This window comes from Arachis hypogaea, chromosome 13 (genome assembly GCF_003086295.3).
Source record: "Arachis hypogaea cultivar Tifrunner chromosome 13, arahy.Tifrunner.gnm2.J5K5, whole genome shotgun sequence".
NCBI lineage: Eukaryota > Viridiplantae > Streptophyta > Magnoliopsida > Fabales > Fabaceae > Arachis > Arachis hypogaea.
Window position 1 is genome coordinate 32253420 of NC_092048.1, and position 72089 is coordinate 32325508.

Consider the following 72089-nt stretch of genomic DNA (forward strand, 5'->3'; position numbering starts at 1 on the left):
CTAGCCCTAAAAAATTCACTTGCTACAAAATTTATTGCCAAAAATAAGGAACATGCCTTTCGACAAGCCCTTCAATGGCGCAAATTTATGCAACCCGTACATTACCATCTGCTGAATCGCGCTTTCCACTTTTCTCGCAACTGCTGAAAAAAATCCCAATTGTAGAACAACCACTCAGATATGAAGGAGAAGGCCAAGAACCCCAAACGGCTGTAGCAGTGGATCAGAACAACTTTTGTCGAATCCGCTGTATCAAGGGCAGACAACAGAGGAGAGGCGAGGAGATTTAGCTCTCACCAACATGGTTAACGATCTTATTCTTCCAACTCAGGCAACATTATAAGCCAATAAGGCTTTTTGCCATCTTGCTATTTAAGCTGCAAACATTTAAATAAAAGAAGCAAGCTGTGAAGAATTTTTAGCTGACCATTTGAGTAATTTTAAATCACTTTTAGAGGTTAATAAAGTCTTTTAACGCTTCACTACAAGACAATAATATAACTGAGAACCTAAAAGTACATGGCATATCAGTACTCCAATAAAGTATACTGGAGTACCTAAAACGTTTCCTTTACTATTAAGGGTCCATTTATTTTAGGAGTTATTGAAGTTAGAAATCTAAGTGTTGAATCCATGTTATCCACAACCTTACTCCCTTGCTGGTCAAGTCCTTTTGAACCTAATTATCCATAAAAATATTATTTTTATTAAAAAAACTATTTTTGTAATAAAAATTCATTAAACAATTACATCATCTATAAAAGATGTTAATTTTTTTTATAATTAAGATGAAAAAATGCACCAATTATAATAAATTAGGATTAAATATATATATATATTTAATTAACTTATTTTTAATATATAATTTTGTTTGATTTATGTTATTATTATTCATTATTAAAAATATAGTCATTTACATGTTTCTTTATGACTGAAATACTGAGAAAGAGATCTTTGTTATCTTCAAACAAATAAAAAAAATCAGTATAACTCACATAAAAAATGTCTATGTAAAAATTTTCATACAAATCCAAAAGAGGCTCTTACATGAAAGACCATATTATTTGTTATTTAGATTATTTTTTATTAATAGTAGATGTAGGCTTATTTCTTTTCAAAATTAGAAGAACTTATTTTTCTTCATCTCTTAATTCCTTTTAGTTCATCAAACCATCAACATCACAGCTTGAACAACTTGAATAATATTGCCGGTTGAATGAAGATGTTTAGAAATTTTTATTCTAATTGTAGTCCAATTTATTAATATAGAAATTAGTTTGAGTGGTGTTGTAATTATTCATTAATTATATTGGTAGTTGGTTTGTTCTTTGATGAAAAGAACACGACTATTGATCATAAACTTTATAAAATTTGGGTTCTCAATTCTGATGACGTAACAACAAACAAACATTCCATCTGACTTTGTGATTCAAGAATTGAAAATTCCAAATTAAATCGAAGAATTTATTAGCAATGGCTGGAGGTACGTAAATTATTGGTTTTATAAAATATCTAACATGTGGTATCAGAGTAAAATTGTCTCTGCCTTGCTATTTCAAAATTTAATTACTATGCATTATCTTGATAAATTGTTTTGTAAGAAAAATGTATAGTATGAATTTCGGAATAAGTAAGAAAAAACCATTGAAATTGAAATTGACGCACCATAAGAAGTAAGAAGGAATTCTCCGAATTTGTGTCGTAGTTATTCTTCATAATGGCATAAAAAAAATTCAAATTTTGGTAGGAGTGAGGTTTGAACTTGGATCTTCTAAATATTGGCAAAATGATTATCCACTAGATCATCTTCATTTTAATATCATTTATGTTATTGAATTTATTTATTTAATGATTATATTTGCATGCAGTATAAATTCTTCCACTACATATCATATTGTGATTAATATATGATTTATTGAGGAGTAGCCACAGCATCCTTGATAATAATTATATTTAAAAAAATCGCATAAATATTAATATGATATATTTGTAATTGTTGTGAATTATATAATAAACTTATCCACATGAATTTATTATGTTATTCACATATAATTCGATTAAAATAGAAAATATTTTTACTTCTTAATTAGTCTACAAGTATTAAGAAGTAGTATTTTATTTTTTCGTTTCAATACTTTAGTTAATATAGTGAATATTATGTGTGTTAAAATCTTTGCCCACAGGTAGATTTTAATGACGCTATGATTCATATTTATTTTGATATGACTTGCATTGGCATGTATTACCATATGTTATGGATTTTGATGTGTCTATTTAAAGTTTAGTAATGTTAGCATGATTTATTATTTGCAACAGTAATGATATCTGAAACTGTATCTGAAGTTCATTTGGTTGGAACGAAACCGAAGGATTTTTGAGAAAAAAGAAAAAGGAGCTCAGGAGATTATAACTTTATCATTCCAAAGCTTCTTTGAGTGGTTAGGTGCTGATCCCTTTTGTTGTTGATAGCAATGCCGGAGATGACAGAATGATATTTACGCTTTTATTTTCTTGTGTACTTTTGTCACTACTCTTGCTCTACTTTGTGTGTTGAGCTATTTCTTTCAAAAAAAAGTTCATTTGTTAATTGGTGACAACTATAAAGAATGGAAAGATAAGATTCTCTTTCACTTAGGGTGTGCAGACCTTGACTATGCTCTTCGTAGGGAAGAGACTCCGGTACCTACTGATGCTAGTTCTCAAGCCGAGGTAGCATTATACGAACGGTGAAAAAAATCCAACCGTTTAAGTATGATGTTCATTAAGTCTCGTATCTCAGCTAGTATTTGAGGTTCAATTCCTGATTACAGGAATGTCAATGCTTACATGAAGGCTATTGATGAACAGTTTGAGTTTTCTAGTAAGGCACTTGCAAGCACCCTAATGGCACAATTGTTATCCATGAGGCTTACCGGCATAAGAGGTGTGCGTGAACACATCATGAGGTTGAGAGACATTACAGCACAACTGAAAGCTTTATAGCTTGAGATCTCAGACTCATTTATGGTACATCTTATTCTGAATTCTTTTTCTGTCTAGTACGAACCATTTAAGATTTCTTATAACACACATAAAGAAAAATGGTCCATTAACGAATTACTGGTGATGTGTGTGCAAGAGGAAGGAAGGCTAATTCAGGAATTTGGTGAAAGTGCACTATTAGTGACAAATGAGGGTGGTAAAAAACAAGCTCATAAGAAGAAAGGAAAGGGTATTGCATCCCATCCTATGAAGAAAGAAGGTGCATGGTGTTTCTTTTGTAAAAAGAAAGGACACATGAAGAAGGAGTGCCCAAAATTTAAAGTTTGGCTTGAAAAGAAAGGTACTAATCTTTGTGATCTTATTCCTTCGGTGTGTTTTGAATCTAATTTTGTTGAAATATGTCATGACACTTGGTGGATTGATTCTGGTGCTGAAATTCATATTTCAAATACCATGCAGGGTTTCTTAAGGAAAAGGAAATCAATAAAAAGTGAACTGAGCATTTATATGGGCAATCGGATGCGTTCACATGTGGAAGCTGTTAGAACATTTAAACTTGTATTAAGTACTGGTTGTATTTTAGATTTAGAAAAAAATTTTATATTCCAGATTTTTCTAAAAATTTGATTTCTTTATCTAAACTTGTAAAACAAGGATTATGTATAAATTTTATGGTGATTCTGTTGACATTATTAAAAATTCTAATATTTTTGGACATGGTACTTTAATTGGTAATTTATTTAAAGTCCATTTAGCTAATGATGTTCCATCTGGTTTTATGGTTATGCATGGTAATATTATGAATAAAAAATCCTCCATGTTATGGCACCGAAGGTTGGGACACATCTCTATTGAGAAAATTAAGAAATTAGTAAATGATGGGGTTCTTGAACCTCTAGACTTTACTGATTTTGATACTTATGTGAATTGCGTTAAAGGGAAGCAAACCAAAAAGTCTCAAAAGGGTGCTAAGAGGAGTTCTGACATATTAGAAATAATCCACACTGACATATGTTGTCCTGATATGTCCTTAAGTGGTCAGAAATACTTCATCTTCTTTATTGATGATTATTCACAATATATGTATCTCTATATGCTTCATAATAAATATGAGGGATTTGACGCTTTTAAAATTTATAAAGCTGAAGTAGAGAAACAATGCAGAAAGCAAATTAAGATCGTGAGATCAGATAGAGTGGACAAGCACCTGGTCCATTCGCAAAATACTTTCATGAACATGGTATTGTGACACAATACACCATGCCTGGCACACCAGATCAAAATGGTGTAGGTGAAAGAAGAAATAGGACTTTGCTAGATATGGTGAGGAGTATGCTTAGCAACTCCAATCGTCCTTTATCCTTATGGAGTGAAGCCCTTAAGACAGCCGCGTATATATTAAATAGAATTTCAACAAAGGCAGTTTCTAAAACGCCATTTGAGCTATGAAAAGGTTGGAAACCTAGTATACGGATTTGAGGTTGTTCTACTGAAGTTCGGATTTATAATCCACAAGAAAGAAAGTTGGACCCAAGGACGATAAGTGCCTATTTTATCGGCTATGCAGAAAAATCTAAGGGTTACAAATTTTATTGTCCCTCTCATTCAAGTAAAATAGTTGAATCTAGAAATGCAAGGTTTTTAGAGCATGATGTGGAAAGTGGGAGAAATCATCCTCTTAAAGTTGTTGAGAATGATAATGTTTGTCAAACCTCTCCATGTACAAGAGTGATTGTTCAATACAATGCCCATATAGATGGGATCAATGTAGAACAACCTATTACTGATGTTCCACATCATGAAGATAATGTTTAAATAGATCATATGGTAGAGGATCAAACTCTTCATAATGAAAATGTTGTTCAAGAACATATTACTCAAGAGCAACTTCAAGAAGAGGGAGAACCTGTTGTGCCACTACCTTTACAAGAGGTTGATGATGCAACATTAAGAAGATCAACAAGAATAATAAAGCTTGCGATTTCTAGTGACTATGTAGTGCTGAGTCTAACTATGATGTTTGTGATGAAAATGACCCAACAACGTTTTCACAAGCAATGAAAAGTCATAATTCCAATTTATGGCTAGATGCTATGAAGGATGAAATGAATTCTATGGCGGATAACCAAGTTTGGGATTTTGTAGAATTGCCTGATGGGGAAAATTCCATTGGCTGTAAATGGGTCTTTAAGACCAAGAAGAATTCATCAAGCAATATTGAGCGCTACAAGGCTCGACTTGTTGCTAAAGGATTTACTCAAAGGGAATGAGTTGACTACAGGAAATCCTTTTCTTCTGTTTCAAACAAAGACTCTTTCTGCATCATTATGGCATTGGTAACACACTTTAACATGGAATTGCATCAAATGGATGTGAAAACGGCCTTTCTTAATGGAGATTTGGAAGAAGATGTCTATATGAGACAACTCGAAGGGTTTATCTCAAGTGCTGGTAAGGAGCTAGTTTGCAAGTTTAAGAGAGCAATGTATGGTCTTAAGCAGGCTTCTCGACAATGGTATTTGAAGTTTCATAATGTGATTTATTCATTTGGGTTCATTGAGAATATTTCTTATCAATGTATATATCACAAGGTTAGTGGGAGCAAGATCATATTTCTCATCTTATATATAGATGATATTTTGCTTGCAACAAATGATTTAGGATTGTTACATGAAGTGAAACAATTTCTCTCTAGACATTTCGATATGAAAGATATGGGTGATGCATCTTATGTCATTGGCATAAAGATTCATAGAGATAAACATAAAGGAATTTTAGGTTTATCTCAAGAAGTCTATATTAATAAAGTACTTGAAAGGTTTAAAATGCAAAATTGTTCACCAAGTGTTGCACCTATTGTGAAAGGTGACAAATTCTACTTAGATCAGTGTCCCCAAAAATGAACTTGAAAAGAAACAGATGCAAAATATTCCTTATGCTTTAGCCGTTAGAAGCCTAATGTATGCTCAGGTTTGTACAAGACCTGACATTGCTTTTGCTGTTAGCATGTTAGGAAGATATCAAAGTAATCCAGGAATTATCTATTGGATAGCTACAAAAAAGGTCTTAAGGTATCTTCAAGGGACCAAGGACTTCATGCTTACATAAAGACGAACCGACAATTTGGAAATTGTTGGATACTCAGACTTGGCGGGATGTGTTGATTCTAGAAAGTCAACATCAGGATACATCTTTATGCTTGCTGATGGAGCAGTATTTTGGAAGAGTGCAAAACAATCACTTGTTGCCACTTCTACCATGGAGCAGTATATTGGCAGTTGGTCTGTTCTTTGATGGAAAGAATACGACTGTTCATCATAACCTTTATAAAATTTGGGTCCCCAATTTTGATGACATAACATCAAACAAACACACCTTGATTCCATCTGGCTTTGTGATTCAAGAATTGAAGATTTCAAATTAAATCAAAGAATTTATTGGCAATGGCTGAAGGTACGTAAATTACTAGTTTTATAAAATATCTAACAGAAGATGCAAATATCATCATTTAGAGACATATTTTGTACATATTTCATCATAAATCTGGCTTCATAAAATTCAAAGAGATTTGCAAAGAAATTGAAACTTGCATATTGATTTTGTTAGAAGATAGGAGAATATGTGAAGCAATTCATCTTCGCATAATGATGCCATATTTTTCTTTTCCCCTTTCTTACCTCTTCCTTTAAACACATCCAATAGAGTTTGATGAGAGGATATTTCGCAAGATTCTTTCTTTCGCAAGATCTAAATCATACTGTGATTCATTGATTTCTCAAAATGGCGGACATGGTAAATGGTACGGAATTTATAATCCACTAACTTACCGGCAAGTGCACCGGGTCGTACCAAGTAATACCTTACGTGAGTAAGGGTCGATCCCACGAGGATTGATGGACTAAGCAACACTAGTGTTTGATAGGCTTAGTTAGACAAACAAAAATTAGTGTTGAGATGCAATATAAGAGACATTAAACAATATCAAAAATATTAAAGAAGGACGAGTAATTAAGTTGGGAATAATATATGGAGAAGGCAGTTAAGGCTTCAGAGTTATCTATTTTCTGAATTGACTTTTCTTATTAACTATTTTAATTATGCAAGATTTAATTCATGGCAAACTATTTATGACTAGACCCTAATTCCTTAGACCTTCCTAGTCTCCTCTAAAATTCATCAACAGCCAATTCCTTGGTCAATTAATTCCAATTAGAGGGTGATGATCAAATTCTAGCTTATATGCCACAAGAATCCTAATTATCCAAAAATAAGGGAATTATATGTCACGTATTCCATTAAATACAAAAAATTAGAAATTCAGGATAATATGTTTTCTAGCTATTGTTCAAGTAAAGAGCTTTTCCAAGTTATACAAGAACTCAAATAGAACATGGGTCATACTTCCGTTCCACCCAAATTCATAAAATAAAGAACGAAAATAATTATTGAAATATAAATCAAAACATGAATTAAAATAGAAAAATAATATTATTAATCCATACAATAGACAGAGCTCCTAACCTTAACAATGGAGGATTAGTTGCTCATGGAATATGGAATATAAATTTGTATGGAATAATGTTGTGTAGTGTTCTCCTGGAACCACCCTATTGGGATCCCTTTTATAACTAATCCTAATAATTAAAAAATCAAATATCTAAAATTAAAATTAAAATAATATCTTTTCCTAAATTAATATTTGAATTTAAAATTCGAATTAATTAACAAGTCTTCAGCTGATGGGTGGGACCACTTGATTTGTCCATTCTGCAGCTTTTAATCTGTGATTTCTGGGCTAAGAACTGGGTCAAAACAGCCCAGAAATCGCCCCCAGCATTTTTCTACTTTTTCTGCATGTGGCGCATGTGACGCGTCTGCGTCGTCCACGCATTCGCGTCATTTGTGCAGATTCCAGTCCACGCGTTCGCGTCAGGCACGCGATCGCGTCATTGTGATTTCCTCCATTCCGCGCGGTCGCGTGAGCCATGCGTCCGCGTCGGTATTCGCTGGTCCTCTTCTTGGCTTCTTCTCTTTCTCTGCAGAAACTCCATCAAATTCCGCCAAATGCTACCTAAAATAAACAGTATTGTACAAAACTCAAAATAGCATCCATAGTGGCTAAAATATAATTAATTAAATTCAACAATTTAGATCCAAATTCACTAGGAAAAGATAGACAAGATGCTCACGCATCAGTAAACAGATCCTCGACTGGTGGTTTTGACAACCTAACAATGCTAATCTCCTCCATCAACTCATACGAATCTTCAATCTCAAATTTCGAAGAGCACAAGTCTGATTTAATTCCATCTTTCATGAAAGAACCAAACACATTAAAGTGGACTGCCACATTACTTGATGATTTTCTTACCAAAGCTCTGCTATCGGGTCTTTTTGTTACTAATGTTTTTAAGTTAGGATTGTTAGATTTATACCATTCTAGCTTGAGGAAGGGTGTTACATAGATTTTTTTTATCAATAGTAGATGTAGGCTTACTTGTTGTAAATTCTTTTTAGTGGGAGTACATAAAGAGTACATAGTTATAAGGTGTAATAACTCAAAAATATTTGTTGAGTTATTTGTTTTTAGTGTCATCACTTCCTTGCTAATGCTAATGTTTGGTTGATGAATGCTCTGTTTTGAACTTTTGATATGTTGTATAATGTATTGATTTTGCTGTTTTTAGTGTTTAATTTAGTGTCATCACTGCCTTGCTAATGCTCTGTTTAATTTGGTGTAATCACTTCCTTGCTAATGCTAATGCTTGGTTACTGAATGCACTTCCTTGCTAATGCTAATGCTTGGTTACTGAATGCTCTATTTTTAGTGTTTAGTTTAATGTCATCACTTCCTTGTTGAATGGTGTTGCTAATGTACTAGTGTTGCTGTTTTAGTGTTTTGATAATGTACTGGTGTTGGTGTTGCTGTTTTAGTGTTTTATAATCAGTGACGGATCCAGAAAATTTTGTCCTCAGTGGGGACAATGCATATATAATATGATAATAATTCTTATAATTATATTTTGTTATGGTAAAATATAATTAGTTTTCAAATTGTCTAACAAATAAATTTAAACACTAAAATGATAAGTTAAATAGGTTTTATATTTCCTTTCAATTGTCAATACAATCAAATATTTTTTTTATATATGTCAATACAATATACTTCACTCATAGTCTTTTACAATTTCTATGATTCACAACTTGTTAGCTGATATAGGTGCCAGCTCAGCTTAGATATTAATAAAGAAGTTAGTTAGAGACTAGTTAAGTTACTAGAGTTAAAATTCTAATAGGACTAACCGTGGTTGACTTAGTGGTTTAGCAAAATATTACTAATTGTATATAAACTACACTGTAGCTTCATTACAAGTTTTGTGACTCTCCATTATCTTCAGCAAGAAATCTTTCACTTTGTGAACTTCTTCTCTCTGCCACTCTTCTCTCACAACATTGATCCTCTTTGCAACCTCCTCTCTGCTTTACTCTTTATCATGGTGCGGTGAGCGTGGAGGTTGCGAAAGTGACGAGAATCCGAGTTAGCAAGAGAAGAAAGAGATTGTTGTTGAAGCTTCCCGATTCGGCCCAACTATGGTGAATGAGGAAAGTTTGGAGAATCCAAGTTCGAACATGGAAGACGTATTCTCTTCGAGCGATATTCAGAATCTTGCAAGACTTCTAAATCAATTTTCCAATTTTCAAAGTTTCCAGAACAGATCTGATCGTTCATCCTCAAGCAATGCGAACGTGATGTTGGATCCAAGCAGCCCTTATTATCTACATCCAGGTGAGAATCCTGGAATCTCAATTGTGAATGTGACTCTTAATGCTTCGAATTATCATTCTTGGGCTAGAGCAATGAGACTTGCACTCAAGTCGAAGAATAAATTGTCGTTTATTGACGGATCTCTCCCCAAACCTGAAGAATCAGACATGAATTTTCTTGCTTGGGAAAAATGTAATACATATGTGATAGCTTGGCTAAACTTGTCATTAAGTAGTGAAATCTCTCAAAGTGTGATTTGGAATGAGAATGCATGCGATATGTGGAATGACTTAGAGCATAGGTACCACCAAGGAGATATTTTTAGGGTTGCTGAATTAGAAGAAGAAATGTATGCTGCTAGGCAAGGGGACCTTTCTGTGACTGCCTATTTTACAAAATTAAGAACTATTTGGGAGGAATTAGAAACCTTTCAACCGATTCCGAAGTGTCTATGTGGTCCAGAATGCATTTGTGGTCTAGGAATAGTAAGAAAATACAGGAAAGTGAGGCAATTGGTGAGATTGTTGAGAGGTCTTAATGATGAATATAGCAATGTCAGATCTCAATTGATGCTTATGAAGCCTTTACCTGATGTCAACACAGCATTTTCACTCTTAACCCAACAAGAGAGGCAGTTACACTCGCCTAAGATCAATGATGCAAGAACCCTAATGAGTTCCTCGGATTTGATTGAGAGTGAACGAGGAAAATAACAATACTCAAATGCAAATAGCTTCAGAGGAGGTAGAGGTCATTTTGGAAGAGGTAGATCTGGTAGAGGAGGAAGAGGACCTCCTAAACTCTGCTCGTATTGTCATAAAACTGGACACTTAGTGGACAGCTGCTACAAGAAGTATGGACCTCCTCCGCACATGAGGCAGATGCAGAGGACAATAAACTGTACAACCACCTTATCTGGAAAGGACAGTGAAGAATCCAGTGAGGCACTGCAAACTTCAACTCAGAAAGGAGACAGTAAGACATCACATCTTCTTTTATCTCAAGAGTAAAAAGACACACTGCTTGCACTTCTCCAACAAGACAATACTCTACAGCCTAATCAAATCACCAACCCAAATCCCTCACTACAACCAGGTATTCCAACATACACTTTAACAATGAGCTCTCAAATTTCACATATTTTGTTCACTAAAACTTTTTCACCACATACTTGGGTCATTGACAGTGGTGCAACCGATCATGTGTCATTCTCTTTAGCTAATTTTTACAGTTACCAACATATCAAACCTATTCTTGTTAAACTGCCAAATGGACATCAAACAATTACTAATATTGCTGGGACAGTAATATTTTCAAATAAGTTGTATCTTACAGGAGTGTTGTACATTCCATGCTTTACTTTCAATTTGTTATCAGTTTCTAAAGCTGCCAAACAATTGAAATATCATTTTTCAATTTCTGACACTACTTGTGAGGTACAGGACAGGAGTACTTGGAAGATGATTGGGCATGCTAATGAGAATGGAGGCTTATACACATTGACTATTCCTGCATTAATACCACAGTCATCAAATAGCACTGCATTAACACCATCTCATCCCAAGCACACAAGCACAGTTGCTGGACACATCACTCACACTACTAGCGGCTCATCCACATTACATATAGCTGATAGTGTAAAAGACATTACAACTTTATGGCATTTCAGACTTGGACATATTCCTATAGATAGAATGCATGTAATAAAGAGGAGTTAGCCTCTCAGAATATACAGAAAATATGAAACCATGTGATTTTTGCCACTTTGCCAAGCAAAAGAAACTGCCTTTTGTAAACAGTACTACAAAATCTAATAAAATTTTTGATTTAGTGAACCTTGATGTTTGGGGCCCAATAGCCACTCTTTCAACTGTTGGACATAAATATTTTCTAACTGTCGTTGATGACAAGAGCAAGTTCACTTGGCTCTATTTTATGAAACTCAAGTCTGAAGTCCAAACCTTGATAAAACAATTTGTGGCCTATGTGAAAACCCAATTTAACACAACAGTAAAGTATTTTAGAACAGATAACGGGACTGAATTCAACTTGCACGAATTTTTCAATGATAATGGCATCATACATCAAAAATCATGTGTGGAAACACCCCAACAAAATGGGGTGGTTGAGAGAAAGCATCAGCACCTCTTGGGCATGGCTAGAGCTTTATTATTTCACTCTTCAATTCCAAAATGCTTCTGGACATATGCAGTTGGGCACGCTGCCCATCTCATAAATAGAATACCCAGCTCAAATCTAATGAACAAATTCCCTTATGAGATTTTATTTGAAAAATCTCCAAGTATAATGGAATTGAAGGTCTTCGGGTGTCTAGCCTATGCCACTACACTAACCACTTATAGAAAGAAATTTGACAAAAGAGGAAGAAAATGTGTCTTCTTAGGCTATAAGCATAACACAAAAGGTTTTGTTTTGCATGACTTATATACACGGGAATTGTTTATATCTAGGCATGTTCAATTCTATGAGAATGTATTTCCCTTTCATATTAATGCTACTCCTGATTGTTGTCAAGCATTGAACTCATCTAATGACAATGACACAAATAAGAAAAATTTTAATATGCATCAATATGATGATTCTTTGAATTGTGAACTGTATCATGCATCCAAGCATCATGGTGATCCCTTACACATCACACCATCTCATGGGCATCTCGAGGAAGTCATCCCTGACCCTCCGAATTTGCATAATACCCCTGCATCATTTAATGATAGCAATGCATCCCTTGATCATCAAAACACTGCATCATCATCTTCCATGACTCAACATCTGGCTCCTAAGAAATCATCTAGAATTAAGAAACCCCCTGCATACTTACAGGATTACCAATGCTCCATCATTCCAGCTACATTAGCATTTTCATCTGCCAATAAGTATCCTTTTTCAAAATATGTTTCTTACAATAGGCTGTCCTCGAAATTTAAAAATTTCTCACTAGCCATAGCAGCCATCTCAGAACCCAAAACCTTTGATGAAGCTGTGAAACTGAATTGTTAGCAAAATGCAATCAATGACGAGCTTCGAGCTCTTGAGAATAATAGAACATGGACTATTACTACCCTACCTCCTGGGAAGAATGTTATTGGTTCAAAATGGGTCTTTAAGGTGAAGTTTAATGCCGATGGAACTGTAGAAAGACACAAAGCAAGATTAGTTGCAAAGGGGTTCACCCAAACAGCCGGTTTTGACTATTTCGACACATTTAGTCCTGTGGTACGCATGACTACTCTGAGAGTTCTATTGTCCATTGCTGTCCTAAAGAGATGATTTCTACAACAATTGGACGTTAATACTGCTTTTCTCCATGGGGATCTACTTGAAGAGGTCTACATGAAGGTTCCTCAGGGTTTGCAAGCACCTCCTGGTTCGGTTTGTAAACTGAACAAGTCGCTATATGGTTTGAAGCAAGCGAGCCGGCAGTGGAACACCAAGCTTGTTTCAGTCCTTGCAGAATCTGGATACACACAATCAAATTCTGACTATTCATTGTTCACCAAGTGAACAACTTCAGGTTTTACTGCGATTCTAGCCTATGTAGACGATCTCGTGTTGGCAGGGGATGATGCTAAAGAAATTGAGAGCATCAAATCTGTTCTGGATACCAGATTCAGCATCAAGGATTTAGGAAAGCTCAAATATTTCCTAGGCATGGAGGTTGCTTATAACAAACATGGACTTGCCTTATATCAAAAGAAGTACACTACGAATCTCTTGGAGGAATTTGGGTTACTAGAGGCAAAACCAGCTTCGACGCCGATGGACTATTCCATTCACCTTTCTAAGACTTCAGGGGAATCCCTATCTGAACCTACTTTGTATAGAAAACTCATTGGTAAGTTGCAATACCTTACCAATACAAGACTCGACATAGCCTTTGCGGTTGGAAAATTAAGTCAATATTTGAAGTCTCCCACCAATGAACACTACAAAGCAGCTCTGCGAATTTTGAGATACTTAAAAAATGCTCTTTCTACTGGTCTATTCTTCCTTATTGCTACAGATTTTAAACTCTCAGGTTTTGCAGACGCTGATTGGGTAACATGCCCCGACACCCGACGGTCAGTTTCTGCACTACAAGATTTTTACTTGATTATAGGAGTTTTTTAGTGGAAGTTTTAGAAAACCTCCATAATATATTTTATTTATGGCAAAATATAAAACTCCCATTGATTAAAGTTAGATTAAACTTTTTAAGCCCAATTTTCTAAACCAATATCCAATCCCTAACCTACTCTGAGTAAACCCAAACAAATTTAACTCCAACCAAAAACTTGTCCAAAAAAATTCAAAAAGGGAGAAGATTGAGAATGAACCCTAGATCTACTAGCCGCCACGGTATTCATCTCTTCGCCATTGTCACTCAGTCATCAAGCTCGCCGTAGCATCTGAGATCAGAGGGAGAGTAACCGGCGATGCCTGCGACGCCATCCTTGCCGAGGTCCAAGAGCAGTTTCCATCCTCAACTCCACTTTCTCATGGAAGGAGTTAGATCGAGCCGCCGCCAAGCGCGCCACTCACGCGCTCGCCGATCTTACCAAAAACGGTAAATCCTTCGTTCCTCTTCCTCGATCTCCTAGCGTGTTGCTCCCTTCGTTTCGATTTTTGGCAAATTCGGTCGTGCATGTCTCTAGGTGTAAATCCTTCAGTGGTTGTGTCTTGCAGAGGAAGTGGTGAACGTGATTCTCGAATGAGGAGCTATTCCGGCTTTGGTTCAGCAATCAGCACCTCCAAGCTCCTCCCGTGACGGAAGAAGACCTCGTTCAGAAGCTGTTGCTGTTTGAGCATGAGGTTGAGAAAGTGAGTGCTTTTGCACTTGGACTTCTTGCCGCTGTAGTTGCTGCGTTGAAAGCTTCTGAATCGAGCCATTGTTTCAGTCTGTTTTCTTTTCTTCTTCAGTTTTCATTTGTTTTCGTGTGGAGTGATTCTTGTGGTTAAAGTTCTCTGACTCCAGTTAGTTACTAGATAAAAGCAAAGCATTTAATTTACTGAACTATTTATCTATGTATCTTCCATTTTGGTTCCTTACTCTCCAAATCAGATTTGACAGAAGCTGGTAACTGGAGTTAAATTTTGGAGCTGAACACTTTCTTTTCTTTTTGTTTTTACATCTATATATTTTCAGAAATCAGGTTAGAATACATATTCAAGAAATGTTCACATCAGAACAAAGTTAAATATTCACAATTTTTACAGTGATAATTATAATATTTAAGTATTTTTTAATAATTTGAATGGTATGAACATTACAACTAAGCTGTACTTGTTTATGCTTTCTTTGTAGGTTCAACATGAAAACATGTCCATAGATATTATAGAAGTGATCTGCAGGTGGAAAAGAATCTAAAGGATTCCAGAGAGAAGCAACAATTCTCCAGTCTTCAATAACTTCTATGTGTGTGGTGGAAACTGCAGGTGGAGTTGCGAGTCCCGATGCTTCTGGATCACTTTAATGTGACTTATATAGGTGAATTTGATGCTCCAGAATTTTGGTACTTTAGTTACAATTTCAATTTCAAATGAATATATGTCTCAATTTATATGTTAATGCAAAAGGCTTGCACATTTTCTAGGTCCGCTATTTGCACATTTCTGGAACAATTTCTGCTTATGAGAGCTTGACTCTTCGAGGTTATGATGTTGTTGTTGTTGTTTTGGAAGATCACGGCCTTCTAAAAGAGGGTCGAATAATGTCTTATATGCGGAACAAGTAAGCTTGATCATACTAGTTGCTATATTTGCTTTCTGCTTGTGGCATTACATAAAGAGAAATCTTCATACTCTTGAAGGATAAGCTATGTTCCTTATTTTTGTCTTGATTTTTCTTCTGTTTTTCAGTATGATCTCTACTTATATACTGTTGTTCACTTCTTCATGCAGGCTTCCTATTCTAGTGCTACCCCCTGTTCCAAAAGATTTGTTTTGAGTGGAATATTTGGTTTCATCCTCAAAACTTTTTTGATTAATTGCCATTTGTCTTTTATTTTGTTATTACTATATTTATCTATTTAGTTATTTTTAATAATGCTTCTTAAATCTATGAATTTTTATTTTGCAATACTACGGGGAATATCTTAGGAGACCAAACTATCTTGAACTTGCTGCACTTAGTGTTTATGTGTAGTCTACTGAATATAACTCTCTTTTATGTGTAGTCTCCATTGCTTTTACCAATCTTTTTGCTTTTGGTGTATTGTCGTGGTTTTCTTTCTAGGCCTTATTGGAGGTGTTACTTTCCAAATACTCAAGCAATAATCTATGTTGTTGATTCAAGTGATACCGATAGGCTTGTGAAAGCTAAGGAAGAGTTCCATGCTATTCTGGAGGTATGTTGTTCCTCATTTGCATTTTGCATCAATGCTGATCATATTCATTTATAATGAGCAATGCTCTATTAATCAAAGCATCAATACCAATTACAGCCTGATGACCACATCCTTCTAATATCTTTGTTACATAATCTTTCTCCCGTCTTTTAAAGAAACAAACAATATCTAGAAAAATATCCTTTTCCATAGAATCTAAACCATCATAGCTTATTTTCAATACATCAATAATGTCAGAATGTGAAGACTTCTTTATCTTTTCAATAGAACTATGCGAAACCGCAATAGGCCTACCATTAAGATAGGAACCCAATACTTTAAGTGCTAATAGAAGACTACCACTATACTTGATCACTTCTTCGGACAAATCCAAAAATCCTTCTGCAGGTTTGGGTTGTTTAAATGCTTTCAGACAAAAGAGATTAAAGGCTTCACTATCCACTAACCCTTCAACTTTCCAAGTTTCATGCGGTTCCTTTAGCACCTTTTAGTAAAGTTAAAACTTTGATGAGAAGCTATCTACTAGTTCCAATTGCTTGGAAGATAATTACAATATTGTATAGATATATAATAGTATATCTTATTTATGCCAGGTCGCCTAATGATACGATTAATTAATTTAAATTTTTAAACTATTAGCTTTGTGGTTGTTTAGAAGTTAGAACCTTATTATCTGATCCATGATACGAATGTTGCCAATTATACATTTTAAACTTAACTTCCACTCATATTGTATAATTGATTATATATATGCCAATAAGAAAACTTAATTAATCTTATCTCTCAAATTTCACAATGAATATTAAGTATACTGCCAATCACGTAAAAGAAAAAATTGTCTGCTAATATATACTTTAATTTAATTATAAATATATAGAGGTTTAATTTAGGTTGTATATAGTAAGCCTTATGCATTCAAGGTACATTAGGAGCACAAAATTTCATTGATTCTATGGAATTTGGAAGATATCGATTGAACTCTCATCGATTTGAAATTTGGGAACATTTTAAGGAAGTTAATTTTATCTCTGTTTGCAGGCTGACTCTGAAGTTCACATACACTGGAAAGGTGCTACTGAGATTGTCCTAGCCTACTGTACACGGTACATTGATGCAAATGACCAGTTGGTAGACATGGATGAGGAAAAGGTTTGAAGATACACAGAAGATAGTCTTGTTTTGTTAGCTATTGTTGGTCTGAAGGCAAGTATTTCCTCTGAATACACGTCTATCATTGTCATTGATGTTTATATAAAATTTATTGTGTTTTGCACACTCATTCCTAGCTGCCAATTTCACCTGTTTGCTTAATTGTAATTGTCAATGTCAACCAATATCTTGTAAGTGGGTTCTGTGCATTTGCATTTAACACGGAAATCATTAATAAACTCTAATTTATGATAGCATTTGACTCTAAGATATGCTTCTGCTGGTTAAATATCTGATTCTTAATCTCATATTTGACATGCAGGATCGTTGTCGACCTGGAGTCAAAGATTCAGTGGAGCTTTGCCAAAAATATGGGGTTAAGGTACTTATTTTCAATCATCCTCGATAGAATTGTTAAATTACCATGTCCATTGTAAAGGTTGGACCTATTTCTTTTCAATTTGAGAGATCTAGTTTGTTCTTAAATTATCTTAATAAATGATGCATCATTTATGGATAGTATTTACATCTTAAAAGATAATTTATTTCTGGCATTACTAGATGGGTATTTAGGTAGTTATTCAATATGCCAACCAATGAAAGGTTTGTATATAATTGAACTGCACCGTTTTGGATTGCTTTTGTATAGTGTTTTGCAAGCTAAAAATTTTGAGCATAACTCTTGTATCTTTCAAAATCTATGCGGTTGTAGGTTGTGAGACGGGGACGTTCTGTGTATGCAAATATTCAAAAATTTATCCAGTTTCAGCTTACAGTAAATGTAGCAGCTCTTGTTATAAATGTTGTTGCTGCTGTTTCCTCTGGTGATCTCCCACTGAATGCAGTGCAGGTCTGTTGTCTCCCTGTGTTTTGCTCTCTGGCTTTGCCCCTCAATTTATGTTTCAGCTGATATCCCTTTTGTCTGCATATTCATTGCTCTTTTTACAGATTTTGTGGGTGAATCTTACCATGGATACTTTGGGAGAACTAGCATTGGCAACTGAACCACCAACTGACCATCTTATGGATTGGGCCCGAAGGTCGGAACTTCAGTTTCTCTAATTGTGCCTTTTTTTTCTTTGGATCATGACATTTTCTTGCTATGTTTTTCTGGTGTTACAGCACCTGAAGAATATTGATATATTAGAATATTGAAATATTGAAGTTCTTTCTTTTTTATTTTTTAAAGAAAAATAGTAATAGTTATGTAGCAATACCATATGCAATTATATTTGGAACTATTGATATTGAGAATTTTTTTTATATATAGAGTTATGTTTTATATTGAGGAATTGTGTTATAAAAAATTTAGTTTTTAAATTTTGATATTAAAAAATAAATTTTTAATTTGAGAATATATAAATGAGATAAGATTAATGATTGATTTGAAATTAAAAATAAATAAATAATTACAAGATTTGTGGAGGTTTTAAACCGTCACAAAAGTGATTTAAAATTGCCACAAAAGTCCAATACAAAACCCCCCACTGAAAGTACACAAAAACCCCACTGAATAGATTGTGGAGGTTTTTAAAAACTCCCACAAAAGACCTCGTGGCACCTCAAATTTTGGGAGTTTTAGAAATCTCCACAAACCATTTGGTAGGGTTATAAACCTCCACAAATAAGAGAAAAAACTGCCACAAATAAAGAAAAAACCTTGTAGTGCTGGATACTGTTTCTTTTTGGGCACAACATTGATTTCATGGAAGAGTAGTAAGCAACTCTTCATCTGAAGCCGAATACCGAGCCTTAGCAAATGCAACATGTGAAGGCCTCTGGTTACTTCGACTACTGCAAGTGTTTGGAGTTAATCATGAAGAACCTCTCACCCTCTATAGTGATAGCCAATCTGCCTTGGCCATGGCAGTCAACCCTGTTCTGCACGAGCGTACGAAACACATAGAAGCGGACTGCCATATAGTTCGTGACAAAGCTCATGAGGGTATCATCAAACTGCTTCCTGTGACCTCTAGCAATCAAATAGCTGATCTATTAACTAAAACACTAGCTCCGAGGCTCTTCAATTCATGCTGTTCCAAACTAGGATTGTTGGACATTCACTGTCCTAACACTCCTAGTTTGAGGGGGATGTTAGCTGATATAGGTGCCAGCTCAGCTTATATATTTATAATAAAGAAGTTAGTTAGAGACTAGTTAAATTACTAGAGTTAGAATTCTAATAGGACTAACCGTGGTTGACTTAGTGGTTTAGCAAAATATTACTAATTGTATATAAACTACACTGTTGCTTCATTACAAGTTTTGTGACTCTCCATTATCTTCAGCAAAAAATCTTTCACTTTGTGAACTTCTTCTCTCTGCCACTCTTCTCTCACAACATTGATCTTCTTTGCAACCTCCTCTCTGCTTCACTCTTTATCACAACTGTAATTTCAACAAACTTAACAAATATTTGTGTTATTACACCTTATATATTATGTACTCTTTATGTACTCCACTAAAAAAAATTACAACAACTAAACTTACATCTATTATTGATAAAAAAATAATATAAATAATATTATTAAAGATATAATCATTCATGTGTCTCCTCCTCCTATCAACTTAAACTCTTAGAAAAAGTAATTTTAATATTTCATAACACTCATAAAAATTAAAATTTATTTTTTAACAATGTATAATTTTTTAGTACTATCATAAGTTTTTAATTTTTTTTAAAAAAATAAAAATATAAATAAACTCACACCCAGAACTTTAGTAGCATAAGAATTTCAATGAATGAATTTAATGTGAAAAATTATTCTACTCTATATAATCAATTTGTATATTTTATTTTTTTTCCAATGTATGATCTGAGCACTTTATGATTATATTTATAGGATATTATCAGGCAGAACGATAAGTCGAGATTCATATCCTTTAATAATAATGATAACATAAAAAAAATAGATTAGAATACACAACATTAGTGGTAATCAACTAATAAAAATAATAATAAAAGATAAGAAAAGAACAAAAGAGTTGACATTTGATTTGTAGCGAAATTGATTATCAATTTCTATCTATTTTTCTTCTACTTTCTATTTTTGATAATTAACAACCTAAACTTGGTGGTAAGTATCCTTTATCTCTCAATATTCGACAAAAACAAACAAAATTTGTTTTGGATTAGTATAATGGATAAAGCATTTGATCAATTTACTAAATTTACTATAAAATATACAATTTTTTTTTGTCATTTTAAGATTTACAAGAAAGCAAAAAGAAAATAGACTAGATGTGTTGTGTAAATACAGAAAATGGATATGTACAAGTTGGTAAATGGGTTGGTTGCACTTAATTTAACCCAAAAATCTTAACACATAGACAACTCAACATAGTTAGAACTTCTAATAATTTTCATTTTGATAGTGTGATATATACCCTAGTTTAACAACACCATCTTTTCTATCGTTCAATATCATAATTTTTTTTTGAATCCTTTACCAGATTTTTATTGATAGTCTAATAAATTGAATTGTTCTAATGGCTACGCCTCATCACCGACATGAACCTGAAAGAAGTCATGTAACTTTGGGTTCTTCCAGTCCAACACACCAATTAGACATTTTTCATGCCCTTGTTCAAAGTACTTTACAAGCTTGGATATTATTTGCAACTGTAGATGAAGATTTTGACGAAAGAAGAGGTCAACAACTTAGAGATTCAATGAAATTGCCTCCATTAGTAACTTATGAAAGCCAAGACATGCAAAAAAGTTGTAGTGATTGTGCCATTTGCATGGAAAGTTTTCAAGATGGGCAAAGTTGTCAAGTTTTTCCTGAGTGCAAACACATGTTTCATTCAGATTGCATGGATCGTTGGTTACAAAAGAAATCAACATGCCCGATTTGTCGGAGTTGTATATTATTAGATTAACACTTGTATACTCGTGAAATCTAATAAGAGAATTGTATATATCAATAACCTTGTGAAGAATATTTTTCAATATACCAATAAAAAATTACCATTCTATTTTTCTTAGCTTGTTCGGTAGATATTTTAAGGGAAATGAAAAAGGTACAATGAGGAGTGCAGCATATCCAAATGATAAAAAGAAGAATAAGATGTGTAATTATGCTAGAAATTCATCAAATTCTCCTATTGGTACCGTACCTAATATGTTAGATTCTAAAGAAGAAATATAATAGATAGTTATAGGTGTTAGTTTAAAAGATTCCTAGCTTACTTGAATTGGTGCACAAAAAAGAAAAAAGAAAAAAGAAATCGATTAAGTATTCTTCGTTCGCTGTTATTTGGAACATATGGGTCCAAAAAATGATAGATCTTCAAAGGAAAGATTAGTGTCCAGAAAAATTTAAGCAGCAGTAAAACATACTTACATATATCTTTGGGTGAATGCATAATTCACTGTTGGCCAAGATTGATACATAGACTAATAAGAGGAATTGGATCCTCTCAAAAAATTTGCATTTAAAATTAAAATATCCAAATTTACTTTGCTATAATTTGATATTCTAAATATATTATTGAAAATGTTTGAGGTATACCCATATACTTTTCTGAAATTTTGAAATACCACTATTTTAAAGCATTCAAATTTAATATATAATATACAAGTGGCTTAGATAGAATAATCGAAGATAAATCATGTGGATATGTAACGAAGGAAGTACACAAAAGGCATGCAACCGTGCCATCATTTCTCATGTTTTCAAGGGTTGAACATGCCCTTATCCAAGAGTGGTTGAAAGCCAGCTTTTTGTAATGTGCAAGTCTAGCTTAAATGTTCTAATAGGCCTCTGAGCACTTTTTATTTTCTTTTCCTTTTGATGGAAAATAGTCTTGGAAAATTGTTTTATATAATTCAATATTATAATTTTGTTGCAAAGTTTCTGGGTAAATGAATTGGAATGACTGGGGATTAAGAAGAAATGGGTTTGATTATAAAGAATAGTTGGAAGGCAAGGTTTTTAAACTTGATTTAGTGGGGAAAAGAAAATAGGAAATAACGAGGCTGATTGCATCTCTAAATAAACACGATAAATGAAAAAAAAAAAAAAAAAACTTCCATTCGTTCACTTCTGAATTCGTCGCTCATTCACCGTGTAGCTCCGTATCTTTTTCAAACAAGAAATCCCTAATAAGTTTTATTCTATACCATTATCTATAAACAACAAAATTAGAATGTGCAGTTTTACGTTAAATAAGGTGAAAATAGAATATGGAGGATCATGACAAGTTTGTAGTAAGAGAACATGAACACCAGCATGAATTGCAAAAACTATAAATTTTAAGTCGCAACGTACATAAGTCACAATCTGTGTAGAACAAAGTTTTTTAGCTGACTAATTAAGTAATTTGAAAGCTATTTTAGAGGCTAATATAGTCATTTAACAACTTACTACAGGACAAAAATAAAACTTAAAATCTATTTCGTACATAGAATTTGAAATCTCCAGTAAAGGACAAAGACACATCTGAAATGCCATTCCTTTTTTAATATTGGACTGCCGAAGAAGTTTTCCCTTAAAATGGCCCAATGTATGTGTAATCCACTTTTATGAGAAAAAAAAATATTTGGGCCAAAACTACCTCCATTTAACGAACCCAATAGGTGGGGACAAATCGTTTTCTGGCAAAAAAAAAAAAAAAAAAAAAAACTAGGAAACCAACTTGAGTTGGTCGAGTGGTCAGCTCACTCGTCCGCTTAAGCAAGTGTCGGGGATTCGAATCCCGCCTTGTGTATGCAACAACCTATTGGCTAGCAGTAGACCCTTAAATAAAATTCAGATTTGCGACGAATTAGTCCTTGACCTGTTGGCTTGGAGGATACCGTGGAAACCAAAAAAAAACTAAGAGAGCGCTGCTGGAATTAGAGGGAGAGTTGAATGGCTTTTCATAAAAGCATGAGAAAATTGGTGGAGGCGAATTCCCTGCTCCTCAGACATGTGCCAAGCATGCACGTTACTTGGGTGGGCTCTCTCTCCCTCCCTCCCTCCCTCACCCATCATACTAACAAAAGAAAGAGTGTTGGTGGATTATTTTCAGCTACCACTTTCACCTGCATCATTTGGTTTAACACTACTGTGAAAAAGAAAGAAGTTGAAGGAAGAGAAATAAAAATGATGGCACATGATCTCACTAAATCCAAACAACACATTATTGAATTTTTACATCATTCAACATGTATAAGTTAATTTTTTTTAATTATTTATGATTAGTTTTAGTGTTAATTAGTGTTGGTTAGTGTTGCTTAAAGATTTATGTTTGGTATATTAGTATTGACTAGTGTAGTTTAAAAGTTTAATTTAGTTAAAATCTAGTCATTACTACAGGTATTTTTTTTTTAATATGTTTAGATATAAACAAAATTTATGTGATTAGTTGTAATATTAGACTATGTGGAATAACTTTTTTAGTGTATTTAGGGTTAATAATAAAATTGAGATGATTAATTAGTTAAGATTTTAGATTATGTACTATATAATTTTTTTTAAAAGAAGAATAGCCTATTTGCTTGTAATAAAAATGATCTATCGAGAATATGCGAAGAATATTATATAATTTATTTGACTGAGTGAAAAATAAAAGAGTAGTAATTTTTAGACATTTTACTCATTTTAATATATTGATGAATAATATGTATGATTAATTTTTTGATTATGATATTAATATGTATGAATAAATTTTTATAAATTTTGTTAATAATAAATTTATTTTGTCGAATTGTAATAAATATATTTTATGATTTTGTTACGGCCTGGCCCACATATAACATGGGCCGACCTGACCCACGAACCACCTGACTCGAACGGTCGGGTGCAAGGCGTTCAAATACTGACCCGGATACGCGTCCTGGACAGCTCTCTATTACAGCTGTATAAGGAAGCTTCGAGGAAGGTGGGTTCTGCCCTTGTGGGGCCCGCTTCTGACACGGTATATATGGGGAGGGTCCTACCCCTCTCTCAAGGTACGTCACATACCACTCTCTCACTTTTCGCCTGTACACTTGACTGAATAGAGCGTCGGAGTGTCTTTGCAGGTGACACCCCCCTCTCCACACGAAGAGCTCGGGAAGTCAGTCATCCCTCCTATCCAAGCTAGCAAGCACGAAACCGGGAGTCGACAACCGGTCCCTCATTCAAGGCATGATAAAAGAACCAACAGTTGCCCTCCACCTGACAAAGATAGGCCCCTCCTGGATGGACCCCATCACTGATTTCCTAGAAAACGGTAAACTCCTCGACGACGAGAAGGCAGCCAAAGCGTTGAGAAGGGAGGCAGCCAAATATGCGATCATACAAGGTCAACTGTTTAAAAAGGGACTCAGTCAGCCCTTATTGAAGTGCCTGCATCCCGACCAGACGGACTACGTACTCAGAGAAGTCCACGAGGGGTGCTTTGGTCACCACATCGGGGGCAAAGCCCTAGCAAGAAAGCTCATCCGAGCTGGATATTACTGGCCATCGAATATGATGGACTCCAAAAAATTCGTAAGGAAATGCGTCAAGTGCCAAGAGAACGCCAACTTCCACAAAGCGCCGGCGACCGAACTAAGCCTATTGACGTCCTCCCGACCTTTCGCACAATGGGGAGTCGACCTACTGGGACCTTTCCCGGTCGGTCTGGGGCAAGTCAAATAGCTCATAGTTGCTATCGACTACTTGATAAACCCCGATTTTGTGGTTTATCTTGTGCTTAATTTGGGGGATTTTATCAACTTTTCTCACATTTATTCAATGAAATAGCATGGTTTTGCAATTCTCCCTTGATTTGTGCTTAAATGAGAAAACATGCTTTTTAGGCCCTTAAATTGGTTATTTTAATTCACTTTAATTCCATTCGATGTCTTGATATATTTGTTGAGTGATTTCAGATTCATAAGACAAGTATTGAATGGAAGAAGTGAGGAGAAAAGCATACAAAGTGGGAGAACTCATGAAGAAATGAAGGAACCGTAAAGCTGTCAAGTCTGACCTCTTCGCACTCAAACGACCATCACTTGAGCTACAGAGGCCTAAATGAGGCGGTTCCAGTTACGTTGAAAAGCTAACATCCGAGGCTTCAAAATAATATAAAATTTTTCATATGTTAATTCATGTTTAGGGGCGCGCACGCGCCATGTACTCGTGCGCGCCGATGCTGCTCGTGGCCCACTAAAGTGAAATCGCCCCCAGCGATTTCTAAAGCACTTTGGGCTCAACCCAACTCATTTCTAATGCTATTTCATGCAGAATTCAAGCTTGGGCAAGGGGAGAGTAATTGTTTGGTAGTATAGCATCATGTTGGTTAGTTTCTAGAGAGAGAAGCTCCCTCTTCGCTCTAGAATTAGGTTAGGTTAATATCTACTAGATTTAGGTTTAATTACATGTTTTTATCTTGTTCTCTTTATAATTTCATGCTTCTACTCTTTCATTCTCATGATTTGTTGTGTTAATTTTCCTTTTTGCTCTCTTTTGTGATGATGGACCCTTGATGGATTTGGATCTCTTTTATGAAATTTATGTTTGATGTTCTTTTAATTGATGATTTGAGTTGTGAATTTACTTTTCTTGCAATTGGTAGTTGGTAGATTTATTATTCTTGCACATTTATTATGATTTTCTTTTATGCCTTCTAAGTGTTTGACAAAATACTTGGTTGGATGTTAGAGTAGATTTTGAGCATTCTTGGCTTGGGAAGAGTAATTGGACAATCTTGAGTCATGAATACCCAATTTACATTGGTGATCTAGAGTTGTTATTTAATATCATTTTCAATAACGCTAATCTTTTGCTAATTCAATTAGTAAGTTGATTAGGATTTTTGATTTGAGATTAACTAGTCTTGCTTGACTTTCTCTCATGGAAGATAACTTACACCTTCTTCCAATGTTGGAGATGACGAAATGAGATAAATTCTTGTTATTATTATGATATGATTGATTAGTCTTGTTTGACATTCTCCCTATGTGTTGGAGTTGACTAAATAAGGTGAATTAATCATTGCATGACTAGGATAGAAAGCCTATGATCTCAATTCTTGCCAAGAATGTCTCTCTTTATTAATTGCTTTCTTTAATTGCTTGCTTGATTTACTTTTCTTGCATATTTGATTTCTTGCCCTCTCACCAATCAAAACCCCCCTTACATCCTTTATAGCCAATAATTGATCACTTCATTGCAATTCCTTGTGAGACGACCCGGAGTCTAAATACTTCGGTTAATTCTTATTGGGATTTGTACTTGTGACAACCAATATTTTTGATTGGGAGGATTGTTTGTTGGTGTAGAACTATACTTGCAACGAGAATTCATTTTATGTGAAATTCTATACCGACACGAGAGTTCACTCATCAAAATGGCGCCGTTGCCGGGGAGTTGCAATGGTGGTATATTATTGGCTATTGTGAATATTGTGAATATGTTTGCCTTTTGCTTCTTTGTTAGTTTTTGTTAGCCTTAGGAATTTGTTGCTTATTTTTGTTAGTTTTTGTTTCTCTTTGCTATTATGAATTCTCATCCTCACTTTGGCTATGAGGTTGGCTCAAATTATGTTGTAGGAAATGGGAACTACAATGGTAACATACATCAAGGATGGAACAATCAAAGGTGGAGGGAGCCTCAAAGGATTGATCACCCCTCTTGGCAACAACCTCCTCCGGTTTCTTATGGGTATAATTCTAATCCTAATGCATATCAATCTAATGGATGTGGTGACCCTTATTGTAATTGTCAAAAACCACAACCACATGCAATGACGGATCCAAAAAATTTTATCAGTGAGGGCAAAATATATATAGTATAATAATAATTTATATAATTCACAATTCTATACAAATTGAGAAGTTCACTATAAAATTATAAATACAAAATTGATCAATTAATAAAATTAATGAAACCTATATCACTGACTCGTTAAAGATCCATTAAAATAAGAATATAAGAGTATATAGCTTTAATTTATTAGAAACATTTGAAGCTAGCCCTTTTCCTCACCATATTATAAATACATCATCATCCCTTCTAACATTCATATCATAATCCCCTGACCCCTCTCATTCTTCTCATTCATATCATAAGTCCCTAGATTTGTGTTTCTTTATTTTCAAAACAGTTCTTCTACTACGGGAAAATGTCAAGCCATGCACAAATATTTTGCTGTTTTTCTTGCACTTCTTGTTGCTTTCAACTATATCCAATTACCCATCTAACTCAAGGAAGGAAGATCATAAAAGAATACATTAGAACTCCATCAGAACACATACACAATTACATCAGAACTCCATTAGAATTCCATCAGAACAGAACACAATTGTTAATTAACAAAGTAACCAACAATTACATTAGAACTCTATCAGAAATTCAGAACACAATTACATTAGAATAAATTCAATCACATCAGAACAAATTAATGAACTATATCAAATTGAATGAATTAATGAATTATATCAAATTAATAACAATGCAGCAAATGAGAACAAAAACTGAATAAAGCAACTAAGTGAACTAACTATATGAATTATGACCAACAGACTAAGAAAACCAACACAAATACCATCTAAGAGGCTAAGACCTAACTAAATCATAAGCAGCAGAAGAGGAACGCAGGTACAAATCCAGAAGACTGAGAAGAGGAACGCAGGTACATAGCGGCAGAACCACACAAATCATAAGCAGTACCCAATGGCAGAACCAGCGGCACCCAGGACCCAAGCACTCAGCGATAGAACTAGCGGCAGAACCAGCAACACCCCGCACACCCTAAACTGCTGAAGACAGAACCAGATCCAGACGCCAAAGGAATGGGAAGACAGAACCATACGAGGATTGAAGGCTTGAAGCTGTGAAAACCGCGGAAGAAGAAGAAGAAGAACAACAACAAAATTGAAAAAGGGGAGAAGGAGAAGGGTTAGCCGGTTAGGGATTTGGAGGGTGGGGAGTGGGGTCAAAATGAATTAGATGGTGGGGGCAAATTAGACAATTTACTGAGAACTACTAATTAATTTTTTCAAATTCACTGGGGGCAGTTGCCCCCACTAGGTGCTGAGTAAATTTGTCCCTGACCACATGCTTATGAACCACCCCCTCAACATGACTTTGAACCACCTTACTCACAAGCCCCCTACCACCAAACACCTCAATATGACCCTAATCCTTACCCACCATACCAACCACCTTATGATCCATATGAACCATATGTAGAACCACCCCAATTCCACCACCAATACCCTCAAGAACCACCACCTCACTATCCTTACCAAGATGAATCACCTCCCATGTATGATAACTTTCAACCACATAATAAATTTTCCTTCCCACCACAACCCCCATGGAAGAACACCCATATCCATCCATCCAAGAGCCAATGGATCGTCTCAAGGAAGCAATGGATCGGCTTCAAGCAATAATCCATCAAAAGGAGATTTTGGAATCCCAACATGAGGACAAGAGGATGGGGCATGTCTTGCAACAAGTAGAGGAGGAAGAGATTATTGAAGAAGAAGAAGTGGTTGAAGCGTTAGAGGAAGTTAAACAAGAGGTAGATTTCAAGCTTGAGAACACTTCCACACCAAGGGATGTTGTTGATGATTTGTTGGAAGTTGTTGAACTTTCTTCCATTGAACTTGAAAATGATGTTGAGGAGGATAATGCGCAACCTCCAATGCATAGTATGAGTGATGAAAGATTGGAAGAGGTTGATCAAGAGATGGATTCAATCATTGAGGAGTTCCTATCTACAATTGAATCCTCTCCCATTGGGCTTGAAATTGAGATCAAAGAAGAAGATGCACAACCTCCCATGCCCTTGGTAAGCAATGAAGAACAGATTGAATTGGAAGAGAGCTACCAAGAGGAAGAGGTTGAAATTGAAGAAGCTTGTGAAGAGGTGGAGGTAGTCAAAGAAGAGCTCAAGGGAGTGAAACTTGCAAGATCATTAGGACCACCCCTTCCTAAGTCACCATCCAATACAACATTCAAGTGGGTAAAATTCTTGTCCCTAAGCTTTAATTTCTCACTTGAATATGGTTTGCTTGAGACGGATGGACAACTTAGAGCTCTTTGTGGAGTCAAGAGTAGGAGAGAATTGGTTAGTGGGTGAAAATGCCAATCAAGGTTCCTTATGGTTGAAAACTCAAGGTCTAAGTACAATGGTTGGTATAGTTCTCAACTAAAAGGGTCCAGGAAGATGCTTTGGTGTTTACTTGAGAATTCGGATCACTTCTCACTCAATTGGGATCATGATGATCAATTTGAAGATGGGTGTCAAAACAAAGTGTGGGATCCCGGATCGCACAAGGAGAATCAAATTTGGGAGCCCATAGTTTGTGAAGAACTCCATCAAAGCTTGAAGATATTAAAATTGAAGAATGGAGCTTATTGGAGATTCAAGCATTGGTGGATGTTCAAGGATAGCTTCAAGCACAAGCCACCTTAAGAGGAGCTCCCCATAAGTCCAACTTAAGGACAATAAACAAAAGTGTTAGGTGGAAGACACCCCACCATGGTAATATCTTTCCATTTTCTCTTTTGTAAATATTGGTATAATTAGTTTAAATTCATATTTAGAGTAGTTTGTTGAGTCTATTTGGTAGTCTAATATGTTAAATAAGGTTTTATGGTGTTTGGGTAGCTATTTGGAGGTTTGGAATGCTTGGATTGGTGTAAGAACATGGAAAAATTTTGAAAAACAGAGCATCAACCTGCGCGTGCGCGCACCTGGCGCGTACCCGCGCCTCAAGCATTTTTGGCCATCCACGTGGGCGCGCCATGTGCACGGATGCGTGGCTTGAAAAATCTCACCCCTCCATATATTGACCCGAGAGTTGCGCTTACACTGCGCCAGCACCATGCCTGAGGCACAAACCACCCGCGCGTGCGCGCATCTGGCGCGTACGCATCCTTGAAGCTAATTGCACAATGCGCACACACGCACGCTGTGCGCGTGCCCGCCGATAGCGTCACCTACCCTCCTGGTACATGTTCCAGAGAGTTATGCCCAGTTTGTGCCTATTCTGTACCTGCAACCCACGCGTGCGCGCACCTGGCGCGTACGCGTCCTTTGGCCAAACTGCGCATCAGCGCGGAAGCGTGCATGACGCGTCCGTGCCGGTTTAAAAAAAGAGTTTTTTTTTCTCTCCTCTACCATTTTCTTTTGTTTATCGCATTCGTATACTTCTATTCTTTACATTTCAATTTTGTTTCTATAGCCTGTTTTCAATTTTTTTTCTAAGTCTCTTCTTTTAATAATGGTGTTGCATTTTCCTACTCAATTGTTGAGAATTTCTTGCATTATTTTGGTGCTTCTTGACTTGTTTGATACTGATGGGTGATGAAACTTTATCCCTTGCACATTGATATGAACTCATATTATTTTTCATGACCCACTTTTTCTTATTTGAACTTGATGCTTTTGAGTGCTCTTCATGCCTTAACTTGTTCTTGCATCAAGTATTAGTTAATATGCCTTAGCTTATATTGTTTTCTCACTCACATGTTGTAGCTACCATTAGTGAGAACCCTACTCTCATTTGGCATTAGCCCCGCCTATGTTCTACTTGCTTTGCTATCTTTGTTGGAGGCTTAATTTTCTTTCTTTTTCTTTCCTTTTAGGTTGGCCACCAAGAAGGGAAGGAATGGAAAAGCTTCTAAATGGGGCAACAAATAAGCTCACCCGCATAACCTTTTAAAGGAGCTCATCAATTGTAGCTACCCGTCCACATTGCTCTTCTTTGCATGCACCGAAGACGGTGCAAATTTCTAAGTGTGGGGAGGTCGTCCGACCGATCTCCATGGGTAACAATTTCCTTTTTCAACACTAATTATTGATTTTCTTTGTTAGTTAGTTGTTGCATTGCATGATAGGTTGCATGCTAGTTAGAATTTGTACATATTTTACCACTTCTTTTTATGTTAGGACTACTTGGTTAGGGTGATGATTTTTTTTCCAAGAAATTATTTTTAGGGCACCCTACCAATTTGAAAAAAAAATTTTGTGTTGAACTTGCTTGAAGAATTTATTTTGGAACATGGTTTTTGAGCTAAGAACACAAGCATGTGAGTTTTGAGTCCAATTGTGTGGTTACATCATATAACCACTTATTTTCCATTCTTGTGTGCATTGTTCTCTTTCTATGATTGTAATCTTTGATTTGTTTGATTCTATATGTCCATTATTCCATGTATACATGCATTTGTATTATTGATGCCATCATTTTATTTATCTCACTTACCCAAATAGTCTACCTTTCATCAACCATTGTTAGCCAATTTTAAACTTATTTAATCCTTTTTGTTCTTAAGTTTAGCACATCACTAACCCTAAGCGAAAAACAATAAATGTCCTTAATTTGGATCTTTGATTGGCTTAGGCTAGTGAGGGTGTGTATCATTTGGATATGGGAAACTTGGGACATTGGTTGAGGTAAAAGTGTAATTTTTATTTTTGTTGAAGATTTTTAGGAATTGGGTACATATTCATGCACTATATGTAAAATCATATGCATTGATACGTTTGTATATACTTTAGAGAAAAAAATAATAAAGAAAAAAGAAGAATATATATATATATATATATATATATATATATATATATATAAAGAAAAAGAAATAAAAAGGGGACAAAAATGCCCCAAAGTAAGGTTCAATAAAAATCAATCCATATGGTTTGTGAATTAAAGAGAATGCATGAGTATGTGAAAAAGTGGGAATCATGGGTAGCTAGGTTGTGTATTAGAATTGTATAGCTATTATATGTGTTTGGTGAGAGCTTAGGTTAATCAAAGATTCAAATTTCAAGCTCACTTGACCATATGCATCCTACCTTGACCTAGCCCCATTACAACCTATGAATAAGTCCTCATGATGAATGTATGCATGCATTGAATAATTGTTGATTGTTAGATGAAAAACAAATCATGGAAAGCATGATTAGAAGAGAATTGAGTGGATCGACCCTATACAATAGAGCGACTAGAGCGGATACACGTCCGGTGAGGGTTCGATGCTCAATTCCTTGTTCCCGGCTTTTACGAGCTTTCTTCTTGCAAGTCTATTTGAACTTCATTTTGATATTTGAATTGGTGGAGTTTGTAAGTCGTCATATGACATTTGCCCTACTTGTTCATAGATGTTCTTGGAGATTGATTTACTTTTAACCAAGTAGTAGAATCATTTTGCATTTAGTTGCATGCATGTAGATAGGAGCATATAGTTTATTTGCATTGAATAAATGTTCATACCCTTTTCTTGTCCTTCTTTATTCTTAGCATGAGGACATGCTTGGTTTGAGTGTGGGAAGATTTGATAAATCCCAATTTTGTGGTTTATCTTGTGCTTAATTTGGGGGATTTTATCAACTTTTCTCACATTTATTCAATGAAATAGCATGGTTTTGTAATTCTCCCTTGATTTGTGCTTAAATGAGAAAACATGCTTTTTAGGCCCTTAAATTGGTGATTTTAATTCACTTTAATTCCATTCAATAACTCGATGTGTTTGTTGAGTGATTTCAGGTTCATAAGGCAAGTATTGGATGGAAGAAGTGAGGAGAAAAGCATGCAAAGTGGGAGAACTCATGAAGAAATGAAGGAACCGTAAAGCTATCAAGCTTGACCTCTTTGCACTCAAACGACCATAACTTGAGCTACAAAGGTCCAAATGATACAGTTTTAGTTTTGTTGGAAAGCTAACATCCGGGGCTTCGAAATAATATAAATTTTGCCATATGTTGCTTTGCGTTTAGGGGCGCGCACACGCCATGTACGCGTGCGCGCCGATGCTGCTCGTGGCCCACTAAAGTGAAATCGCCCCCAGCGATTTCTGAAGCGCTTTGGGCCCAACCCAACTAATTTCTAATGCTATTTCATGCAGAATTCAAGCTTGGGCAAGGGGGAGCAATTGTTTGGTAGTATAGCATTATGTTGGTTGGTTTTTAGAGAGAGAAGCTCCCTCTTCTCTCTAGAATTAGGTTAGGTTAATATCTTCTAGATTTAGGTTTAATTACATATTTTCATCTTGTTCTCTTTACAATTTCATGCTTCTACTCTTTCATTCTCATGATTTGTAGTGTTAATTTTCCTTTTTGCTCTCTTTTATGATGATGAGCCCTTAATGGATTTGGATCTCTTTTATGAAATTTATGTTTGATGTTGTTTTAATTGATGATTTGAGTTGTGAATTTACTTTTCTGGCAATTGGTAGTTGGTAGATTTATTATTCTTGCACATTTATTATGATTTCTTTTTATGCCTTCCAAGTGTTTGACAAAATGCTTGGTTGGATGTTAGAGTAGATTTTGAGCATTCTTGGCTTGGGAAGAGTAATTGGGCAATCTTGAGTCATGAATACCCAATTTACATTGGTGATCTAGAGTTGTTAGTTAATATCATTTTCAATAACGCTAATCTTTTGCTAATTCAATTAGTAAGTTGATTAGGATTTTTGATTTGAGATTAACTAGTCTTGCTTGACTTTTTCTCATGGAAGATAACTTACACCTTCTTCCAATGTTGGAGATGACGAAATGAGATAGATTCTTGTTATTATTATGATGTGATTGATTAGTCTTGTTTGACATTCTCCCTATGTGTTGGAGTTGACTAAATAAGGTGAATTAATCATTGCATGACTAGGATAGAAAGCCTATGATCTCAATTCTTGCAAAGAATGTCTCTCTTTATTAATTGCTTTCTTTAATTGCTTGCTTGATTTACTTTTCTTGCATATTTGATTTCTTGCCCTCTCACCAATCAAAACCCCCGTTACATCCTTTATAGCCAATAATTGATCACTTCATTGCAATTCCTTGTGAGATGACCCGGAGTCTAAATACTTCGGTTAATTCTTATTGGGGTTTGTAATTGTGACAACCAATATTTTTTATTGGGAGGATTGTTTGTTAGTGTAAAACTATACTTGCAACGAGAATTCATTTTGTGTGAAATTCTATACCGACACGAGAGTTCACTCAGCACTACTACACCAAATGGATAGAGGCTGAACCACTGGCCAGTATATCCTCAGCCAATTGTCGAAAGTTTATGTGGAGGCAGGTAATAACTCGATTCGGCATCCCTGAAGTCGTTGTCACTGATAACAGGACACAGTTCGCTGACAAGAAGTTTGTGGAGTTTCTCACCGGCCTGGGCATAAAGCAGAAATTCTCCTCTGTAGAGCATCCCCAGACGAATGGTCAAGTTGAGGCCGCAAATAAGGTCGTCTTGCTGGGCCTCAAGAAGCGGCTGGATAACAAAAAAGGTGCATGGGCTGACGAACTCGCCTCGGTTCTCTGGTCTTATCGAACAACCGAGCAGTCGTCCACAAGAGAAACCCCTTTCCGCCTGACTTACGGGGTGGATGCAATGATACCTGTAGAGATTGGCGACCCGAGTCCACAATTACTCCCGAAGGGAGTAGAGGAACGGTGGAAAATGACCTAGCAGACGAGGCTAGGGAGATGGTCCATTTGTCAGAAATAGCACTAAAGCAAAGAATGGCCCTGCGCTACAACACCAAAGTGCTCAAGAGAGAATTTGAGCAAAATGACCTCGTCCTGCGATGCAACGATATCGGGCTACCGACCCAAGGGGAAGGTAAACTGGCGGGAAACTGGGAAGGTCCCAACAGAGGTAAAGAGGTTATTGGCAAGGGCGCCTACAAATTAGAGAAGCTTGATGGCAAGGAAGTCCCGAGAACTTGGAACGCAGGTAACTTGAGAAGATTTTATTCCTAGCTCAAACACGCCGATTAGGCGATCTGACGAGCTCAGCGATTTACTTTTATTAAATACTTATTATGACAATAGAGTTGTTTAATTATCGATTAGCGTTTACTTGTCAAAATTACCTTCCCACTTGTTCTTCTCCATTTACATATTCCATGACAACAAGTTCCTTATAAAACATGTTAAACGGGACCACGATACGGTACCCCGGGACTGATCACCCCGGGAGCCAACTAAGCTAAAGCCATAACAAACGGCTACATCAATAGTAAAGCCACGACTTGGCTTCATCGAACTACCAGCACAATGGTAAACGAACGCGAGCGACAAGCCCATACCAACAAAACGGTAACAAAACAAAACAAAAACGTTCTACCAATAAGCAGGAAAAGATGATAATCACAAGCCGACCAAGCAACTACTAAAGTATATTAAAAAGCTAGTTCCACAAGTTCTACAAATAAAAATAAAAAGGTATATGAGATCATTTCTTGGGCATGTCAACAATCTTGCCATCCCTGATTGTTTTAAAGACGCCAATTGTCGACGTGTCAAAGTCGGGGGCCACGATCTTCACCTGGGCCTTAAGAGCTTCCTCAGTCATCAGGATCGCGCTCTTTCCCTGCTTCACGGTCTCTTTATGCTTCTTCTTAAGCTCTTCGGCCTCAGCTTGAGCGGTCTTAGCCGACGAGACGGCCGCATCACGTTCCTTCTCCAAAGCGACCACCCGACCTTGCGCGGCATTGAGCTGACTTTCCAAAGTCATCTCCCGCTCGGTTAGACGGGATACGGTAGCATCAGAGGTCTTCAATTTTTCCTCAGCAGACACGGCCTTCTCCTCGGCAGCCTTAAGCTTCTCCTTCGCCTTGGACAGCTGCTCCCGAAGCATTTTAACTTGAGTTTTGAATTGATTATTGGCTGTAGCAGCATATTCAAGCTTCCTACGCAGCGACTGCATCCCCGACAACTCGAACTCGGCCTTCCGAGCTATAGCAGCACTGCGGAGGAGGGTACAGTACATCCACCTCGCCTACCCCGCAAGGTCGGAGCCATGGAAGTGCTCCTCCGTGCCGGGAAGCAACTGGGCATCTATGAAGGTCCCGGCGTCAAAGTCTTCTCCATCACAGTGAGGGCTCCTTCAAGGCTAGAAAATGAACTCTGCCTCTTGGGGGTAGGGATAACCTTCAAGTGATCATCATCATCGACTTGTTGGGCGGAGGTCGAATGTCCAGTACCGGCCGCCTCCTCATGAATGGGAGAGACATGCGCCCCGTCAGAATGTTTGTCTGACATCTCGGCATCACGGGGAGAGGGCACCGCCTGATCCTCCTTATTCTCAGGAGGAGCCTCCGGCTTCCCGTCAGCCTTCTCTTTGTCACGTTCCTCCAAAAAAGTCTTGAACAAATTCTCAAGGTCTGTTACCTCGGCAGACATTTCCACTGCAACAGATAAATAAACAAGTTAGTCGTGAAACAAGTTAGTCGTGAAAACGGCATAACCAATCAAAGCAACAGTAATATAAAACATAAGTCAAGAGCTGCTCACAAATATAATTTCTGGTGACCTCCCGGTCACTCATAAGAAGATGGGGATTCACATGGTTTCTCCCAAAAACAGCCAACAACACGTCGGCAACCTTTTTGTCCACAGCGGACATCCCCTTATAAGTCACCTTAATAAAGGTGTTGGACCCCACCCCGAAACTCCAATACGTCGGGATGAGGCGTTCCCTTTCTAACGACAGCCAGAAGGGATGACGACCTTTGACTGGACGCACCTTAAAATACTTGTTCTTATACCCGTGGTAAGAGTCCTCGAACAAGCCAAAAATTCTACGACCCTGGGTAGACCGGAAGGACATGAATCCTTTCTTCGTTTTCCCTTCCTTGGAAGGATTCGTAAGGTTGAAGAAATAAAGGAAGACATCGACGGACACCGGCAACTCTAAATATTCACAGACCATCTCGAAACAGCGGATGGAAGCTCAACTGTTCGGATGCAGCTGTGACGGCGCCACGTAGATCCGGTTAAGGAGCGCCATTTGAAACAAAGAAAAGGGAATACGAACCCCCACTTGGGTGAACATTGACTTGTAGAACCAAATCCAATCGGCAACCCGGGGGGAATAGAAGTTGAGTTTATATAGCCGTTCATTGGGAGCAGGAATGAAAACGTCGTAGTTGGCCTCCTCGTCAATCCCGCCGCACAGGTACTCAGCTTGGCAGAACTCGGTAAGCTCCTCCAAGCCCATCTGGTTCAGGGAGTCTTTCACGTCGGAAGTCACCCAGGCATACGGGTCGTAACCCGCGGCGGAGGTGGAAGCCCGTGAGACGATGCGAGGCATATCTACAGTGGGGGTACCACTCGGTTAGTCTACGAGGTCGGGAGCTCGGAAAAAGCCCATAAACTACATTTAGCCTATTCGACAACTAAAATTAAGCATGGATGAAGCAGATTAAAAGCCTAAAAAGCTAAACGCCCTGGAATGGTAACCCCCTAACGCATCTACTTAACACTAAGGCCATCTAGCATACAAGTCAAACAAACAGCATGCATACAGAAGAACTAGTAGAATGAACATGAAGCAGAACGCAAGGAAATGAATGATTACCTAGATCAGTTGCGAAGGTTCGAAAGAGAAGGGAAAGGAGCGAACGCACAGGGATGTAGAAATGATGCTCTAGGAAACTCAAGAGAGAAGAAGATGGAGATGGAAGGAGTGAAAAAATGAGATGAAAACAAAAGGCAAAACTGGTTAAAACCGCCAGACTCAAGAAGCGCGAAAGGCCAAGGGGCAAAATAGTCTTTGTGTGCGGGGATTTGAAATAACCCATTATGAGCATTTAATGCTCTGTGCGAGGAACGAGGCGACAAACGGTTATCCCAGCAACAAACAGACACGCGCACAAGAGGCACGTCCTCTCCACGGGCGGCCGACCTGGCGACAACGTACAAAAGAAGAGATAACACGCCACCAACAACCCTCACGATCATTGCTGGAGCGTTGGGGGCACTGTTACGGCCTGGCCCACATATAACATGGGCCGACCCGACCCACGAACCACCCGACCCGAACGGTCGGGTGCGAGGCGTTCAAATACCGACCCGGACACGCGTCCTGGACAGCTCTCTATTACAGCTGTATAAGGAAGCTTCGAGGAAGGTGGGTTCTGCCCTTGTGGGGCCCGCTTCTGACACGGTATATATGGGGAGGGTCCTACCCCTCCCTCAAGGTACGTCACATACTACTCTCTCACTTTTCGCCTGCACACTTGACTGATTAGAGCGTCGGAGTGTCTTTGCAGGTGACACCCCCCTCTCCACACGAAGAGATCGGGAAGTCGGTTACCCCTCCTCCAATCCAGCAACCCAGAACCAGGCGATTCCCCCTCTCATCAACCGAAGTACCAACCCGAACCGTCCGGTACCCGACCTACCATACAGATTTTTATATATTGGCATTGCATTTTTTACCGAAGAATAAAAAATTTTTTGTTTAGGCAAAATAGTAATTAAAATAAATCATTTCATATTTATGTTTAGTAATAATAAGTATCATTGTAAGACTATTTTTTTTTGAATTGTAGTAATGTGTATAATTAATTAGTATAATTGTTATAGTAGTTTTTTGATATTGTATAATATAGAAAGGGTCAGACATGTTCTTGGATAACTGGTGCACGAAATTGTGATCATCAATGGCGCCAACAACTTGGTACGCACAATTGTAATCTCAACTCTTTATCACAACTTCGCACAACTAACCAACAAGTGCACTGGGTTGTCCAAGTAATAAACCTTACGTGAGTAAGGGTCGATCCCACGGAGATTGTCGGCCTGAAGCAAGCTATGGTCACCTTGTAAATCTCAGTCAGGCGGATTCAAATGATTATGGTGAATTGATAATAAAAACATAAATAAAATATCAACTAGGATAGAGATACTTATGTAATTCATTGATGAGAATTTCAGATAAGCGTATAGAGATGCTTTCGTTCCTCTAAACCTCTACTTTCCTGTTGTCTTCATCCAATCATTCCTACTCCTTTCCATGGCAAGCTTTATGTAGGGCATCACCGTTGTCAATGGCTACATCCCATCCTCTCTGTGAAAATGGTCCAATGCGCTGTCACTGCATGGCTAATCATCTGTCGGTTCTCGATCATACTGGAATAGGATTTACTATCCTTTTGCGTCTGTCACTACGCCCAGCACTCGCGAGTTTGAAGCTCGTCACAGCCATCCCTTCCTAGATCCTACTCGGAATACCACAGACAAGGTTTAGACTTTCTGGATCTCAAGAATGGCCGTCCATGGGTTCTAACTTATACCACGAAGATTCTAATATCTCGGACTCGGTCCTCTGTATTAGATATCTAAGAGATACTCATTCTAGCTTGTTTGCATGTAGAACGGAAGTGTTTGTCCGGCACGCGTTCATGGGTGAGAATGATGATGAGCGTCACATAATCATCACATTCATCATGTTCTTGGGTGCGAATGGATATCTTAGAGAAGGAATAAGCTTGAATTGAATAGAAAAACAGTAGTACTTTGTATTAATTCATGAGGAACAGCAGAGCTCCACACCTTAATCTATGGAGTGTAGAAACTCTACCGTTGAAATACATAAGTGATAAGGTCTAGGCATGGCCGAATGGCCAGCCCCCTAAACATGATCAAAGGATCAAAAGATCATCCAAAGATGTAAATACAATAGTAAAAAGTCCTATTTATACTAAACTAGTTACTAGGGTTTACAGAAATGAGTAATTGATGCAGAAATCCACTTCCGGGGCCCACTTGGTGTGTGCTTGGGCTGAGCATTGAGCTTTACACGTGTAGAGGCTTCTCTTGGAGTTGAACGCCAGTTTGTAACCTGTTTCTGGCGTTTAACTCCACTTTGCAACCTGTTTCTGGCGTTTAACTCCAGAATGCAGCATGGAACTGGTGTTGAACGCCAGTTTGCATCATCTAAACTCGGGCAAAGTATGGACTATTATATATTGCTGGAAAGCCCTGGATGTCTACTTTCCAACGCAATTGAGAGAGTGCCATTTAGAGTTCTGTAGCTCCAGAAAATCCACTTTGAATACAGGGAGGTCAAAATCCAACAGCATCTGCAGTCCTTCTTCAACCTCTGAATCTGATTTTTGCTCAAGTCCCTCAATTTCAGCCAGAAAATATCTGAAATCATAGAAAAATACACAAACTCATAGTAAAGTCCAGAAACGTGAATTTTAATTAAAAACTAATAAAAATATACTAAAAACTAACTAAAGCATACTAAAAACTATGTAAAAACAATGCCAAAAAGTGTATAAATTATCCGCTCATCACAACACCAAACTTAAATTGTTACTTGTCCCCAAGCAACTGAAAATCAAATAGGATAAAAAGAAGAGAATATACTATAAATTCCAAAATATCAATGAAACTTAGCTCCAATCAGATGAGCGGGACTTGTAACTTTTTGCCTCTTGAATAGTTTTGGCATCTCACTTTATCCATTGAGGTTCAAAATGATTGGCATCTATAGGAACTTAGAATACAGATAGTGTTATTGATTCTCCTAGTTCAGTATGTTGATTCTTGAACACAGCTACTTTATGAGTCTTGGCCGTGGCCCTAAGCACTTTGTTTTCCAGTATTATCACCGGATACAAAAATACCACAGACACATAACTGGGTGAATCTTTTCAGATTGTGACTCAGCTTTGCTAAAGTCCCCAATTAGAGGTGTCCAGGGTTCTTAAGCACACTCTGTTTTTGCTTTGGACCTCGACTTTAACCGCTCAGTCTCAAGTTTTCACTTGACACCTTCACGCCACAAGCACATGGTTAGGGACAGCTTGGTTTAGCCGCTTAGGCCAGAATTTTATTCCTTTAGGCCCTCCTATCCACTGATGCTCAAAGCCTTGGATCCTTTTTATTACCCTTGCTTTTTGGTTTTAAGGGTTATTGGCTTTTTGCTCTTGCCTTTTGGTTTTAAGAGCTTTTGGCTTTTTCTGCTTGCTTTTTCTTTTTCTTTTTTTTCGCTATTTTTCTTTTTTTTTTTTGCAAGCTTTTGTATTCACTGCTTTTTCTTGCTTCAAGAATCATTTTTATGATTTTTCAGATTATCAAATAACATATCTCCTTTTTCCTTATTCTTCAAGACCTAACATATTTAACATTCATAAACATCAACTTCAAAAGACATATGCACTGTTCAAGCATTCATTCAGAAAATAAAAAGTATTGTCACCACATCAAAATAATTAAACTAGTTTCAAGGAAGAATTTAAAACCCTGTACTTCTTGTTCTTTTGTAATTAAAATATTTTTCATTCAAGAGAGGTGATGGATTCATATTCATAACTTTAAGGCATAGACACTTAGACACTAATGATCATGTAATAAGACACAAATATAAATAAACATAAAGCTCAAAAATCGAAAAATAGGAAAATAAATAAACAAGGAGATTAAGGAATGAGTCCACCTTAGTGAGGGTGGCGTCTTCCTCTTATTGAAGAACCAATGGTGCTCTTGAGTTTCTCTATGTCTCTTCCTTGTCTTTCTTGCTCCTCCCTCATAGCTCTTGATCTTCTCTAATTTCATGGAGGATGATGGAGTGCTCTTGATGCTCCACCCTTAGTTGTCCCATGTTGGAACTTAATTCTCCTAGGGAAGTGTTGATTTGTTCCCAATAATTATGTGGAGGAAAGTGCATCCCCTGAGGCATCTCAGGGATTTCATGGTGAGGAATTTCCTCATGCTCATGTTGAGGTCCATGATCTCTTATTTGCTCCATCCTTTTCTTAGTGATGGGCTTGTCCTCTTCAATGAGAATGTCTCTGGCCTTAGGTGCCCTAGATGGTTATGGAAAAATAAAAAACAATGCTTTTACCACACCAAACTTAGAAGGTTTGCTCGTCCCCGAGCAAAAGAAGAAAGAAGTGAGTAGAAGAAGAAGAAAATGGAGGAGATGGAGGTGTGTGAATGGTTCGGTCAAGAGGGTTTAGGTGGTTATGATGTGTGAAAAGGAAGGAGTGATGGTTTGAATTTAAGTGGGTGGGTGTAGGTGGGTTGTATGATGGTTTTGGAGGAGTAATGGAGGTGATTGGTGGAGGTTAATTGAGGAAGAGTGTTATGAAAAGGTGTGAAGATGAGAGAAGAAGTGGTAGGGATCCTGTGGGGTCCACAGATCCAGTGGGGCCAAGGACTTAACATCCTTGCTCCAATTAGGCGTGTAAAACACCCTTGCTATGCAATCCTGGTGATTAACGCCAGACTGCTGCTTGTTTCTGGCGTTAAACGCCACTTCCATGCTCTGTTCTGGCGTTTAACGCCAGGTAGATGCTGGTTTCTGGCGTTAAACGCCAGCTTGGTGCCTGTTTCTAGCGTTAAACGCCAGATGGTGCGGTATTTACAACCACACTTACTAACCGGCAAGTGCACCGGGTCGTACCAAGTAATACCTTACGTGAGTAAGGGTCGATCCCACGAAGATTGATGGATTAAGCAACAATAGTGTTTGATAGGATTAGTTAGACAGATAGAAAATAGTGTTGGGAGTTCAAGGACATTAAACAATAGCAAAAATATTAAAGAAGGCCAAGTAATTAAGATGGGAATAATATATGGAGAAGACAGTTAAGGTTTTAGAGTTATCTATTTTCTGGATTGACTTTTCTTATTAACTATTTTAATCATGCAAGATTTAATTCATGGCAAACTATTTGTGACTAGACCCTAATTCCTTAGACCTTCCTAGTCTCCTCTAAAATTCATCAACTGCCAATTCCTTGGTCAATTAATTCCAATTAGAGGGTGATGATTAAATTCCAGTTTATATGCCACAAGAATCCTAATTGTCCAAAAATAAAGGGATTATATGTCACGTATCCCGTTAAATACAAACAATTAGAAATTCAAGATAATATGTTTTCAAGCTATTGTTCAAGTAAAGAGCTTTTCCAAGTTATACAAGAACTCAAATAGAACATGGGTCATACTTCCGTTCCACCCAAATTCATAAAATAAAGAACGAAAACAATTATTGAAATATAAATCAAAACATGAATTAAAAGAGAAAAATAATATTATCAATCCATACAATAGACGGAGCTCCTAACCTTAACAATGGAGGATTAGTTGCTCATGGAATACGGAATGTAAATTTGTATGGAATAATGTTGTGGTAAAAAAATGTTGTGTTCGAATCACCCTGTTGGGATCCCTTTTATAACTAATCCTAATAATTTTTAAAGTCTAATATCTAAAACTAAAAATTAAAATAATATCTTTTCCTAGAGTTAAAATTTTAATTTAAATTTGAATTAATTTAAATAATCAAATCTTCAATGGATGGATGGGGACCACTTGAATTGTCCATTCTGCAGCTTCTAATATGTGTTTTCTGGGCTGGAAACTGGGTCAAAACAGCCCAGAAATCGCCCCCAGCGTTTTCTGTCAATTGTCCAGATCGCTCATGTGACGCATCTGCGTCGTTTATGCGTTCGCGTCATTTGTGCAGATTCCGTCCACGCGTTCGCGTCAGGCACGCGATCGCGTCATTGCAATTTCCTCCATTCTGCGCGGTCACGTGAGCCATGCGTCCGCGTCGGTATTCGCTGGTCATCTCCTTGGTTTCTTCTCTTTCTATGCAGAACTTCATCAATTCCATCCGAATGCTACCTAAAATCAATAAAATTGCACAAAACTCAAAATAGCATCCATAGTGGCTAAAATATAATTAATTCTTAATTAAATTCAACAAATTAGATGTAAATTCACTAGGAAAAGATAGACAAGATGCTCACGCATCATAACACCAAACTTAAACTGTTGCTTGTCCTCAAGCAACTATAACTAATATAAGCTTAGGATGTGAATTTGCATGAAAATTAGAGTTCGGTTAAATCCATGTCTCTTCTTATAGTGGGGTTTACAGCTGGAATCTTGAACAGTTTTGACATCTCACTTTATCCTTTGAAGTTCAGAATGATTGGCATCCATAGGAACTTAGAATTCAGATAGTGTTATTGATTCTCCTAGTTCAATATGTTGATTCTTGAACACAGCTACTTTATGAGTCATGGCCGTGACCCTAAACATTTTGTTTTCCAGTATTACCACCGGATACATAAATGCCACAGACACATAACTGGGTGAACCTTTTCAGATTGTGACTCAGCTTTGCTAGAGTCTCCAGTTAGAGGTGCCCAGAGTTCTTAAGTACACTCTTTTTGCTTTGGATCACGACTTTAACCGCTCAGTCTCAAGCTTTTCACTTGACACCTTCACGCTACAAGCACATGGTTAGGGACAACTTGATTCAGCCGCTTAGGCCATGATTTTATTCCTTTGGGCCCTCCTATCCATTAATGCTCAAATTCTTGGATCCTTTTTACCCTTTTGCCTTTATTGACTTTTTCTGCTTGCTCTTTTCTTTATTATTATTTTTTTTCACAAGCTTTGTGTTTTTCACTACTTTTTCTTGCTTCAAGAATCAATTTTATGATTTTTCAGATTATCAATAACATTTTTCTTTTTTTCATCATTCTTTCAGGAGCCAACAATTTTAACATTCATAAGCTTCACTATTAAAAAAATATGCACTGTTCAAGCATGCATTCAGAATTACAGAAAATACCATCACATTTAAGTATATCAGACTATTCTTAAAATTAACTCAATTTCTTATGCAATACATCACTTCTTTTTCTTTTCTTTTTAGATTCAAGTTCAGTGAGTGGTACATGAAACATCTTTTCAGCATTAAGCAATTAAAAGAAAACTAAACTAGTCCTAGGATTCTAACTAATAAAGGATCATGCAACAAACAAAGCAAAATAGCAGAAAACCGGAACATAACATAGACAAAGAGGGGAGGAATAAAAATGAAAGGAACTCAACCACCTTAGTTATCCTAGCGAACGTTTTATTTTTCAGGTTGTGCTCCTCAGTGAAGATGATTCGCCTCCCTTTTGGTGCTATAAGAATAAACAGAAAACCTTTACGCGAAGCGTCAACACCAAACTTAAAGGTTTGTTTGTCCTCAAGCAAATAAGAACTGAAAATAGAAGAGACAAAAATTAAGATGAAAAAATAAAAGGATAAGAGAATAAGAGAGAATTAGGATTGGGAGAGAGAGAAAGAAAACTGGGCGGCGCAAGCGACGCGTTCGCGTGGAGCATGCGTTCGCGTGCATCGCAGAACTTCCTTAATGACGCGTCAGCGTCAGGCACGTGATCACGTGCCCTGGTTTTTTGCGCGATTCGCACGAAGCCAGCCGCGCGCCCGTGTGACTTTCTGTTCGCATGGCTTGGGAACCAAATCTTCATACGACGCGTTCGCGTGAGCGACGCGGACGCGTGGATGGCTGTTTGGTCAAATGATGCGTACGCGTGGGGGACGCGTCCGCGTGTGCAATTTTGTGCTTGTAGCACATTTCCAGCCCCAAGGCAGCACAACTCTCTGCCAAAACACCTTTTACGTCGATTCTGCAGGTCACATGTTCACGTGAGCGACGCGGACGCGTGGGTGGCGAAAATCACAAGCGACGCGAACGCGTGGGGCACGCATTCGCGTGGGATCATTTGTGCGAAAGGCATAAGTCCAGCGCCACTCCTGCGCAACTCTCTGTCAATATTTAATCTTCACGCACACTTGATTGACTCGTTCGCGTCAATGACGCTTACGCGTCGTGTGCCCCCTTTTTTTTTTATAGCTTGAGGTGTTCGGTTCCTGGAAGAACATAGCTGCATGATCAGAAAATTAGTAAGAACTCAATAAAAATAAAATAACTAAGAAAAACTACTACAAAAAATAGCGAAGGATACGAAATTATCGGGTTGCCTCCCGACAAGCGATTCTTTAACGTCACTAGCTTGACGGTCAGTTCTGCTAGTTCAGCAGATGAGTGGACCTCTGGCGGTCAATCTCGCCTCCAAGATAGTGCTTCAACCTCTGGCCATTCACTGTAAATTTCCTGTCAGAATTTTCTTCCTGTATTTTCACATGACCATATGGTGAGGCTCTGGTAACCACAAACGGTCCTGACCACCGGGATTTCAGCTTTTCGGAAAAGAATTTGAGCCTTGAATTATACAGAAGCACTCTTTGTTCTGGCTCAAAGACTCTGATGGCAATCTTCTTATCATGCAGTAGCTTGGTTCTCTCCTTATAGAGCTTGACATTCTCATGGGCTGAATATCTGAATTCATCAAGCTCATTCAACTGAAGCATCCGCTTAATTCCTGCAGCTTCTGAATCAAGATTCAGATACCTAATTTCCCAATAAGCCTTGTTTTCCAGCTCAACTGGCAAGTGACAGGCTTTGCCATAGACCAACTGATATGAGAACATGCCATTGGAGTCTTGTATGCTGTCCGGTATGCCCAGAGAGCATCATCAAGCTTCCTAGACCAGTCCTTTCTTGAAACACTGACGGTCTTCTCCAGAATCCTCTTAAGCTCCCTGTTGGAAACTTCAACCTGTCCACTTGTCTGAGGGTGATAGGGGGTTGCCACTTTATGACGGACTCCATATCTATGCAGAAGAGAGTCCAGCTATCTGATACAGAAGTGACTTCCTCCATCACTAATGAGTGTCCTTGGGATGCCAAACCGGCTAAAGATATACCTCTGAAGAAAGCTCATTACCACCTTGGCATCATTGGTGGGCAAAGCCACAGCTTCTACCCATTTGGACACATAGTCGACTGCCACTAGGATATAGTTGTTCGAATGTGAGGGTGGGAAAGGTCCCATGAAATCAATACCCCACACATCAAACAGCTCAACCTCAAGAAGTCCCTGCTGTGGCATTTCATGGTTGGCAGGGAGATTTGCAGCTTTTTCACATCTGCCACAGTGCTTCACAAAAGCTCTTGAGTTCCTGAAGAAAGTCAGCCAGTAAAACCCGCTCTGAAGGACTTTTGTAGCTGTCCTCTCACCACCAAACTGGCCTCCATAATCAGACCCATGACAGTGCCAAAGAATCTGCTGCTTTTCCTCATCCGGGACACATCTCCGGATTATTCCATCTGAGCACCTTTTAAAAAGGTATGGTTCTTCCCAAATGTAGTACTTTGCATCAGTCAATAGCTTCTTTAATTGTTGCCTACTGTACTCCCTTGGGATAAAATTCATGGCTTTATAATTTGCAATGTCTGCAAACCATGGTACCTGCTGAATGAGGAACAATTGCTCATCCAAAAACGTCTCAGTTACAGCTGTGGGTGGTTGTTCTCCTGCTTCAGGCTCAATTCTGGAAAGATGGTCAGCTACTTGATTTTCTGACCCTCTCCTGTCTTTTATCTCAATATCAAACTCCTGAAGGAGTAACACCCATCTGATTAATCTTGGTTTAGAATCCTGTTTGGTTAGAAGGTACTTCAAAGCAGCATGGTCAGTATAAACAATAATCTTAGAACCAAGTAAATAGGACCTAAACTTATCAACAACATACACAACAGCTAATAATTCCTTTTCTATAGTTGTGTAATTCTTTTGAGTATCATTTAACAGACGACTAGCATAATAAATGACATGTACAAGCTTGCCATGCCTCTGTCCTAAAACAGCTCCTATAGCAAAATCACTAGCATCACACATTAATTCAAATGGTAAATCCCAGTCAGGGGGAGCTATAATGGGAGCAGAGGTAAGGTTTGCCTTCAGATTTTCAAAAGCATGCAGACAATCAGAATCAAAGACAAAAGGAACATCAACAACCAGCAGGTTGCTCAATGGTTTTGCAATTTTAGAAAAATCCTTTATAAATCTTCTATAAAATCCTGCATGATCCAAGAAACTCCTAATTGCCTTAACATTTGTTGGTGGTGGTAATTTTTCAATTACCTCCACCTTTGCTCTGTCAACCTCAATTCCCTTACTTGAAATTCGGTGTCCAAGAACAATGCCTTCTATAAACGTAAAATGACATTTTTCCCAATTTAAAACAAGGTTTGATTCTTGACACCGTTTCAAGACAAGAGATAAATGTTTAGGGCAGGATTCAAAAGAATTACCAAAAACAGAAAAGTCATCCATAAATATCTCAATAAACTTTTCAACCATATCAGAAAAAATTGAAAGCATACACCTCTGAAAAGTTGCTGGAGCATTGCAAAGTCCAAATAGCATTCTCCTGTAGGCAAGTACTCCAAAGGGGCATGTGAATGCTGTCTTTTCTTGATCTTGAGGGTCTACTGCAATTTGATTATATCCAGAATATCCATATAGAAAACAATAAAAAGCATGACCAGCTAACCTCTCAAGCATCTGATTAATGAAAGGGAGGGGAAAATGATCCTTCCTTGTAGCAGTGTTGAGCCTCCTGTAATCTATGCACATTCTCCATCCTATGACTGTTCTTGTAGGAATAAGCTCATTCTTTTCATTCTTGATCACTGTCATCCCTCCTTTCTTGGGAACTACTTGCACAGGACTTACCCAAGGACTGTCAGAAATAGGGTAAATAATACCTGCTTCCCATAATTTCATTACCTCTTTTTGGACCACCTCTTTCATAGTTGGATTAAGTCTTCTTTGTGGTTGCACAACTGGTTTGGCATCATCTTCAAGAAGAATCTTGTGCATACACTTGGTTGGGCTAATCCCTTTCAAGTCACTAATGGTCCATCCAAGAGCTGTTTTATGACTCTTGAGCACTGAAACAAGCGCCTCTTCCTCTTCAGGCTTCAGGGAAGAGCTAATAATCACTGGATATGAATCATTTTCACCCAAAAACACATATTTCAGAGAAGGGGGTAAGGGTTTGAGCTCAAGCTTGGGGGCTTCCTTCTCCTTTATAGGCGTGTTCATCAGCTCCTTTTGGGGTGGTGAATCATCAACTTCAACTAATTCATACTCAGAAATAGGATCCAGAACATCATCAAGTACCTCAGCTTCCAGTACTTCTTGAACAAGTGGTTCAATAACATCTATTTTCATGCACCCCTCAGAATCATTAGGGTGCTTGAGAGCTTCAAAAATATTTAGGACCACCTGTTCTTCATTGACCCTCAGGGTTAATTCACCCTTTTGTACATCAATCAAAGCTCTACCTGTAGCTAAAAAGGGTCTACCAAGTATAATAGAGGGTTTTACCTCCTTTTTCATGTCTAATATAACAAAATCAACAGGAAAAATAAATGGTCCTACTTTAACAAGTAAATCTTCAACCACACCTACAGGTAATTTAATAGAAAGATCAGCAAGTTGAAGAGAAATACGAGTAGGTTTTACCTCCTCAATTTGAAGCTTTTTCATCACTGAAAGTGGCATGAGGTTGATGCTAGCTCCAAGATCACATAAAGCTCTCTGAATGCCGACTTCTCCAATGGTGCAAGGAATGACAAAACTCCCTGGGTCTGGCATCTTCTCAGGAAGGGTGTGTTGAATAATAGCACTGCATTCCTTGGTTAACACCACGGTTTCTTGCTCCTTCCAATTCCTCTTGTGGGTCAACAATTCTTTCATAAATTTAGCATAGAGAGGCATTTGCTCCAGAGCCTCTGCAAAAGGGATGTTGATCTGCAGCTTCTTGAAGACATCTAAAAATTTAGAGAATTGCATTTCTTTGGACGCCTTCTGAAGCCTCTGAGGATATGGCATTTTCGGCTTGTATTCAGGGGCCTTTGGTAAGGTGGGATAAGTGTCAAGAGAGTCAGGAAACGGGTTGTCTGCACGCTTAGGTGGGGCGTGCTCTACCTTTTCCTTCTTCTCCTCTGGAGCTTCCTTTTCAACTGGATCTTCATTGACCTTGGTCTCAGAACCAGCTACCTTACCACTTCTCAATTGAATAGCCTTGCAATCTTCTCTTGGGTTCACCACTGTATCACCAGGGAATGTATTTGGAGACCTTTCAGGTAATTGCTTGCTCATTTGACCCATTTGCACCTCCAAGTTTCTAATGGAGGCTCTGGTTTCTTGCATGAAACTCATCATCATCTCCCATTTAGAATCTTCTTGGGATTTAGAATTTGTCTGCTGAGGTAGTTGTTGTTGCTGAGACTGAAATTGGCGGTTATTATAGTTGTTCTATTGAAAACCGCCCTGAGAACTATTGTTGAAGTTCTGAGGTCTCTGAGGTTGATCTCTTCACCCAAAATTTGGATGATTCTTCCATCCCTGATTGTATGTCTTAGAATATGGATCATTGTTGGGATTTCTAGGACCACTCCCCATGTAATTGACCTATTCAGAAGAGGGTTGAGCATAATCATAATTATCATTTTGCACAAAGTTACCTGTCATGTCATAGGAGGTCTCTTGGGGTGGATTTTGAGTGTTGATAGCTGAGACTTGCATGCCACCCATCTGTTGAGTAAGTAGATTTATCTGCTGAGACATAAGCTTGTTCTGAGCAAGAAGAGCATTAACAGCTTCTACTTCCAACACGCCTCTCTTCTGAGTGGCCTCAGAGTTCACGGAATTCCTATTAGATGTGTATAAATATTGGTTGCTTGCAACCAATTCAATCAGCTCAATAGTCTCCTCTGGTGTCTTCTTCTTGTGCAATGAACCGTCTGCAGAAGTGTCTAGACTCATCTTTGACATCTCTCCTAAGCCTTCATAAAAGATATCCAGTTGGGTCCACTTGGAGAACATGTCTGGAGGGCGTTGCCTAGTCAGTAACTTGTATCTCTCCCAAGCTTCATAAAGAGTTTCACCCTCCTTCTGCTTGAAGGTCTGAACCTCCAACCTAAGCTTAGTCAGCTTCTTTGGTGGGAAAAATTTAGTGAGAAACTCTGTAACAACCTTTTCCCAAGTATTCAAACTCTCTTTTGGTTGGGAATCTAGCCATAGCTTTGCTTTATCCCTCAGAGCAAATGGGAAAAGTATGAGTTTGTACACCTCTGGGTTTACTCCATTTGTCTTCACAGTATCACATATCTGCAGAAAATCAGAAATAAATTGATTTAGATCTTCATGAGGAAGTCCATGATACTGGCAGTTTTGTTACACCAGGGTGACCAATTGTGGCTTCAACTCAAAGTTGTTTGCAGTTATAGGAGGAACCACAATGCTTTTTCCATAGAGATCCGCAGTAGGGGCAGAATAAGAGTCAAGCACTCTTCTCTGCTGATCATCCCCATTCGGATTTACCACATTGGCATTAGCATTATTATTTGCCATAGTGGATTCTGCAGCCTTGCAAAGTCTTGCTTGTTGTAAACGTCGCCTGAAAGTTCTTTAAGGTTCAGGATCAAAGTCTAAAATGTTCTTTGTCTCTATTTTTGCGCATACACAAGCAGAAAACAAGAAAAAATGGGACTCTCTACGTCAGAGTGCAGAGAAGTCCCGGTGAGGTAACCTGTGTAAAATAATAAAATAAAAATACTAACTAAATAAATAAATAAAATTTCGAAAATAATAATTAAAAATAAATAAAAATTTTGAAAATTTAAAAGAAAAATTAAACAGAAAAATTAAAATAGAATCAACTGAGTAACACCACACTTAATTTCAGAAATTAAAAAAAAATATTAATACTAAAATATAAATTTCTTTTTTTTTCGGAGGTTAAAAATAGAAATAAAATAAAATTAATAAAATATTAAAAGATAAGAAAATTAATAGGAAGAAACAAAATGAAAATAAAAGAAAATAAAAATAAAAAGGAAGATAAAAAAATGGACGCAGGTTTGAATACAAAATTCAAAGGTTAAATAAAGTATGAAAATTAAAACGGGGAACAGGGGAGGGGGTTATCAACGAAAGAACAAAGGAAAAAGAAAAAAAAAATTTACGGGAATTAAAATAAATAAAAATTAATAATAATGATAATAAAACTAATTAAAATCAAAACGCTTAATCTAAGCAATCAAGTAACTAATAGTTGTTAATCACAGTTAATCCCCGATAACGGCGCCAAAAATTTGGTGCGGTATTTACAACCACACTTACTAACCGGCAAGTGCACCGGGTCGTACTAAGTAATACCTTACGTGAGTATAGGTCGATCCCACGAAAATTGATGGATTAAGCAACAATAGTGTTTGATAGGATTAGTTAGACAGACAGAAAATAGTGTTGGGAGTTCAAGGACATTAAACAATAGCAAAAATATTAAAGAAGGCCAAGTAATTAAGATGGGAATAATATATGGAGAAGACAGTTAAGGTTTTAGAGTTATCTATTTTTTGGATTGACTTTTCTTATTAACTATTTTAATCATGCAATATTTAATTCATGGCAAACTATTTGTGACTAGACCCTAATTCCTTAGACCTTCCTAGTCTCATCTAAAATTCATCAACTGCCAATTCCTTGGTCAATTAATTCCAATTAGAGGGTGATGATTAAATTCCAGTTTATATGCCACAAGAATCCTAATTGTCCAAAAATAAAGGGATTATATGTCACGTATCCCGTTAAATACAAACAATTAGAAATTCAAGATAATATGTTTTCAAGCTATTGTTCAAGTAAAGAGCTTTTCCAAGTTATACAAGAACTCAAATAGAACACGGGTCATACTTCCGTTCCACCCAAATTCATAAAATAAAGAACGAAAACAATTATTGAAATATAAATCAAAACATGAATTAAAATAGAAAAATAGTATTATCAATCCATACAATAGACAGAGCTCCTAACCTTAACAATGGAGGATTAGTTGCTCATGGAATACGGAATGTAAATTTGTATGGAATAATATTGTGGTAAAAAAATGTTGTGTTCGAATCACCCTGTTGGGTCCCTTTTATAACTAATCCTAATAATTTTTAAAGTCTAATATCTAAAACTAAAAATTAAAATAATATCTTTTCCTAGAGTTAACATTTGAATTTAAATTTGAATTAATTTAAATAATCAAATCTTCAATGAATAGATAGGGACCACTTAAATTGTCCATTCTGCAGCTTCTAATCTGTGTTTTCTGGGCTGAAAACTGGGTCAAAACAGCCCAGAAATCGCCCCCAGCGTTTTCTGTCAATTGTCCAGATCGCTCATGTGACGCGTCCGCATCGTCCATGCGTTCGCGTCATTTGTGCAGATTCCGTCCACGCGTTCGCGTTAGGCACGCGATGGCGTCATTGCGATTTCCTCCATTCCGCGCGGTCACGTGAGCCATGCGTCCGCGTCGGTATTCGCTGGTCATCTCCTTGGTTTCTTTTCTTTCTCTGCAGAACTTCATCAATTCCATCCGAATACTACCTAAAATCAATAAAATTGCACAAAACTCAAAATAGCATCTATAGTGGCTAAAATATAATTAATTCTTAATTAAATTCAACAAATTAAATGCAAATTCACTAGGAAAAGATAGACAAGATGCTCACGCATCACCAGACAGATGCTTGTTTCTGGCGTTTAAACGCCAGACTGCTCTCCTCTAGGGTGTGCTATTTTTTTCTGCTGTTTTTCATTTTGTTTTTGATTTTTCAGTAGTTTTTGTGACTCCACATGATCATCAACCTAATAAAACACGAAATAACAATAGAAAATAAATATAATTAGATAACATTGGGTTGCCTCCCAACAAGCGCTTCTTTAATGTCAATAGCTTGACAGTGAGCTCCCATGGAGCCTCACAGATAATCAGAGCAAGGTTGGAACCTCCCAACACCAAACTTAGAGTTTGAATGTGGGGGTTCAACACCAAACTTAGAGTTTGACTGTGGGGGCTTTGATTGACTCTGCAGTGAGAGAAGCTTTTCATGCTTCCTCTCCATGGTTACATAAGGAGATCCTTGAGTTTTAAACACAAGGTTGTCCTCATTCAGTTGAAGGACTAACTCTCCTCTGTCCACATCAATCACAGCTCTTGCTGTGGCTAGGAAGGGTCTTCCAATGATGATGGTTTCATCCTCATCCTTCCCTGTGTCTAGGATTATGAAATCAGCAGGGATGTAAAGGCCTTCAACCTTTACTAACACGTCATCTACTTGTCCATAAGCCTATTTTCTTGAGTTGTCTGCCATCTCTAATGAGATTCTGACAGCTTGCACCTCAAATATTCCAAGTTTCTCCATTACAGAGAGTGGCATGAGGTTTATCCCTGACCCAAGGTCACATAGAGCCTTCTCAAAGGTTATGGTGCCTATGGTACAAGGTATTAAGAACTTTCCAGGATCCTGTTTCTTCTGAGGCAATGTCAGTTGATCCAAATCACTCAGTTCATTGATGAGCAAGGAAGATTCATCTTCCCAAGTCTCATTACCAAATAATTTGGCATTCAGCTTCATGATTGCACCAATGTACTTGGCAACTTGCTCTTCAGTAGTGTTTTCATTCTCTTCAGAAGAAGAGTACTCATCAGAGCTCATGAAGGGCAGAAGGAGGTTCAATGGAATCTCTATGGTCTCTAGATGAGCCTCAAATTCCTTTAGGTCCTCATTGAGGAACTCCTTATTGATCACTGAGCGTCCCAGGAGGTCTTCCTCACTGGGATTCACGTCCTCTCCCTCCCTTGTAGGTTCGGCCATGATGGTTAAATCTATGACCTTGCACTCTCTCTTTGGATTCTCTTCTGTATTGCTTAGGAGAGTACTAGGAGGGATTTCAAATGACTCTTTTACTCAACTGGCCCACTTGTGCCTCCAAATTTCTAATGGAGAACCTTGTTTCATTCATGAAACTCAAAGTGGCCTTAGATAGATCAGAGACTATATTTGCCAAGCTAGATGGATTCTGCTCAGAATTCTCTGTCTGTTGCTGAGTGGATGATGGAAAAGGTTTACTATTGTTAAACCTGTTTCTTCCACCATTATTAAAGCCTTGTTGAGGCTTTTGTTGATCCTTCCATGAGAAATTTGGATGATTTCTCCATGAGGGGTTATAGGTGTTTCCATAAGGTTCACCCATGTAATTCACCTCTGCTATTACAGGGTTCTCAGGATCATAAGCTTCTTCTTTAGAAGATGCCTCTTGAGTACTGTTGGATGCAGCTTGCATTCCATTCAGACTCTGAGAAATCATATTGACTTGCTGAGTCAATATTTTTTTCTGAGCCAATATGGCATTCAGAGCATCAATTTCAAGAACTCCCTTCCTCATAGGCGTCCCATTACTCACAGGATTCCTTTCAGAAGTGTACATGAACTGGTTATTTGCAACCATGTCAATGAGTTCTTGAGCTTCTGCAGGCATTTTCTTTAGGTGAATGGATCCACCTGCAGAATGATCCAGTGACATCATTGATAGCTCAGACAGACCATCATAGAATATATCCAGGATGGTCCATTCTGAAAGCATGTCAGAAGGACACTTTTTGGTCAGTTCCTTGTATCTCTCCCAAGCTTCATAGAAGGACTCACCTTCCTTTTGTTTGAAGGTTTGAACATCCACTCTAAGCTTGCTAAGCTTTTGAGGAGGAAAGAACTTGGCTAAGAAAGTTGTGACCAGCTTATCCCAAGAGTTCAGGCTATCTTTAGGTTGAGAGTCCAACCATACTCTAGCTCTGTCTCTTACAGCAAACGGGAAAAGCATAAGCCTGTAGACCTCAGGATCAACCCCATTGGTCTTAACAGTATCACAGATCTGCAAGAATTCAGTTAAGAACTAAAAAAGATCTTCAGATGGAAGTCCATGAAACTTGCAGTTCTGTTGCATCAAAGAAACTAATTGAGGTTTCAGCTCAAAATTGTTTGCTCCAATGGCAGGAATTGAGATACTTCTTTCATGTAAATTGGAATTGGGTGCAGTAAAGTCACCAAGCATCTTCCTTGTATTGTTATTATTTTCGGCCATGTCTCCTTCTTTTTCGAAAATTTCTGTCAAATTTTCTCTAGAGAGTTGAGCTTTAGCTTTCCTTAGATTCCTCTTCAAAGTTCTTTCAGGTTCAAGATAAGCTTCAACAAGAATGTTCTTATCCTTGTTCCTGCTCATATGAAAAAGAGGAGAACACAAAAGAAAATATGGAATTCTCTATGTCACAGTATAGAGATTCCTTATGCAAGTATAAGAAGAGAAGAATGTAAAAAGGAGAAGAGGAAAAATTCAAACACAGAGAAGGGGATGGGGTTCGAATTTTCGGGTGGAGGAGAAGTGTTAGTAGATGAATAAATAAATAGAAGGAGGTGAGGAAGAGAAGAATTCGAAAATTTAAATAAAATAAAATAAAAATATTTTAAAATTAAAGTTAAAATTCGAAAATTAAAATTGAAATCAAATTAAATTGAAATCAAAACAATTAGTTAATTAAAAAGGAAATTTGAGAAAGAGGGAAGGGATTTTCGAAAATTAGAGAGGGAGTTAGTTAGGTATTTTTGAAAAAGATAAGAATCAAATAAAAAGTAAAGTGGTTAATTGAACAAGATTCGAAAATCAAATTTGAAAAGATAAAAAGTTAGAAAAGATTTTGAAATTAAATTTTGAAAAAGATGTGATTGAAATTTAATTTGAAAAAGATATGAAAAAGAATTTTAAAAAGATTTGATTTTGAAAATTAAAGTTGATTACTTGACTAACAAGAAACAAAAAGATTTGATTTTAAAATTTAAAGATTGAACCTTTCTTATTAGGCAAGTAACAAACTTAATATTTTTAAATCAATCACATTAATTGTTAGCATTGAATTCAAAAATCTGGAATAAAAATAAGAAAAAGATTTTGAAAATTAATTTGAAATTTTTGAAAATATGAAAGAAAAATTAAAAAAGATTTGATTTTTGAAAAAAATTTGAAAAAGATAGAATTTTTAAATTGAAAATTTGATTTGACTCATAAAAACAACTAAATTTTAAAAATTTTTGAAAAAGTCAACTAAAATTTTCGAATTTGATGAGAAGAAAAAGGAAAGATATTTTTTTGATTTTTGAATTTTTAATGATGAAAGAGAAAAACATCAAAAAGACTCAAAACATGAAAATTATGAATCAAAACAAGAAAAATATGCAAGAACACTTTGAATGCAAAGATGAATACCAAGAACACTTTGAATGTCAAGATGAACCCCAAGAACTTATTTTTGAAAAATTTTCAAGAAAAGAAAATATGCAAGACACCAAACTTAAAAAATTTTTATTCTTTAGACATTAATATTTCAAGAATGCATATGAAAAACAAGAAAAGATACAAAACAAGAAAATATGAAGATCAAACAAGAAGACTGGCCAAGAACGACTTGAAGATCATGAAGAATGCAATGCATGAAATTTTCGAAAATAAATTTTTTTAGAAAATTAAAAAGATGCAATTGACACCAAACTTAAAAGTTGACTCTAGACTCAAGCAAGAAATATCAAATTATTTTTTATTTTATGATTTTGTTAATTTTTTTAGTTTTTTTTTTCGAAAATCATTTTGGGAAAAACGAAAAAGAAAAAATTTTTTGTATTATTTTTGAAAATAAGAAATAAAAAGCTTAAAATTTAAATAAAATTACCTAATCTGAGCAACAAGATGAACCGTCAGTTGTCCAAACTCGAACAATCCCCGGCAACGGCGCCAAAAGCTTGGTGCACGAAATTGTGATCATCAATGGCGCCAACAACTTGGTACGCACAATTGTAATCTCAACTCTTTACCACAACTTCGCACAACTAACCAGCAAGTGCACTGGGTCGTCCAAGTAATAAACCTTACGTGAGTAAGGGTCGATCCCACGGAGATTGTCGGCCTGAAGCAAGCTATGATCACCTTGTAAATCTCAGTCAGGCGGATTCAAATGGTTATGGTGAATTGATAATAAAAACATAAATAAAATATCAACTAGGATAGAGATACTTATGTAATTCATTGATGAGAATTTCAGATAAGCGTATAGAGATGCTTTCGTTCCTCTGAACCACTACTTTCCTGCTGTCTTCATCTAATCATTCCTACTCCTTTCCATGGCAAGCTTTATGTAGGGCATCACCGTTGTCAATGGCTACATCCCATCCTCTCTGTGAAAATGGTCCAATGCGCTGTCACTGCATGGCTAATCATCTGTCGGTTCTCGATCATACTGGAATAGGATTTACTATCCTTTTGCGTCTGTCACTACGCCCAGCACTCGCGAGTTTGAAGCTCGTCACAGCCATCCCTTCCCAGATCCTACGCGGAATACCACAGACAAGGTTTAGACTTTCCAGATCTCAAGAATGGCCGTCCATGGGTTCTAACTTATACCACGAAGATTCTAATATCTCGGACTCGGTCCTCTGTATTAGATATCTAAGAGATACTCATTCTAGCTTGTTTGCATGTAGAACGGAAGTGTTTGTCAGGCACGCGTTCATGGGTGAGAATGATTATGAGCGTCACATAATCATCACATTCATCATGTTCTTGGGTGCGAATGGATATCTTAGAGAAGGAATAAGCTTGAATTGAATAGAAAAACAGTAGTACTTTGTATTAATTCATGAGGAACAGCAGAGCTCCACACCTTAATCTATGGAGTGTAGAAACTCTACCGTTGAAAATACATAAGTGATAAGGTCCAGGCATGGCCGAATGGCCAGCCTCCTAAACATGATCAAAGGATCAAAAGATCATCCAAAGATGTAAATACAATAGTAAAAAGTCCTATTTATACTAAACTAGTTACTAGGGTTTACAGAAATGAGTAATTGATGCAGAAATCCACTTCCGGGGCCCACTTGGTATGTGCTTGGGCTGAGCATTGAGCTTTACACGTGTAGAGGCTTCTCTTGGAGTTGAACGCCAGTTTGTAACCTGTTTCTGGCGTTTAACTCCACTTTGCAACCTGTTTCTGGAGTTTAACTCCAGAATGCAGCATGAACTGGCGTTGAACGCCAGTTTGCGTCATCTAAACTCGGGCAAAGTATGGACTATTATATATTGCTGGAAAGCCCTGGATATCTACTTTCCAACGTAATTAAGAGCACGCCATTTGGAGTTCTGTAACTCCAGAAAATCCACTTTGAGTGCAAGGAGGTTAGAATCCAACAACATCCGCAGTCCTTCTTCAACCTCTGAATCTGATTTTTGCTCAAGTCCCTCAATTTCAGCCAGAAAATACCTGAAATCACAGAAAAACACACAAACTCATAGTAAAGTCAAGAAATGTGAATTTTAATTAAAAACTAATAAAAATATACTAAAAACTAACTAAATCATACTAAAAACTATGTAAAAACAATGCCAAAAAGCGTATAAATTATCCGCTCATCAATAACCAATTTTAAATTCATATATACATGTGTGATGATGAAGACCAATTTGATATTTCCAAAAATAATCGATTAAAACTACAACAAAAAAATTAAATTAATATTTTTTAATTTAAAAATATTCTAATTAATATCTTGATAGATGCAGTATTGAGTTATAATTAATATTTTTTTAAAATTTTTTCTAATGTTATTAATATTGTATAGTATAAAATTATGTGATTATGAAGTTGTTAGGATAATTTATTAAAATATTAGTTTTTATTTTGTGATTATGCACATGTTTATATATTATATGAAGGGTCGGGAATTTATTTCTTATTCTTGTTTTCTTGTTTGTTTTAGGATTCAAGATTATTAAAATTCAGACATTTAAACATGTTAAAAATTTATGATTTAATTGCTACTAAATTTCTAAATCAGGCTAGATTTAGATATATATTTTGTATTGAAAAAATACAAGGACATTCTCTCGTATTGACAATTTGGTTAGAAAGATGAAATTTTGATACACATATTTTTTATTTTTTAACTGGTGAATGCACCATAATTAATTTTGAAGGATGTAGCAATGATTCTAGACCTTTGAAGCGATGGAATGCCAGTTTTAAGATTAACGATAAGCAGTTACAAGCTCATAGCAGATGAGTGCACTCCACTTTGTATATAGGTGATAAACTCTATTTTCAGAATTTATCTTATATTGAATTTAGAGGATTTTATCAATTTTTTTCACATTTATTTAATGAATAGCATGGTTTGTGAATTTCTCCTAAATGGTACTTAAGAGTGAAAATATACTTTTTAGGCCTTAAAATTATTAAATTTAATTCACTTTAATTCCATTCGATACATTGATATGTTTGTTGAGTGATTCCAGGTTTATAAGGCAATGATTGGATTGAAGAAGTGAAGAAAAAGCATGCAAAGTGGAGAATTCATGAAGAAATAAGGATTTGTGAAAATCATACGCACGCGTGACCCCTGCCCTGTTTCACACACTCTTTTTTTCTTCTCTTCTCTCCATTTCTTTTCTTCTTTTTTCTTCTCTTCTCCTTTTTCCTTCTTCCAACCATCGTCTACTACTATCATTTACCACCCACCATCACCTTTTTTAGTTAGTTAGTTAGTTTAATTTTCTGTTTTTGGTAATAAGTGTTGGATTATTAATTTAATTTGCTGATTGTGCTAAGAAATTGCTGTTGATTACTGACTTGATACTATTTCAGCATCATTGTTGTTGATATTCATTGTTGGATTTCTTTGTTGAGGTTATAATTTGTTGCTTGGTACTGAATTTTTTATACTTAACATTTGTGAATACCAAGTACTTATGACATTGCCTTCAAAGCTTTCTAAATCTTTTGAATTGCATGATTTGGCTACTATGTGATTTGAATTCTTTACCTTGACTAGGCAATTTTTGATATTGGATGATCTGTATTTATCTTAATGTATTGTATTGCTTGATCATATGCATCCACATGTTATACTTGTGCCTTAATGACACGTTGACCCTTAATTGTTTAACTATGTGCTCTACACATATTTAAAACTAGTCATTTTAGCATAATGCTTCATTTGTAAAATTGGATTGTAAGCTCATCGAGAGACATTTTTTGAAATTCTCAAGTTATATGGACCATGCTTGCTATGTGATTGATGTGTAAGTTTTATATTTCATTTTGTTCATTAAGTTTTCTTGCACATTAATCAATGTCCATTCATCATCCATTTCACATTTACTTGATTATTGCTTGAATGCTTTTATGCTTCTTTATTACTTGTTTGTTTATCTTAACCTACAAGTCCTTTAAAGCATCTCAAGTACACCAGAATGAATGAAGTATGTACTTCTTTTGTGTAATTGTGACATAACTTTATATGCTAGTGTGTGTTCTAAACTGCATGCAACTTAGAACTCACACACTATTTTTCTTTAATGTCACACACTTATTCACTCTCTTCATTTTAGTGATTTTTACCTCCTTCTAACAATATATGCTTCCTTACTTTTGCATTTACTTGTCTTCTTATTTTGTTTTCTATTTTCAGGATAAGTCACTATAAGCGAAAAGGAAAGCAGAAGAAAGAACACGCAGCAGCCGGTTGATCCACTAGCTGAAGGTGGCAATCCGGAAAGTCGCCGTACCCCTTTGCTCATCTTTGAATGCACTGAGAACGGTGCAAAATGTTAAGTGTGGGGAGGTCGTCCGACTGATAGGCAATTTTTGGGTGACAAATTTTAATCCTAACACTTTCCCATTTCATTTATTTTTCTTCTATTACTAGGTTTTTTAAAATTTTTAGTTGCATTTTCTTTGTTTGCATATATATAATAAACTTAGTTAGAATATGAAATTTTTCAAGAAACCTTCTTTTCATATAGGACATTGACATCCTAATTGAATTGAGTTAAAATATCTTTCATTAAAACTTGCATGATTTATATATTGTAGAACATGGTTTTTGAGCTAAAAACACACGATCTTGTGAGTTTTGAGCCTAATTGTGTGATTACATCATATTGACCACTATTTTTCTTTTTGTATGTATTATTCTCTTTTTATGATTGTAATCTTTGATTTTTTTTATTCTTTATGTCCATTGTTTAATGTATGAATATATTTATATGATTGAGGTCTTCACTTCAAATAGCTCACTTATCCAAATAGCCTTACCCTTTTATCCACCATTATTAGCCAATTTTAAGCCTATTTTAATCTCCTTTTGTTCTTTAATTTAGCATATCACTACCCCTAAGTAAAAAATAATAAATATCCTTAATATGGATCTTTGATTAGCTTAGGTTAGTGAGAGTATATATCATTCAAGTGCGGGAAATCTTGGGAACATTGGTTGAGGTAAAATTGTATTTTGTATTTTTATTGAAAATCTTGGGAGTTTGGTACATACTCATGCATTAAATATTTAAACCATATGCATTGACACTTTTGTATATATTATGTTATTAAAAAAAATAGAATGAAAAAAAAAAAGAGAAAAAGAAAAAAAAAAGGAAAAAAGCAATAAAAAGAGAACAAAATGCCCCAAAGTAAAAAGGGAATACACGAGTATGTGAAAAAAGTGAGAATTATGGGTAGATAGGTGTTGTATTATAATTGTATAGGTTATTATATGTATTTGGTGAGAGCTTAGGTTAATCAAAAATGCAAATTTCAAGCTCACGTAGCCATATATATCCTTACCTTGACCTTAGTCCCATTATAACCTTGGAAAGTTCTCATGATATTTGTATGCATGCATTGAATAATTGTTGATTGTTAGATGAAAAACAAATCTTAGAAAGCATGATTAGAGGAGAATTGAGTGAATCAACCCTATACACTTGAGCGACTAGAGCGGATACTAGGGGTGGCAAAATGGGTCGAACCCGTCGGGCCAATCCGCTAAACCTGCTAAAAAGGCGGGTCGGGCTAGGATTTGGAGCCCGCCAAATTAAAAAAGCCCGCCAAACCCGTACCGCCAAATTGGCGGGGCGGAGCGGGCCGGTCCGCCAGGCCGAAGATTTTTATTTTTCTTTTTTTTATTAAATAAAAGTCTGATTACTATTATAAAATTAATAATTATAGAATTTTTAAACACTTTTTTTCATTTTTTGTTTTTATTCTTCTTTTAGTTATTAACTTTATTTATTTTATTTTACAATTTTGTATATATGCTCAAATTATGTGACTTATTTTTTAAAATAAAGATGATTCTATTGACAAATATTATTTTAAACAATTTTATTGAAGTTAAAAATTAAAAAAAATAGTAAAAAAATTATATTATAATTTGACTATTTTTTTATTTGTATTTGATTTTTTAATTATTATTTTTTTGTTAATTTTAATGAATTTTATTTAAAAAAAAAAAGAAGCGGGCTAGCCCGCCAACCCGCCAATCCGCCATAAAGCGGGGCGGGCTAGCATTTTGAACCCATTTTAGTTGGCGGGGCGGGCCTAGGCGGGGCGGGGCGGGTTGGGGCAGGCCGGCCCGCTTTGCCACCCCTAGCGGATACACATCTGGTGAGGGTTCGATTGTTCAATTACATGTTTTTACCTATGATCACCTCGTATCTTGCAAGTTTATAAATTCTCTTCAGTAACTCAATTCAATTGTGGATTTGATTTTACTGTGATTGCTTTAGCCCTTATGTTTATATATGTATTTTTGGGAGTTGATTTATTTTGACCTAGTAGTTGCATGCATGTAGATAGGTTGCATATAGATAGTTTGCACTGAATAAATGTTGATACCTCTTTTTGTATCTTTCTTGGTTTAACATGAGGACATGCTTGGTCTCAGTGTAGGAAGGTTGATAAACCCCATTTTCAGGGTTTATCTTATGTTGAATTTAGAGGATTTTATAAACTTTTCTCACATTTATTCAATGAAATAGCATGATTTTGTGAATTTCTCTTAAATTGTGCTTAAGAGTGAAAAACATACTTTTTAGGCCTTAAAATTGCTAAATTTAATTCACTTTAATTCCATTCGATACCTTGATATGTTTGTTGAGTGATTCTAGGTTATAAGGCAAGGATTGGATTGAAGAAGTGAAGAACAAGCATGCAAAGTGGGGGATTCATGAAGAAATGAGGATTTGTAAAAATCAAAGCGACGCGCACGCGTGACCAAGAAATTTCGCCAAGCGACGTGAATGCGTCACCCACGTGTACACATGATATTGGTCACGTGACCTCATTAAATAAACACGCTGGGGGCAATTTCTGAACTCATTCAGGCCCAATTCCAACTCATTTCTAAAGTATTTGAAGTCAAAATCAAGAATGGACAAGGGAGGAGCAATTAGGTTAGGCTAGAAACATATTTTAGGTTAGTTCTAGAGAGAGAAGCTCCCTCTTCTCTCTAGAAATTAGGGTTCTTAGTTTAATTTCATCTTAAATTTAAGTTTTAATTCTTGTTTTCAATTAGTTTTCATTGCAATTTTTTATTCGTACATCTTTGTTCTCTTAGTTCTTGTTAATTTTTTTTTATGTCATTTTTATGTTTATGAACTCTTGTTACTTATAATTTTCATTTCATGCAAATTTGATGTTTTATGTTTCTTTGATGTTTATTTGAGTTATTGTTATTATTCTCTTACATTTGGTAGCCTTAGGATTTATATTTCTTGTTATTTTACCATGCTTTTTTTTTATTGCACACCAAGTGTTTGATAAAATGCTTGGCTTAGGTTTAGAGTAGTTTTTTAGCATTCTTGGCTTGGAAAGAGAAATTGGGTAACCTTGAGTCATTCATACCCAATTTAGATTGGTGATGTAGAGTTGTTAGTTGATCTTGTTTCCATTGACATTACTTATGGATTAGAGTTAACTAGGCATATTTGACTTTCTTCTGATGTTGGAGATAATGAAATAGGATTATCTCTTGATGATTATTGTGTTATAATTAATTACTAGGATAGAAAACCTTGATTCTCAATCCTTGCTATGAATGCCTCTTTTTAGAAATTGTTATCTTTAGTTATTGATTTACTTTATTGTCTACTTTAATTTTCTTGTCATTTAAATTCTTGTCATTTTATCATCAACTCACTTGATCCCATAACCAATAATTAATCACTCGATTGTAATTTCTAGGGAGAACGACTCGGGAGCAATACTTTCGGTTATTTTTATTGGGTTGAACTTGTGATAACCAAAATTAAACTTTGATTGAAGGTTGTTTGTCGGTTTGGGACTATACTTGTAACGAAGCGATTCTCTTATAGAGAAGAAAATTCTAGACCGACGATAACCTTTTTTCAATGAGGAGTGCTAGGAGGCCATCAACTTTTGTATTTTATAACCATCAATTGGCCATCAATAGTATTTTTAATGGTGTGAGATTACATCCAATGGTGAGAAATCACTCACTTTTCTTTTGATGGTTAAGTGCTGGCCGCAAAACACAAAAGTTGCTGGCCCCCTAGACTTTCTCTTTTTCAATAGGCATATATTGTCCCTCCTCGAGGTTGGCTTGGAGAAACATGATTTATATTTGGTCTTTTAGAGAACATTTTGGGTTGTACAGATGTATATGTATACTCTGGCCGGCCTTTACTTCGCAGGTCGAGGCTAAAGCTTGATTATACTTATCCGTTAGAATTCTATATATATTTGTCTTTTGGTTTTTTATATAAGCTTTTTGACTTATCGTTTTTCGTGAGCGATGCATCTTTGGTTTTGTCTTGATCGTACCCCTTTTTTTTTTCAAGGCTCCTGACTATATGTATGTATTTCACTTTTAGAGGTCGTAGTATCTCGCTACCTCTTATTTGCGTCCTAGGCGTAAAGTTCTGTGTGGTAGGGTGTTGCAATAGATATACTCTATTAATATCATATTCACATACCAGCATTCGCATACTCAAAAAACTCCGGTGCATTCAAAGTCGCAAGGTCCAAAGCGCGTATAAAAGATGGTTCACCGAATGAATATTAGCTTGCTAGTACATTTGTCACTTCTACATCTGCCTTATTAGTGCAATCAACATCGTCACCATCTACATTTGGTTCATCTATTTCATAGTTGTCTTTAAATTTATCTTCACTTTTACTATTGTAGCCTTTCCAATCCATATTTCCATCGGCTTTTTTAACGCCATAAGGAAAATGTTTGAAATCAACATATAGCTCAATAATGGACTCTTATGATCGACTTTCGTGATATATTGAAAACATTTCTTGCATCGTTGCTTTGTTAGTGACATACTTCGTCTCAAATTGTATGAATCCTCCAAATACTATTATAGGATACATATACACAACACTAGTCACTTTCTTTAATATTTGAGATTCTAACCTTTCACAAATTATACCTTCTTTAAATAATATTGTGAAAAGAACAATAATATCATATGGCTTTTCACACAAAAATCTTACACCTTTGGATGTCTGAGATAAAATTTGACCATTATAATATATTCTTAAACTAATTCTATCACCTATTTTTCTTGAATCTTTTAAAAATGAAATACAAGAACAAAAATACCAAAAAAGTTAAAATATAAAAGAAGAGTAGGAGGAACAACAACAAAATGAAGTGAGGCCTCTATCCTTAAATTCTTATTTGTAGTTGCTAAGATTTAAATTTTTTGTTTTATTCTGACAAATCACTCACACCATATATTAAATCGTCCCCACCATCTGTCAAGTCCTCCTCGCCCCCCAAATTTTTTTTTCGAAAATATTTTTTTCATCAACGCATGCGTAATTGCCATCTCCATTTTCTGTCTTTTGTTTTTGTGCTCTTTCTATTACTGACAAACCATAGGCAGCAATTTTTACTTGATTTTAATATGTCGATAAAACACACAACTACATCATAATTTACTAAATTTGCATAGCCAAACCCGTGAATTTTGGTGGGGACAGGACGAGACAACTCGTCGAGACATTTTTTTCTTTACAAAAAGAATGATAAATACTACTAAAATATATATACAAAAATTTGAAATTATAATTTTTAAATGCACTTCCTTCGCTTCTTTATTTTTTTGTTATTATTTATTTATTTTATTTTTGTATTTTTATTTATTTTTATTTTCTTTTGCACTCTCATATACATGCTCCAAAATAAATATATTCTTTTATTTTCTATCACAATCCTATTTATATTTGACTTTATAAAATTTGTGATTATAATTTTTGTGTACTGTTTATTATTATATTTTTTATAATATAAATTATTAATTCTGTTAAAAAGCTTAAATAAAATAATAAATATAAGTAATAATAAAATCATAGCCAGTCAAAAGTGGGAGCTCAAATCAGTATTATGAATAAGAGTATTGAAAATATTAGAATAAGCGATGAAAATATTAATAAGATTTAATAAGAAAATATTATTTTTTATTATAAAATTGATTAATAAAAATTTTTTAAATATTTAAAATAAAATAATAGAATAATATAAAAAAATTATTTAAATTTATATTTTTTTATAATTTTTTATCTAAAAATAATTTTAAGTAGTGTAATCCAAAATATTTATTTTACTATAATTCATTTTGATATAAAAGTTGCCAAATATAAATCACGTTAATAGAAACTTATACTTTTTTTTATCAAAATTAAGTTTAAAAAATTAATTTGATGCAAACTCCCGTTTATAAACTTTAATTTCAATTAGGGCTGAAAGTGAGACGAGTTGAGCCGAATTAGACCAAATTCAAGCTCGACTCACGAAAATTGAGCTTGGCTAACGGTTCACCTCATTAACAATCGAGCCTATTTTTAAGCTCAAACTTGGTTCACCGAAAGCTCATGAGCCGACTCGAACTCACGAGCTGCCTTAAATAATAGGAACATAATCTATGATTCTATATCAATAAATTATAATTTAGATATATTAAAAAATATTAATTTTATATGTTGTGTATTTATTATTATGAATTTTTTATTTATGTCCTACATCAAAATCATATAAAAAATAATTATAAAATTTTAAATAAGAACATATATATATATATGCTCACGAGCTAATGAGTGGAGCTTATCCAAAGTCAAGCTCGACTCATTTAATTTATGAGCTCAATTTCAAGGTCAACTCAGCTCATAAGCTCACAAGCTCAGCTTATCAAGCTATTAATGAGTCGAGCTTGAGCTGGCTCATGAGCTGACTTAACTCACTTCCGGCCTTAATTCCAACGCACACCAAATTAGTGTGCCCCTCTTTTAGGCGAGCCTTATCCAGATGGACTACCCACTTATACAGGTGGCAATAGGCGGGTATGGATAGATTTTTGTCCTATTTGACCTCTCATTGCCCTACAATAACCGGCATAAAATTTGCCACTCTCTTATCTACATGTAGTAAAAAATTGAATCCTAACCCGCCCATCTCCATTCCTATAATTATTACAATATAATAAATAAAATTAAATTTTAAAATTTATATAACCATCATCAGATAGATAACATAAATTAAATTAAAAACTTAAATATGATATAATATTATTAATCATTTTATTAATTATTTTACACACATATATATCATGGCAGGTATTACTTAAATTCGACCTCGTTCAAGACTCTATTCTGCTAAAAACCCGTCCGAACAAGTTGGGACAGAATGAGTACCTGCGAATTCTAGTAGTATTGTCATCCCTACCTGCTTAACACCTACTTTAAATATGATAAAGGAGAGAATATCTCCAATAGAGTATTTTTAGAGTATTACTTTTGATATTTTTAATAAGTGAATTGATTTAGAATTGAAATTTATATTGGAGTTAATTTATAAAATGAAATTAGTATCAACTTAGAGAAGCATTACCTTAATGAACAACCAATAAAATTTTGTCATTCATATAATTATGTTAATAAAATCATAGTTATAAAAATCGACCCGGACCAACCGGTTCGACCGAAAAATTGGTGAACCAAATTTTAATCTGATTCGGTTTACTCTTTGAACCATTTAAGAAAGAAAACCGATGTGAACTGGTAAGAACCATATCAAACCGGTCAAAACCGATAAGAACCGATGTAAACCGGTCTAACCAAACCGGTCTGCTTGAAAAAAATTTTTAAAATGTCTCCACCAAAAACCTCTAAGCAAAAGCAACCTCCACTCGCCACTCGGCCATTGCTCTTTTTATTACTATATGTGATAAATATTAATTATATAGTATACATAAATATCTAATTTAATTTAATTTTTGTTTTTTCTATTTTTTAAATTAATTATATTTTAATTATATACCATTATTAATATAAATATAAATTTTGTTAGAAATTATTAATTTATTTGATCTATTTCCATGCTAGTATTGTGATTAAAGTTATTTGTTTTGATATTAGTGTTAAAATCTACTAATATTATAGTTAGATGATGGACTTTGTGAATTAATTATTTTTTTTATTATGTCAAATTAGGATACTATTGTAGTATTACTGATAAATTTTATAGTTTTTTTATATTAGTTATTTTTAGAAGTTGAGACTTGATTCTTCATAAAATATTAGTAAAAATATGTATATTTCAAATTTTAATTTTAAGTTTTTAACTATTTTATATTTTATATTTACGTGAGACCGATTTTATCGGTTCAACCAGTGATTTATCGGTTGAATCAATAAACCAATAAACCAGTAATTTGACCGATTCGATCACCAGTTCGATTTTGACAACTATAAATAAAATACTAAAAAATAATATAAAATTCTAAATGAATATTAGAAAAGAAATTTTCGTTTTAAATTTTAAATTATTATTTATGACATATGATCTCTAAATATTTTTATAGGATTCAAAATAAAACTAAAAGTATAATTAGCATTAGAGATGTTTTAATAATCATTAGAGGAATAGACGATTTTGTAGCAGATACTATACAATGCATTTAATTTAAACGATCCACAAATATTTAAGTAAATAATATATTTTGAATTTATATTCGAATTATAAATTTAAATTGTTACTACATATAATATAATATATGGATGAGATCTAGTAAAAAAAAGTGATATAAAGGTGGGAGGAGTAAATTTGGATCGTATAACCAGTTAACCAGAAATGAAAAGTCGTTAAAACGAAAAAGTTATAAAAATTGACATGATCTTTTGGTTTAGTTTTAGCTAATCGATATGGTCATTTATCAAATATTTAATTGCATTAATTACATAAAATTATCACTTTTTTCACTTGGTACTTTTTTTTTTAGTGTATCTTCTCAAATTTTTTAAATCCAATTGAACTTGTAAAATATGATCTCAAATCATACAACAATTTTTTACTTTTTTCCACACATTTTCTCCTAATCTTACTTAAATCATATACGGTATATGAAATTACAATTCATAAAATCAACTAAAAAAATTGAGAAAATTTATCTTCTCCTTCACTTTTATATATATATTGGGAATTAATTTTTTTAATTTTTTTAACAATTAAGAGAATAAAATAGCTAATGAGTTATAACTCAAATGGCATAATCTCCCCATACTCATTTAAAAGGTCGCGAGTTCGAGTCCTATAAAAAAAAAAGAGTAAAATATAATTTTTTATTATTAATTTTAAAATAAAACAAAAAAATGAAAAAGAGAAAACAATAAAAAATTAAAGATTATATTTTATTTTCTCAACTTTTTTGAATAATTAATAGGATGCATTCCCATATATACCAACCTCTGTTTAAAGTTGACAACAGTACTCAAGTTTCTAAAATAGTTAAATAGCATTTACTCTCTTCGCTTAGTTTCTCACCAAAATTTTAGGAGTATTAATCAATTTTGGATTATGAGATGAGTGTCAATGTGTCATCAATGAAAATATCAACAGTCACTCTTAAAGAAATAACCACTATTAATAATAAATCTGATTCTTCTAAAGTTATATTATTATTTAAAAAAAATATATCATTAATCATCTTTAAATTAAGATAGTAAATTTCACAAATAATAAATTTATAAATTAAAAATTAATTAAAATATCATTTTATTACTTTATTAGTACTGTCATTTTAGAGAATTTTTTTCATTAATAATAATAACTTTCCATCAAATTCTTAATTAGAGTATAGTTGATTAATTTATTTTTTTTATAATTTTTTTTTGAAAAATAATAATGAGAATAGACGGACAATTTGAGATCAAAACTATTTTTTCTCCCTCCATCAGCCTCTTTTTAATAACTAACCACAAGTTTTAGTTTTAAATTTTCACTAAAACTTTTTTAAAAAATATGAATTGAGACTTGATGGATACTAAAATGTTAACTAAAATATAAAAATATTAAAAGATAATTTCTATCTAATTCAATTTAATTAAAATTGTTCATCTAATTCAATTAAAAAAAAAGAAAAAAATTATTTAAACCATACCACAACAATTTAGATTGGACTCTATCCCATTTTAACAAATTGCAGTTGGATCATAGAGTTAAATCTTAAATTTGATCTTATTCAAGTCAAACAATGAAGACTGATTAAATCTAGAACCTCATACATATTAACAGAATATCTTAGCTCATATATTTTCCTATATTTAATTCATTACAAAATTTATTTTATTTATGTATTATTATTATTATTATGTACAAAACATCTTATAAATATAAAATGAATTACTATTATTATTATTATTGTTTATTTATTATTAACTTAAATTACTTTAATAACAAATTTTATATTTTTTTGAAACTTAACGAACCTGTACAATTCAAACAACAAAAGATTGGATTAAAGTTTAAAATAAAGTCAAATGGATTAAGAGCTTGAATGGACACTATTTTTAAAAAAAAAAATTTAATGATTTTTTTTAAAGATCTTTTATAAAAGTAAAACTGATTTTATATTTAGATATCTCATGTAAAAAGATCTTTTTATTTATTAATTATGTTGAGTAAAATAAGATAAAAATATTTTTTTGTTTATTTATAATGTAAAAAATATCTTTTTTTTTTAAAAAATCTTTTAAAAAAGATGTAAATTATAACTTTAAAATTTTTTTTTTTCTAGTGTTTTCACTTTTATTATTAAAAATTTGTCAAACACACTAAAAAATAAAAAAATATTAAAAAATATATTATTTTATTAATTTAATGACGGCCAAACAAACACTAAATTCAAATCATGCCAAAACTTAATTAATTTTTAATTTGACCGCTGACCTAGAAGACCAAAATACAATGAAGTTAAAACTTAAAAGTATAACACGCAAAGATTGGGGCGCTACAAAAAGATTTTCGATCAAACTCAGTAAAGAAAGCATTGAAAGCAGGTTGACTAGTTATTTATTTAAGGTCATTTATGGAGCTTGTTTTTCACAAATTATACTCCTCAGATTATGATAGCAGAATCCTCCATTAAAATCATGTCAAGCTTTCAATTTTTTTTGTTCAACAATCCCACCATGGATCGTCACAGGTCAGAAGCACCACCATCTTCCCCTCCATTGAGTTTCTACCTAGCTGCTCTTACCATTGCATCGCTAATTTTCTTGTGCATTTATGGTTCTTCTTCTACCGTCATTTATGTGGTCATATTCGTCACGATTTGCATCGCGATTTGCGTCGTCAGCGTGTTTGTTTCAAGATTCATCCATGAGAGAAAACTGCTAGCAAATGTTGTACGGTTTGGTAACGTATCAATGGCATCAAT

The 72089-nt window shown here is 35.5% G+C and overlaps 3 protein-coding genes and 1 non-coding gene across 11 annotated transcripts; all 4 read left to right on the forward strand.

Moving 5' to 3' along the window:
- The first annotated feature begins 9612 nt into the window (after positions 1-9612).
- LOC140177541 (uncharacterized) lies at positions 9613-10461 on the forward strand. The gene has a single exon (XM_072210662.1). It carries the CDS (start codon positions 9613-9615, stop codon positions 10459-10461), a length of 849 nt encoding a protein of 282 aa, XP_072066763.1.
- Positions 10462-13860: 3399 nt separating this feature from the next.
- On the forward strand, positions 13861-18532 carry LOC112737971 (ADP-ribosylation factor 3-like). Of its 8 annotated transcripts, none has more exons than XR_003169178.3 (9): positions 13861-14315; positions 14435-14645; positions 15054-15236; positions 15343-15479; positions 15650-16095; positions 17134-17298; positions 17567-17626; positions 17957-18094; positions 18193-18532. XR_003169178.3 is itself a non-coding variant. In XM_072213185.1 (9 exons), exons 4-6 carry the CDS (start codon positions 15460-15462, stop codon positions 17248-17250), a joined length of 249 nt encoding a protein of 82 aa, XP_072069286.1. In that variant the 5' UTR covers positions 13901-14315; positions 14435-14569; positions 15054-15236; positions 15343-15459; the 3' UTR covers positions 17251-17298; positions 17567-17626; positions 17957-18094; positions 18193-18532. The 8 variants fall into 8 exon arrangements, 4 of the variants coding, with proteins under 4 accessions (XP_072069286.1, XP_072069285.1, XP_072069287.1 ...); XM_072213185.1 differs by having other exon boundaries at positions 13901-14315; positions 14435-14569; positions 15984-16095; XR_011870237.1 differs by having other exon boundaries at positions 13956-14315; positions 14435-14569.
- Positions 18533-24359: 5827 nt separating this feature from the next.
- Positions 24360-34630, forward strand: LOC112733355 (uncharacterized). Its single transcript, XM_025782288.2, has 2 exons — positions 24360-24704; positions 34244-34630. The coding sequence occupies exons 1-2, from the start codon at positions 24360-24362 to the stop codon at positions 34628-34630; spliced, it is 732 nt and encodes a 243-aa protein (XP_025638073.2).
- Positions 34631-55106: 20476 nt separating this feature from the next.
- Positions 55107-55214, forward strand: LOC112739758 (small nucleolar RNA R71). The gene has a single exon (XR_003170696.1). It is a non-coding gene; the product is annotated as a small nucleolar RNA R71 (small nucleolar RNA).
- Positions 55215-72089: the final 16875 nt, after the last annotated feature.

Coding starts and splice junctions, on each gene's coding strand:
- LOC140177541 (XM_072210662.1), top strand. CDS start 9,613: ATGGAAGACGTATTCTCTTCGAGCGATATTCAGAATCTTGCAAGACTT.
- LOC112733355 (XM_025782288.2), top strand. CDS start 24,360: ATGATAAAAGAACCAACAGTTGCCCTCCACCTGACAAAGATAGGCCCC. Junction 24,705..34,243: donor TGATGGACTCCAAAAAATTC/GTAAGGAAATGC, acceptor ATGTGGAGGCAG/GTAATAACTCGATTCGGCAT.
- LOC112737971 (XM_072213185.1), top strand. CDS start 15,460: ATGTCTTATATGCGGAACAA. Junction 15,480..15,983: donor ATGTCTTATATGCGGAACAA/GTAAGCTTGATC, acceptor TTTTCTTTCTAG/GCCTTATTGGAGGTGTTACT. Junction 16,096..17,133: donor AGTTCCATGCTATTCTGGAG/GTATGTTGTTCC, acceptor CTCTGTTTGCAG/GCTGACTCTGAAGTTCACAT.